The sequence below is a fragment of the Protomyctophum parallelum genome, assembly GCF_964188405.1.
Source record: "Protomyctophum parallelum genome assembly, chromosome: 11".
Classification (NCBI taxonomy): domain Eukaryota; kingdom Metazoa; phylum Chordata; class Actinopteri; order Myctophiformes; family Myctophidae; genus Protomyctophum; species Protomyctophum parallelum.
Genome location: NC_139707.1, coordinates 3,419,153 through 3,491,241, shown reverse-complemented (window position 1 = coordinate 3,491,241; position 72,089 = coordinate 3,419,153). Strand labels below are relative to the sequence as shown.

At 42.0% G+C, this 72,089-nt stretch overlaps 2 protein-coding genes across 2 annotated transcripts in view; both read left to right on the top strand.

Moving 5' to 3' along the window:
* Positions 1-11,975, top strand: part of LOC310866356 (kelch-like protein 7) — a 16,658-nt gene extending 4,683 nt beyond the window's left edge. The window contains exons 6-10 of the mRNA XM_083775966.1: positions 220-354; positions 705-896; positions 7,877-8,023; positions 8,801-8,913; positions 11,848-11,975. Of these exons, the coding sequence (XP_083632092.1) occupies positions 220-354; positions 705-896; positions 7,877-8,023; positions 8,801-8,913; positions 11,848-11,872 (612 nt within the window). The 3' untranslated portion in view covers positions 11,873-11,975. The remainder of the gene's footprint in view (positions 1-219; positions 355-704; positions 897-7,876; positions 8,024-8,800; positions 8,914-11,847) is intronic.
* Positions 11,976-37,815: 25,840 nt separating this feature from the next.
* Positions 37,816-67,293, top strand: rad54l (RAD54 like). The gene is made up of 20 exons (XM_083776445.1): positions 37,816-37,855; positions 38,364-38,424; positions 38,638-38,721; positions 39,473-39,586; positions 39,791-39,851; positions 40,970-41,105; positions 41,226-41,295; positions 42,416-42,577; positions 43,053-43,179; positions 43,436-43,560; positions 43,760-43,910; positions 44,221-44,347; positions 44,834-44,908; positions 45,431-45,561; positions 46,328-46,441; positions 48,390-48,513; positions 55,047-55,125; positions 55,520-55,699; positions 64,046-64,209; positions 66,294-67,293. Exons 2-20 carry the CDS (start codon positions 38,422-38,424, stop codon positions 66,496-66,498), a joined length of 2,232 nt encoding a protein of 743 aa, XP_083632571.1. The 5' UTR covers positions 37,816-37,855; positions 38,364-38,421; the 3' UTR covers positions 66,499-67,293.
* Positions 67,294-72,089: the final 4,796 nt, after the last annotated feature.

Here is a 72,089-nt window from a genome sequence, read left to right as displayed (position 1 = left end):
CATAAAAAGTAGTTATCATGAAACATGCGTAAGCTAAGAACGTAACAGTGGAGTATCTATATAATTAAACTATACATATAAGCTATACATGTATACTATACTATACTATACTATACTATAAAGTGAACCTAACATGCTATATCTAATGTATTCATTGTTGACACAATTGAAATGAGAAAGGCCTTAACCCTGAAAACATCACCTTTTCACCCTGCACAGGCCATGTTTACATCTGGCATGATGGAGCCCACACAGGACCGGGTGTCCCTCAGTGGCGTGGAACCTGAGCTTGTTGGTATGTTGGTGAACTACGCCTACACTGCAAAGGTGTCCATCTCCACAGCAAATGTGCAGGTACTGCATTATTATCATCATCATCTTGAACCTCATTCATTTGTTCGAGCTTGTAGATCTGCTATTTATTTTAAATCGTGAAAATGTGGCGCAAACCTTTGAATATATATTCTTTCAGAGCGACCATTTTTAACTCAAATCTTTGCTTCTGGTGGATGAGGTCCCTGGAATGACATAATGTTCAGATGGGGGTTGGCGGCCAATTACATATATATTTGGGGGTCCTTTGGGGTGACATGAAAATGTTTGAGAACCACTGACATAGAAACATCAGGATTAGGAAACATTTGTAGAATCTGTTCTCAGGTCTAAATGGGTTAATAAACACATGTGTGTTTGGTCTACTCTAGGCCCTGCTGGCAGCAGCCAACCTGTGGGACATCACGGCCGTTGGAAACGCCTGCGGTGACTTCATGAAGCCTCACATCGACAGGAAGAACTGTGTAGAGATGTTCTGCTTCTCTGAGGACCACTCCTGTGACACGTTGAAGAAACACAGCATGGACTACATTCTGGAACACTTCTGTGTTCTCTACCAACAGGTCAGTCATAGAGCGCCGAAGTCCTGACGCCAGTCGCTCATCCCCTCCATCCCCCTGGTTCACGGAAGTAATTTCTCTATGGAGAATAGCATGGGGTGATCTTAATGTCGTGCGTCGCAGTCCCGGCCCCTTTCATGACGACGCCAGGGCCAGGAAATGATTCCCAATGCATTTTCCTCAAATCATGACAATAAACACAATATTTTGGACCAAACAAATAATACAAAGAAGAAAAACAACAAAAACTGCTGTTTTTTTTCTTCTTTCTAATTCTTTGTTCGGCCCAAAAAATTGTGTTTGTTGTCATGATTTGTCGCCACAAGAGTTGGCATTGTACGACACTTAATCTTAAATAAATACTTTTTGGAAAATGAACGGGGAATCATTTTCTGGGCCCTGGTAGGGGGCAGGACTGCGACGCTCTATAAGCATTGTGGTCCAAAAATATACACAAGCTGTCTCTGCGTTATTGTCAGGGAGGTTTATGACAGTCAGTCACTCATTATGATAGTCTGTTTCTAGCGAAAATGTAACTAATTCAGCAGCAGTACAACAGTAGCGTTTTCTCTCAGTCAGTTGATTCTTCATATCCATATGAGTGAAACGGCCTGGATGACATGTTTATTTTTCACAGTTCTTATATGAGGCGATCTAAAATCCACCTATGGGGATTACAATGCAAATAAAAAGTACATGAACCCGTGGATTTGCTCCCTCTACCGATATTTACGTCAGACTTCGGTGCTCTATTGAGGCTATGACTAAATATACTGACAATTTCGTCAACAAATAAAGTAATCTTACAATTGGTTGCGTTCTGAAAATAGACGATCTACAAGCTCGTGGTCTTACGACGGCATCAAAACAGTCTTACGACGGCATCAAGGCCCACCAAAATACATTTTCTTCGACTATATCAACTGTAGATTTAGTCGACTAAAATCTTATGATATTTTGTCGACTAAAACTAGACACATTCCAGGTGACTAAAATGGGACTAAAACGAAATGAAAACTATTCAAGAGACTAATGACTAAAACTAAAAATCTAAATTTGCTGCCAAAAACAACACTGACTGTGAGCACCTCAGAGGAGGAAAGGTCCCTGGAGTCAGTTCATCTTTTAGATATTAACCTACCTGTGTTTTCTTCTACCAACAGGTCCCTGGAGTCAGTTCATCTTTTAGATATTAACCTACCTGTGTTTTCTTCTACCAACAGGTCCCTGGAGTCAGTTCATCTTTTAGATATTAACCTACCTGTGTTTTCTTCTACCAACAGGTCCCTGGAGTCAGTTCATCTTTTAGATATTAACCTACCTGTGTTTTCTTCTACCAACAGGTCCCAGAGTCAGTTCATCTTTTAGATATTAACTACCTGTGTTTTCTTCTACCAACAGGTCCCAGAGTCAGTTCATCTTTTAGATATTAACCTACTGTGTTTTCTTCTACCAACAGGTCCCTGGAGTCAGTTCATCTTTTAGATATTAACCTACCTGTGTTTTCTTCTACCAACAGGTCCCTGGAGTCAGTTCATCTTTTAGATATTAACTACCTGTGTTTTCTTCTACCAACAGGTCCCTGGAGTCAGTTCATCTTTTAGATATTAACCTACCTGTGTTTTCTTCTACCAACAGGTCCCTGGAGTCAGTTCATCTTTTAGATATTAACTACCTGTGTTTTCTTCTACCAACAGGTCCCAGAGTCAGTTCATCTTTTAGATATTAACCTACCTGTGTTTTCTTCTACCAACAGGTCCCAGAGTCAGTTCATCTTTTAGATATTAACCTACCTGTGTTTTCTTCTACCAACAGGTCCCTGGAGTCAGTTCATCTTTTAGATATTAACTACCTGTGTTTTCTTCTACCAACAGGTCCCAGAGTCAGTTCATCTTTTAGATATTAACTACCTGTGTTTTCTTCTACCAACAGGTCCCAGAGTCAGTTCATCTTTTAGATATTAACTACCTGTGTTTTCTTCTACCAACAGGTCCCAGAGTCAGTTCATCTTTTAGATATTAACTACCTGTGTTTTCTTCTACCAACAGGTCCCAGAGTCAGTTCATCTTTTAGATATTAACCTACCTGTGTTTTCTTCTACCAACAGGTCCCAGAGTCAGTTCATCTTTTAGATATTAACCTACCTGTGTTTTCTTCTACCAACAGGTCCCAGAGTCAGTTCATCTTTTAGATATTAACTACCTGTGTTTTCTTCTACCAACAGGTCCCAGAGTCAGTTCATCTTTTAGATATGAACCTACCTGTGTTTTCTTCTACCAACAGGTCCCAGAGTCAGTTCATCTTTTAGATATTAACCTACCTGTGTTTTCTTCTACCAACAGGTCCCTGGAGTCAGTTCATCTTTTAGATATTAACCTACCTGTGTTTTCTTCTACCAACAGGTCCCTGAGTCAGTTCATCTTTTAGATATTAACCTACCTGTGTTTTCTTCTACCAACAGGTCCCAGAGTCAGTTCATCTTTTAGATATTAACTACCTGTGTGTTCTTCTACCAACAGGTCCCAGAGTCAGTTCATCTTTTAGATATTAACCTACCTGTGTTTTCTTCTACCAACAGGTCCCAGAGTCAGTTCTGTGTTTTCTTCTACCAACAGGTCCCTGGAGTCAGTTCATCTTTTAGATATTAACCTACCTGTGTTTTCTTCTACCAACAGGTCCCAGAGTCAGTTCATCTTTTAGATATTAACTACCTGTGTTTTCTTCTACCAACAGGTCCCAGAGTCAGTTCATCTTTTAGATATGAACCTACCTGTGTTTTCTTCTACCAACAGGTCCCTGGAGTCAGTTCATCTTTTAGATATTAACCTACCTGTGTTTTCTTCTACCAACAGGTCCCTGGAGTCAGTTCATCTTTTAGATATTAACTACCTGTTTTTTCTTCTACCAACAGGTCCCAGAGTCAGTTCATCTTTTAGATATTAACCTACCTGTGTTTTCTTCTACCAACAGGTCCCAGAGTCAGTTCATCTTTTAGATATTAACCTACCTGTGTTTTCTTCTACCAACAGGTCCCAGAGTCAGTTCATCTTTTAGATATTAACTACCTGTGTTTTCTTCTACCAACAGGTCCCAGAGTCAGTTCATCTTTTAGATATTAACCTACCTGTGTTTTCTTCTACCAACAGGTCCCTGGAGTCAGTTCATCTTTTAGATATTAACCTACCTGTGTTTTCTTCTACCAACAGGTCCCAGAGTCAGTTCATCTTTTAGATATTAACTACCTGTGTTTTCTTCTACCAACAGGTCCCAGAGTCAGTTCATCTTTTAGATATTAACTACCTGTGTTTTCTTCTACCAACAGGTCCCAGAGTCAGTTCATCTTTTAGATATTAACTACCTGTGTTTTCTTCTACCAACAGGTCCCAGAGTCAGTTCATCTTTTAGATATTAACCTACCTGTGTTTTCTTCTACCAACAGGTCCCTGGAGTCAGTTCATCTTTTAGATATTAACCTACCTGTGTTTTCTTCTACCAACAGGTCCCTGAGTCAGTTCATCTTTTAGATATTAACTACCTGTGTTTTCTTCTACCAACAGGTCCCTGAGTCAGTTCATCTTTTAGATATTAACCTACCTGTGTTTTCTTCTACCAACAGGTCCCTGGAGTCAGTTCATCTTTTAGATATTAACCTACCTGTGTTTTCTTCTACCAACAGGTCCCAGAGTCAGTTCATCTTTTAGATATTAACTACCTGTGTTTTCTTCTACCAACAGGTCCCTGGAGTCAGTTCATCTTTTAGATATTAACTACCTGTGTTTTCTTCTACCAACAGGTCCCAGAGTCAGTTCATCTTTTAGATATTAACCCATTCTGACCGGGCACCCATTTTGGTGTTGGCATCATGTTATGCTTTATCTATTTAAAAATAGCAGATCTACAAGCTCATATCGCGCCACCGAGTGGCGCGATACGAGCTTGTAGGTCTGCTATTTTTTGAAAAAATCGAAGATTTTTTTTTTTTTTTAGAATCTGATCTCAGGTCAGAATGGGTTCATCAGACCAGTGTGTGTCCGGCGGAAACCTCGTGTGAATCTGATCTCAGGTCAGAATGGGTTAACTACCTGTGTTTTCTTCTACCAACAGGTCCCAGAGTCAGTTCATCTTTTAGATATTAACTACCTGTGTTTTCTTCTACCAACAGGTCCCAGAGTCAGTTCATCTTTTAGATATTAACCTACTGTGTTTTCTTCTACCAACAGGTCCCTGGAGTCTGTTCATCTTTTAGATATTAACCTACTGTGTTTTCTTCTACCAACAGGTCCCAGAGTCAGTTCATCTTTTAGATATTAACCTACCTGTGTTTTCTTCTACCAACAGGTCCCAGAGTCAGTTCATCTTTTAGATATTAACCTACCTGTGTTTTCTTCTACCAACAGGTCCCAGAGTCAGTTCATCTTTTAGATATTAACTACCTGTGTTTTCTTCTACCAACAGGTCCCAGAGTCAGTTCATCTTTTAGATATTAACCAACCTGTGTTTTCTTCTACCAACAGGTCCCAGAGTCAGTTCATCTTTTAGATATTAACCTACCTGTGTTTTCTTCTACCAACAGGTCCCAGAGTCAGTTCATCTTTTAGATATTAACTACCTGTGTTTTCTTCTACCAACAGGTCCCTGAGTCAGTTCATCTTTTAGATATTAACCTACCTGTGTTTTCTTCTACCAACAGGTCCCAGAGTCAGTTCATCTTTTAGATATGAACCTACCTGTGTTTTCTTCTACCAACAGGTCCCAGAGTCAGTTCATCTTTTAGATATTAACCTACCTGTGTTTTCTTCTACCAACAGGTCCCAGAGTCAGTTCATCTTTTAGATATTAACCTACCTGTGTTTTCTTCTACCAACAGGTCCCAGAGTCAGTTCATCTTTTAGATATGAACCTACCTGTGTTTTCTTCTACCAACAGGTCCCTGGAGTCAGTTCATCTTTTAGATATTAACCTACCTGTGTTTTCTTCTACCAACAGGTCCCAGAGTCAGTTCATCTTTTAGATATTAACTACCTGTGTTTTCTTCTACCAACAGGTCCCTGAGTCAGTTCATCTTTTAGATATTAACTACCTGTGTTTTCTTCTACCAACAGGTCCCTGGAGTCAGTTCATCTTTTAGATATTAACCTACCTGTGTTTTCTTCTACCAACAGGTCCCAGAGTCAGTTCATCTTTTAGATATGAACCTACTGTGTTTTCTTCTACCAACAGGTCCCAGAGTCAGTTCATCTTTTAGATATTAACCTACCTGTGTTTTCTTCTACCAACAGTTCCCAGAGTCAGTTCATCTTTTAGATATTAACTACCTGTGTTTTCTTCTACCAACAGGTCCCAGAGTCAGTTCATCTTTTAGATATTAACCTACCTGTGTTTTCTTCTACCAACAGGTCCCAGAGTCAGTTCATCTTTTAGATATTAACCTACCTGTGTTTTCTTCTACCAACAGGTCCCTGGAGTCAGTTCATCTTTTAGATATTAACCTACCTGTGTTTTCTTCTACCAACAGGTCCCAGAGTCAGTTCATCTTTTAGATATTAACTACCTGTGTTTTCTTCTACCAACAGGTCCCTGGAGTCAGTTCATCTTTTAGATATTAACCTACCTGTGTTTTCTTCTACCAACAGGTCCCAGAGTCAGTTCATCTTTTAGATATGAACCTACTGTGTTTTCTTCTACCAACAGGTCCCAGAGTCAGTTCATCTTTTAGATATTAACTACCTGTGTTTTCTTCTACCAACAGGTCCCAGAGTCAGTTCATCTTTTAGATATTAACCACCTGTGTTTTCTTCTACCAACAGGTCCCAGAGTCAGTTCATCTTTTAGATATTAACCTACCTGTGTTTTCTTCTACCAACAGGTCCCAGAGTCAGTTCATCTTTTAGATATTAACTACCTGTGTTTTCTTCTACCAACAGGTCCCTGGAGTCAGTTCATCTTTTAGATATTAACCTACCTGTGTTTTCTTCTACCAACAGGTCCCAGAGTCAGTTCATCTTTTAGATATTAACCTACCTGTGTTTTCTTCTACCAACAGGTCCCTGGAGTCAGTTCATCTTTTAGATATGAACTACCTGTGTTTTCTTCTACCAACAGGTCCCAGAGTCAGTTCATCTTTTAGATATTAACCTACCTGTGTTTTCTTCTACCAACAGGTCCCAGAGTCAGTTCATCTTTTAGATATGAACCTACCTGTGTTTTCTTCTACCAACAGGTCCCAGAGTCAGTTCATCTTTTAGATATTAACCTACCTGTGTTTTCTTCTACCAACAGGTCCCAGAGTCAGTTCATCTTTTAGATATTAACTACCTGTGTTTTCTTCTACCAACAGGTCCCAGAGTCAGTTCATCTTTTAGATATTAACCTACCTGTGTTTTCTTCTACCAACAGGTCCCAGAGTCAGTTCATCTTTTAGATATTAACTACCTGTGTTTTCTTCTACCAACAGGTCCCAGAGTCAGTTCATCTTTTAGATATTAACCTACCTGTGTTTTCTTCTACCAACAGGTCCCAGAGTCAGTTCATCTTTTAGATATTAACCTACCTGTGTTTTCTTCTACCAACAGGTCCCAGAGTCAGTTCATCTTTTAGATATTAACCTACCTGTGTTTTCTTCTACCAACAGGTCCCAGAGTCAGTTCATCTTTTAGATATTAACCTACCTGTGTTTTCTTCTACCAACAGGTCCCTGAGTCAGTTCATCTTTTAGATATTAACCTACCTGGGTTTTCTTCTACCAACAGGTCCCAGAGTCAGTTCATCTTTTAGATATTAACCTACCTGTGTTTTCTTCTACCAACAGGTCCCAGAGTCAGTTCATCTTTTAGATATTAACCACCTGTGTTTTCTTCTACCAACAGGTCCCTGGAGTCAGTTCATCTTTTAGATATTAACTACCTGTGTTTTCTTCTACCAACAGGTCCCAGAGTCAGTTCATCTTTTAGATATTAACCACCTGTGTTTTCTTCTACCAACAGCCAGAGTTTCTCTCCCTCTCTGTGGAGAGACTGACAGAGATCCTCTCCAGTGATCACCTGAGTGTTCCCAAGGAGGACATGGTGTTTGAGGCTGCTATGATGTGGTTAGACAAGTGTCCTGCTACCTGCAGGCACAGCTTTGGAAAGGTCAGTCTTTTCTTATTCTCACATCCTGGACCTATATAATATTGATACTACTACTACTACTACTACTACTACTTTTTTTTACCTATAATTTTTATCCCATTTCTTTTCACCCAGTGTCAATTATCTAATCTAATCCTGGGCGCTACACTTCCTCTGCCAACCTGGGGGGGCAGCGGACTGACCTCATGCTTCCTTCTATGTCCAAGCTGCTTCTTTTCACCTGACAGGGGGGGATTTCCCCGGACGGACGTAGCGCGTGGTAGGAACAGGAAGGTCCTTTCAGGCGCCCCGGCTGGCCAGGGGGAGGTAGTTTAGAGACCAGGATTACTGCATTACTTTTTTGTGAGAGTACCTACCCTAGGGGACACGGGGAGAACATGCAAACTCCACACAGAAAGGCCCTTTTGCCAACCCCACCTCGGTTATGGGCACTGATGACGCGGAGGAGAGGACACGCCCACAGCGTTCCCAGCGGGAATCGAACCCAGGACCTTCTAGCTGTGAGGCACTGTGACAGCACTACCGACTGTGCCACCGTGCCCCCTGTTACTACTACTTATTGATAATATGTATTATTATTATTCATTTTTTTATTGTTATTGTTATTTTTATTACTTGGACGGCGCCCGTCTTGGAACATTTTTTTTTTTTTTTTAACCTTTTTTTCTAAACCTTTGACACAAGATTTTGTGTCTTATAACAATCATTTGAATAATTGTTGTTTTACCCAAGTTGAACTAATAAATAATGGGTGTTCCACTTTATTTTATTTTTAAGGTACTAGAGCACATCCGTCTTCCTCTCATCAGTCCCTCCTACCTTCCCACCACCTGGCTGGCTGTGGTGGACGGACAGATCTACATCCTAGGAGGCGTGGATCACAAAGAGAGGTGAGACACTGTTCACCACCAACAGGAACGTGCACACACAGACACAGGGCTCCAGACTAACTTTTTCACAGGGAGCACTGGTGCCACCTACCTTTTCATTTGGTAGCGCCACCAGAAATTAGGTAGCACCATTTTTTTTCTTTGTATAGCGTGGTATTACACATAGGGCGCCATTTATTTTCGTAGTGGTTTCCACCATTAAAGGTTTGAATCATAAAACCCCCCCTACAAAGGTCACTGTGTGAAAAACCGCAACCTACCTGGTTATACTTCAAAACACTGTAGATGGTTTGAACCCAACACAAAGTAACTCAGTCAATAAAGGCAATATTTATATTCCACACACAGAAAGTCAGTTTAAGGTTTTGTGTTGAAAATTAAATGCAGTCCAAACCTTTGGGATTAATAAAGTGACAATTTGTACAATATCCCATTACCATTATCCAAATCAATTCCTTATTATAATATTTTTACATTTTGGAAAAAATCTTTTGCAATGTGAAATGCCACCGAATTCTTAATCATTTTCCTTGTCTTCATGGGCCAAGTTGGCCAAGTTGTGAAAGCTGCATACGTTTATTGTGAAGGCAAATGTTTCTGAATGCTCTCAGAGCCTGCATATCTCCGTGTGCTGAAAATAGCTGATCTACAAGCTCACAACATGTCGCGCACGCAACGCGTTGTGAGCTTGTAGATCAGCCATTTTCAGCACACACTTTGTACGACGAAGAATAAATCAGGCATCAGTGCTCTTCACTCACTGGGAGGGAGATTAATGTCTTTTGTTGGCCGATCATCATGTATGGACACAGGCTACCTCCTCCATGCAATGTAGTTTCCATTCAGTACTAAAAAGGTAGATGACGAACATTTTTTGTCTTAGTTTTAGTCGACGAAAACAACACTGCTGGTCAGAACGTGGTGGTAATATATAAGACCTAATTGACCAATACAACAAATATACAATTATCGATACAACCGAATGTGAATTAAAACTTTAAACATTTGGGCAGTGTCCCAAATGTTAGTATCAATACTGCAATGTAGCTGTAATTGCATAAGGTCAGAATGTGCACGAAATCATTTGAAAAGAGACGATCTACAAGCTCACAATGTGTGTCACAACGCATATAAAAATTCAAATCTCCAAAGTACAATCATATGTACACATTTCATCAATATGTTTCTTAAAGGGATAGTTCGCCCAAAAAGGTAGTGATTTTCTATCAGTTACACGCCCCACGAAGCCTTGAATTCTTGGAGATTTCTTTGTTTGTTTTTGTCCTATTCCTAACCCGATCATTTGATGATGACATGCAGTACGTTTGAACATGACATATGGGCTGTATTTTGCGTGTCTTAAGTACCAGGTCTTATTACTTAACTTAAGACCTGGAGGCGTGGTCAATGCTCTTTGGCCACTCAGAATAGCCAAATGGCATTGATCACGCCTCCAGGTCTTAAGTAAATACAGCCCTTTACTCTTAACCCGTTTTGACCTGAGGACGATTCTACAAATCATGACAGTTTTCTGAAATACCTCATGTTTCTGTCAGTCGTTCTGAAATACCTCATGTTTCTGTCAGTCGTTCTGAAATACCTCATGTTTCTGTCAGTCGTTCTGAAATACCTCATGTTTCTGTCAGTCGTTCTGAAATACCTCATGTTTCTGTCAGTCGTTCTGAAATACCTCATGTTTCTGTCAGTCGTTCTGAAATACCTCATGTTTCTGTCAGTCGTTCTGAAATACCTCATGTTTCTGTCAGTCGTTCTGAAATACCTCATGTTTCTGTCAGTCGTTCTGAAATACCTCATGTTTCTGTCAGTCGTATAATATAAGAATATATATTATATATATTCTTTCACGGTGAACGTTTTTCGAAGATGTGGCACAAATCTTTGAATATATAATGTATTCAAAGATTTGTGCCACATTTTCTACAAGCTCGTAGTACGAGTTTGTAGATCTGCTGTTTTTCAATAGCTAAAGTAGCTAAGGGGGGGGGGGGGTTATTCACACACTAACTATATATATTAAAAAAAACTCTTCTGTGAATTTCTCATTTATTGAGCTGTCTTGACAGAACACTGTGAGATAACACTTAGATCAATTCAGTTATCACTGCAATCCATCCTCCTCGTCCCTCGTGGTCATCTGGTTGGTGTCCACTAGGGGTCTCATGAGGTCAGCACAGGTCAGGAGCACTATGGCTTTGTTCATCTATTGGTACACAAAGACAATTCAAAGTGTTTTAGATACATAATACATTTAAAGAGAAATAAAGACAACTACAGTAGATATCTGTGGACTTCGTTGACATTAAGGAAGTATTTAGACAGATACCCATGTACCTGTCTAAATACTTCACTAAGATACCCATGTACCTGTCTAAATACTTCACTGAGATACCTATGTACCTGTCTAAATACTTCCTTAATGTTAACGAAGTCCACACCTACAACACCAGAGGAAGTGCAACAAACCATGTACAACCCAGATTCGGCACAAACAAAGGACTAAATCATTTTCGCTTCTATGCCAACAAAATGTGGAACGCCCTACCAACAGTCATTAAGACGTGCGAATCACTTGACTCCTTCAAAACCGCTCACAAAGGACGGCTGCAATTCGAAACTGGTCCCAGTAAAATCTATAGTGCAGTATTGATACTTCTACCCGAGTACTTTTCCCACCACTGATACGTTGTGCCTCCATGCTGGTTCAACAACCACTAAAACGTGTAGCTAACATTGTACAGAATGACAACCATTTGTGTGATATAGCTAAAATTTCTGCTGATTAGGTAGGTCAGTACTTTTATATGCACCACTGTACTTTGTTTTGTACTAATTGCTCGCTTTTATCCTTTCCCCATGTTGTTTGTCTTTATGTTTTTTGTACGTTGATCTTATGTGATATGGACTGAAATAAAGATTATATATATATTGTACTGAATGACATGCATGTGTGATATAGGTCACATTGTAGTAGTTTGATAGATTATATTGTACTGAAAAACTCAGGATTTAGAAGACATTCGTAGAATCGTCCTCAGGTTTCTGTGTGGAGTTTGCATGTTCATGTTAAAAATGTATTCTGACCCCTCCACGAAAAGGCATGGTATTAGAAGTACTAAAACATGTTAACCGTACATGTGTACATGGTATTAGAAGTACTAAAACATGTTAACCGTACATGTGTACAAGTACTAGTTGATAGTCATTGGTAAAAACTGAACAGCACAACCTTGTTGACTCACCACATTAAATAAGGCTCTGGATTATGTCTTCGATCTTGCTCTGAGAACAGAATGAAGAGTTGGAGTTAAGGCTCAACAGAATCCAGCAAAAAATAAGATAATATAAGATTTAAGATACAATATTATTATTACCCTTATTAATATAAAAAAACATTATTTATAATAAATTTATAATTTTTATCCCACGATTTTGTAACCCATTTCTAATGTGATTCTAATGTGATCCTGGGCTCTACACACCCTCCGCCAGCCTAGTCCCCATGAACTCATGCTTCCTTCATGCCTGAGTGTCCAAGTTGCTCCTTTACACCTGACAGGGGGGAGTTTCCCTGGTTGGACGTAGCACGTGGAAGGAACACGTTATTCCAACCAGTTCCTTTCCCCTCCATCAGGCGTCCCGGCTGGCCAGGGGGAGGCAGTTTAGAGACCAGGGCTGCGTCCGAATTCATTCCCTATGCCCCATATAGTGCACTACTTTGGGGTTCCGCCATTTTGTTATAGTGTCCGAATATGTAGTGAGCATTTTTGCACCCTAACGTAGTGGACTGAAGTATCCCACAATGCACCGGGAATTGTAGGGAGCACCCGATGGTCACTACAAAAATGCAGCGAAGCAAATCTGCCCCATAATGCATTGCGCAAGCTCGCTCTTGAGCGCACATGCACGCGTTTGCGCACGTGCGCTGCTTCTGCATGCATGCGCTCATTGCGCTCGGAGCGCTCCAACTCAGAAGAACAGGCAGAAGTTGAACCAGCGAAAGAACTCAACACAAATGTACTTTTTAAACTTTCGTTTTCCCCTCTTTTCTTCCCTGGCGGATCTCGAAGCTACAGATCTCGAGACAAATGATCTGTGCATTTATTTGAAATTGTTTTATTTTATTTATAATAAATCTAGGCTATTACTAATCTGATTCATTGTCACCCAGGCCCAAAGGAAAGGAAAGGTACTATGTTTACCCAGGGTAACTGGACTAAGCCCAGTGCATGACGTTGGGAGAGGAATCGGTTGCTTGCTGTAGAATATATTTGTGAGATTCTTTATCACAAACGTAGGCTAAATACATGCATGTGAGACACATATTAATTGTGTCCGAACATATGTTTTATTAATATTAATTAATTCCTGCCATGAAAAATATGCTATCTAACATTATTTCATTGAATTGCGATAAATACATTAAAACTTCATTATGTAGGCAGTCATTTATTGGACTGCTGTTTCTGTTAACACCAAACGTCCGTATTGTGAGCAGAGCTTGTAGATCGGCTACTTTTGGTAATTCTTTACCAAAAGTACCCGATACTAGCTCTGATTCATAGCGATCCTGATACGATTCTGCGAATTCGCAGAATCGTATCAGGATGGCTATGAATCAGAGCTAACCCGATACAAGCTCACAACACGGACGTCGCGTTGCTTACAGATCGGCTATTTTTGCCGTATCCCCCCGCCCCAGGATTAGCGGGGGTTCATGTGGTTAATATCAATCATGCTGCTGATATTTTCATATTGTCAAGGTGGGTGCACTGTTTTCATATTGCTGGATAATGGATATAATATTAATTTATTGATAATAATCATAGGCCTATGTTATTTTAAAATAACCTTTTTATCATAGACATATATAGGCCTAAATGCCTGCAAACATATTGACGTCAGAGTCGGTGCTCCCCAAACAGGGAGTATTGTCCGAAATCATCACTATAGAGTCCACTAGAGTCTGGATCCCCGTATGGGGAGTAGGGAGTAGGGAACAACCCTAGCAATTCGGATGCAGCCCAGGATTACTGCATGTTTTTTGTGAGGGTACCACACTACCTACCCTATAGGGGACACGGGGAGAACATGCAAACTCCACACAGAAAGGCACTGATGACGCGGAGGAGGAAACACTCCGCCAGCGGCCACAGCGTCCCAAGCGGGAATCAAAACCAGGACCTTCTAGCTGTGAGGCAATAGCACTACCAACTGTGCCACCGTGCCCCATTACCCTGTAATAATTTACATGACTGTACATGGTTTTTTAAGTCATTCATAAAAACTGAACAGCAGCATTATTGACTCACCTTAATGTTGAGGTGCGTTAAGATCATGCGATGAACGGCACGCCCCTCTGAGAACAGAAAGAAGAGTTGGAGTTATAAAGGCTGAACAGAATCCAACAACAATAATAATAATAATAATTACTGAAGTCAGTCAGTTAGTTGTGTTGTGTTGTGTGTCAGTTTAGCCTGGTTAATAAACCAGACTAATATCGCACAGGCAAAAAATGTTTTGCCAACGGCTGATTCGGTCTGGTTTATTAACCAGGCTAGTGTCGGTTCACTGTGTGCTACTGATGTCAGTCAGTTAGTTGTGTTGTGTTGTGTTGCTGTGTCAGTTCACTGTGTGCTACTGATGTCAGTTAGTTGTGTTTGTGGTGTTATAGGCCTTAGCTGGATGCTTTAATTCCCTTGTCTCGTTGGTAGAGTTTAAAAGGAACCCTGCAGCTAATAAGACAAATATGCCTTAAAACATTATACTTGCTCTCTACAACTAAAACTAAAATACTGATTGTACAGTTAGGACCCTCTCAAAAACGACATACTATATCTCAATGGGGTAGGCTATTCCTAAAGATAACATAATAAATAAAGCAAATTTCACTCAATAGGACCTGTCCCTGTCGCAAGTTAATGATGTCATATGTCCAGATGGTCTAGGGCCTATGGAGTGCATGGAATGCATATGCTAATAAAAAAATATATATTATTATTATTATTATTAGTAGTAGTATAATAATTTACATGACTATACACGGTTCTTGAAGTAGTTAGTTGATAGTCATTCGTAACAACTGGACAGCAGCATTATTGACTCACCAAATTAGCAATGCTTTCCTGCAGATCACTGATCTGCCCCTGAGAACAGAATGAAGAGTTGGAGTCATAAAGGCTCAACATAATACAGCAATAAGGGTAATAATAATAATAATAATAATATTAATAATAATAATAAATGTAATAATAACAGCAGCATTATTGACTCACCTGAAGGGTCTCGATCTCCTGAGAACAGAATGAAGAGTTGGAGTTATAAAAGCTGAACAGAATCCAGCAATAATAATAATTACTGAAGTCAGTCAGTTAGTTGTGTTGTGTTGCTGTGTCAGTTCACTGTGTGGTACTGATGTCAGTTAGTTGTGTTGTGTTGTGTTGTGTTGCTGTGTCAGTTCACTGTGTGGTACTGATGTCAGTTAGTTGTGTTGTGTTGTGTTGCTGTGTCAGTTCACTGTGTGCTACTGATGTCAGTTAGTTGTGTTGTGTTGTGCGCTGTGTCAGTTCACTGTGTGCTACTGATGTCAGTTAGTTGTGTTGTGTTGTGTTGTGCGCTGTGTCAGTTCACTGTGTGGTACTGATGTCAGTTAGTTGTGTTGTGTTGTGTTGCTGTGTCAGTTCACTGTGTGGTACTGAAGTCAGTCAGTTAGTTGTGTTGTGTTGTGTTGCTGTGTCAGTTCACTGTGTGCTACTGATGTCAGTTAGTTGTGTTGTGTTGTGTTGCTGTGTCAGTTCACTGTGTGCTACTGATGTCAGTTAGTTGTGTTGTGTTGTGTTGTGCGCTGTGTCAGTTCACTGTGTGGTACTGATGTCAGTTAGTTGTGTTGTGTTGTGTTGCTGTGTCAGTTCACTGTGTGGTACTGAAGTCAGTGTGTTGTGTTGTGTTGCTGTGTCAGTTCACTGTGTGCTACTGATGTCAGTTAGTTGTGTTGTGTTGTGTTGTGTTGTGTTGTGTTGCTGTGTCAGTTCACTGTGTGCTACTGATGTCAGTTAGTTGTGTTGTGTTGTGTTGTGTTGTGTTGTGTTGCTGTGTCAGTTCACTGTGTGCTACTGATGTCAGTTAGTTGTGTTTGTGGTGTTATAGGCCTTAGCTGGATGCTTTAATTCCCTTGTCTCGTTGGTAGAGTTTAAAAGGAACCCTGCAGCTAATAAGACAAATATGCCTTAAAACATTACTTGCTCTCCACAACTAAAACTAAAATACTGATTGTACAGTTAGGACCCTCTCAAAAACGACATACTATATCTCAATGGGGTAGGCTATTCCTAAAGATAAAATAATAAATAAAGCAAATTTCACTCAATAGGACCTGTTCCTGTCGCAAGTTAATGATGTCATATGTCCAGATGGTCTAGGGCCTATAGAGTGCATGGAATGCATATGCTAATAAAAATAATAATAATAATAATAACAATAATAATAATTATTATTATTAGTAGTATAATATTTTACATGACTATACACGGTTCTTGAAGTAGTTAGTTGATAGTCATTCGTAACAACTGGACAGCAGCATTATTGACTCACCTCATTATTGATATCGAGCTGCCCCTGAGAACAGAATGAAGAGTTGGAGTTATAAAGGCTCAACATAATACAGCAATAAGGGTGGTAATAATAAAAAAATAATAATAATAAATGTAATAATAACAGCAGCATTATTGACTCACCTCCTCAAGGGTCTTGAGCCTCCCCTGAGAACAGAATGAAGAGTTGGAGTTATAAAGGCTCAACATAATACAGCAATATAAGGGTGGTAATAATAAAAAAAAAATAATAATAAATGTAATAATAACAGCAGCATTATTGACTCACCTCAAGGATCTCGATCTCCTCCTGAGAACAGAATGAAGAGTTGGAGTTATAAAAGCTGAACAGAATCCAGCAATAATAATAATAATTACTGAAGTCAATCAGTTAGTTGTGTTGTGTTGCTGTGTCAGTTCACTGTGTGGTACTGATGTCAGTTAGTTGTGTTGTGTTGTGTTGCTGTGTCAGTTCACTGTGTGCTACTGATGTCAGTCAGTTAGTTGTGTTGTGTTGTGTTGTGTTGCTGTGTCAGTTCACTGTGTGCTACTGATGTCAGTTAGTTGTGTTGTGTTGTGTTGTGTTGTGTTGTGTTGTGTTGTGTTGCTGTGTCAGTTCACTGTGTGCTACTGATGTCAGTTAGTTGTGTTGTGTTGCTGTGTCAGTTCACTGTGTGCTACTGATGTCAGTTAGTTGTGTTGTGTTGTGTTGTGTTGCTGTGTCAGTTCACTGTGTGCTACTGATGTCAGTTAGTTGTGTTTGTGGTGTTATAGGCCTTAGCTGGATGCTTTAATTCCCTTGTCTCGTTGGTAGAGTTTAAAAGGAACCCTGCAGCTAATAAGACAAATATGCCTTAAAACATTACTTGCTCTCTACAACTAAAACTAAAATACTGATTGTACAGTTAGGACCCTCTCAAAAACGACATACTATATCTCAATGGGGTAGGCTATTCCTAAAGATAACATAATAAATAAAGCAAATTTCACTCAATAGGACCTGTCCCTGTCGCAAGTTAATGATGTCATATGTCCAGATGGTCTAGGGCCTATGGAGTGCATGGAATGCATATGCTAATAAAAAATATATATATTATTATTATTATTATTAGTAGTATAATAATTTACATGACTATACACGGTTCTTGAAGTAGTTAGTTGATAGTCATTCGTAACAACTGGACAGCAGCATTATTGACTCACCAAATTAGCTTTGATCTTGAGCGGAGTCAGCAGAAAACTGATCTCCTTCTGAGAACAGAATGAAGAGTTGGAGTATAAAGGCTCAACATAATACAGCAATAAGGGTAATAATAATAATAATAATAATAATATTAATAATAATAATAAATGTAATAATAACAGCAGCATTATTGACTCACCTTAAGGGTCTCGATCTCCACCTGAGAACAGAATGAAGAGTTGGAGTTATAAAAGCTGAACATAATACAGCAATAAGGGTAATAATAATAATAATAATAAATGTAATAATAACAGCAGCATTATTGACTCACCACATTAGCATTGATCACCCCCTGAGAACAGAATGAAGAGTTGGAGTTATAAAGGCTCAACATAATACAGCAATAAGGGTAATAATAATAATAATAATAAATGTAATAACAGCAGCATTATTGACTCACATTAAGGGTCTCGATCACCTCCTGAGAACAGAATGAAGAGTTGGAGTTATAAAGGCTGAACATAATACAGCAATAAGGGTAATAATAATAATAAATGTAATAATAACAGCAGCATTATTGACTCACCTCCTCAAGGGTCTGGAGCTTCCCCTGAGAACAGAATGAAGAGTTGGAGTTATAAAGGCTGAACATAATACAGCAATAAGGGTAATAATAATAATAAATGTAATAATAACAGCAGCATTATTGACTCACATAAAGGGTCTCGATCACCCCCTGAGAACAGAATGAAGAGTTGGAGTTATAAAGGCTCAACATAATACAGCAATAAGGGTAATAATAATAATAATAATAATAATAATAATAAATGTAATAATAACAGCAGCATTATTGACTCACCGCATTAGCATTGATCTGCCCCTGAGAACAGAATGAAGAGTTGGAGTTATAAAGGCTCAACATAATACAGCAATAAGGGTAATAATAATAATAATAATAATAATAAATGTAATAATAACAGCAGCATTATTGACTCACATTAAGGGTCTCGATCACCCCCTGAGAACAGAATGAAGAGTTGGAGTTATAAAGGCTGAACATAATACAGCAATAAGGGTAATAATAATAATAATAATATTAATAATAATAATAAATGTAACTAGAAAAAGTGCCCTTCTGGGCACAGGTCTCCACCAGGTTATCCACAGATCCGTGCAGTTAGAGGTAAAAACACTTTTCGGCCAGTTATAGCGCCACCTTGAGGCTGAGTTGAAATTGTTCATGTGGCATTTTGTCCTGGGCCTAGTGGGAATGTGGGTGCACAATTTGACGGAAATCACGCGATGTGTTCATGATTTGCAGCATTTTGTTTGAAACTGAGCACTCCTGTGAACTTTGGAAGCCAATCTTAACCAATCAGGATGGAGTCTGAGAAATCTGAAAGACCGGTTTGGTTGAATGGCTCTAGAGAGACTGTGTACCAATTTGCGTGATGTTTGGACAAAATCTGTAGGTGTACTGTGCAAAAACTTGTTTTGCACAAAGAGGCCTCCTGGTGGCGCTATAACAGGCCGTTCTGGAAAGTTTGGGGCAGAGGTTCATCGTTGGCATCCAGGGAGTGTGTGTGCAAAATTTGGCATCGACCGGGTTAACGGTGGCCGAGATTAGCTGTTCACGGACACACGGACGGACACACAAACGAACACACAAACGGACGGACGGAGTGCAAAACATACTCTCCCCACATGCCTTCGGCCTGGTGGAGACAATAATAATAAATGTAATAATAACAGCAGCATTATTGACTCACCACATTCGCATTGATCACCCCCTGAGAACAGAATGAAGAGTTGGAGTTATAAAGGCTCAACATAATACAGCAATAAGGGTAATAATAATAATAATAATAATAATAATAATAAATGTAATAATAACAGCAGCATTATTGACTCACATAAAGGGTCTCGATCACCCCCTGAGAACAGAATGAAGAGTTGGAGTTATAAAGGCTCAACATAATACAGCAATAAGGGTAATAATAATAATAAATGTAATAACAGCAGCATTATTGACTCACCTTAAGGATCTCGATCACCACCTGAGAACAGAATGAAGAGTTGGAGTTATAAAGGCTCAACATAATACAGCAATAAGGGTAATAATAATAATAATAATAATAAATGTAATAATAACAGCAGCATTATTGACTCACCACATTAGCATCGATCTCCACCTGAGAACAGAATGAAGAGTTGGAGTTATAAAGGCTCAACATAATACAGCAATAAGGGTAATAATAATAATAATAATAATAATAAATGTAATAATAACAGCAGCATTATTGACTCACCACATTAGCATTGATCTGCCCCTGAGAACAGAATGAAGAGTTGGAGTTAAAAAGGCTCAACATCAGAGCCGAAGAGTTTGATCAATCCTCAAGGGGGCCCGAGGAAAACAACTCGGACCCAACAGTAGCCTACGCATCGACACAATTACTACATACAATAAACAACATGCCACGAAGAACAGCCTCAAGGACCCTAGCGCATTATTCCACGCACCTACCCTTTTTCACACCGCCCCCAGCCAACACGGAGGTTGTGTGTGTGTGCGTGCGTGCGTGCGTGTGACCCGTGTGTCAGTGTGTGTGCAGACTACTTTCGCTGTGAACGTGTGTGTGTAAACTACTTAAGCTGTGTGTGCGCACGTGCGTATGTGTGCGCGTGGCCGTTTTCAGTTCGCTATAAACACAACACGAGATACAACTGCAGTCTTGAACATGAGCCACACACACACACACAGCGTGAAGAGGCTACAGCGCACGCTCCGGTGAAAACAGCTAATCTACAAGCTCACAACATCACAGGTTGCAAAAGCCATGAGTTCTCTCAAGCCAAAGCTCACAATTGAGACCGTTTTGGACGCAAATCCACCCGCAAATTGGATCTGTGCGACTGTCCATATATAGGTGCATGTCAAACTGGGGGTCCTTGATACTTTTCAAATGGGGCTCTGTGGGCTAATTAGTGTAAATGTTGCGGTCCTTGCTCTTGCCATGAAAACGTTTCCCTACCATGCATTTGGAAGAATACTTTAATGTTATACTGCTGTTGTTATTCATAAAAAAACACACACACACACACACACACACACACACACACACACACACACACACACACACACACACACACACACACACACACACACACACACACACACACACACACACACACACACACACAAATATATTATACAAGTTGAAATATATCAGAACGGGTAAGGACTAGTTATTAAAAACTGAAGACCAGCATTATTGACTCACAATTGCGCTGTTGATCAAGTACACCTCATAATCTGTTAATCCTGGAGCCGGCACAACTGGAGCCAACATGGAGGCCACGCAGATCAGGAGACACAGCTTCATCTGCTGAAAGTAGGCATGAAGAGCAGGCCAGAGGTGGAAAAAGTTTGACTTAAAGGGATAGTTCAGATTTTTTTTAACTTACCGGTAAGTTGTATGAAAGACTTGCCATTAGTGGTTGCAACTGTATTAATTGATTGCCCGAGTCCCGTGGTGGGAGTTCTGCTCTGGTTTTGGTCAATATTAAGTAGTTCCGGTCATTTGTATTGTTGACCTATTTCTAAAATATGAGTGCAACTTTCGTTCTTTTTTTACCCCTCTATCACCCAGAACTATGTTTTTTGTGTCCATATCACTACGCCCAAAAATAGTTCAATGTGATAGAGGGGTCAAAGTTGAACAAAAGTCGCACTAATATTTTAGAAATAGGTCAACAATACAAATTACGTTCGTTTTGTGGATTATTTACTTTTACTGTGCCCCCCACAAAATGACCGGAACTACTTAAAATTGACCAAAACCAGAGCAGAACTCCCACCACAGGACTCAGGCAATCAATTAATACAGTTGCAACCACTATATTAATGGCAAGTATTTCATACAACTTAAGTTCAAAAAATCTGAACTATCCCTTTAAGTAAAAAGTACCAATACTGCAATTTAGAACTACTTCGTTACAAGTAAAAGTACGGAATTGAAAATCTACTTGAGTAAAAGTACAAAAGTATCAGCATCAAAATGTTAAAAGTTCTCATCTTGCAGAATGTCCCACTTCACAAGTTCAAAAGATGTACAAAATCTATTGAAAATTGCCAATCTACAAGCTCTCAATGCGGCGCAAATATTTCCAAATTGCCAAAATCTATAGCGTTGAAGTGGATAATGCATGTTTTCTAATCAAATTTTAAATCTCCAAAGTAACTACAGTAACTAAAAAATTCAAACAATTGTAGTTGAGTAAAAGTAAAATTTGCCTCTGAGATGTATTGTGGAGAAGAAGTAAAAGTACTGGAAATTGGAAATACTCAAGTAAAGTACAAATACCTAAAAAATGTACTTAAGTACAGTATTGATGTCTATACCAGCTCAGTGGCCTTGTGGTTAGAGTGTCCGCCCAGCTGAGACTGGGGGAGGTCGGGGTTCGATCCCCGGCCGGGTCATACCAAAGACTCTAAAAATGGGACCCAGTGCCTCCCTGCTTGACACTCAGCATCAAGGGTTGGATTGGGGGTAAGTCCCTGCGACATACTAGCGTCATGTCCAGGGGGTGTACTTGTACATCAAGCTGCCTCACTCTACAGAAACAGGAGATAGGCCCTTATGGGCCTCATGACTCGGCAAGGCTACTTACAGTATTGATGTACTTAAGTATTGATGACGTTTGCAGAATTACAGTATACATTTCAAGCACAACTCTATACAAAAACTGTTAACTGTGAGTGGACGACCCATTTAAGCATTACACAATTGTTTACAAGAGGCTCCACCCTGTTCAATTCATCAAAACATTTAGAGACCCTTCCCTTTAAAAAGGGAAAAGAAACCTATACAGTCAGGGGAAAAAGGGGACTTTACGGGGGCCTTTTTGGAATTGCAGCCGTCCGTAGGAGCCCTTTGAGACGAGAATAGTGGTGGTGGTGGTGGTGTACTGTATGGCAAACTACAATCAACTATATGGCTTGCTGAATCATAACAACATTATATAAAATAACATTAAAGTGGACAGAAAATGCAGGACTCACCGCTTCAAAGTTGTTGTCCTGTTGGCTCGTTGCTTCTGAGATGAATGTAAACCTGATGCAATATAGAATAAGGAGTTGGACTTATGAACACTTAACCAAACAAAAAAGTGTGACCTTGCCCTGACGATCTGTTGGTCACTGACGTACGAGTCATAACAGAAAACGTCACGTTCTCCAATGTAGATGAGATGTGCTGCACGCACGCACGCACGCACACACAGGCACTTGCACAGGCACACAAGCAAGCACGCACAGGCACACACACACACACACACACACACACACACACACACGTTGGTTACAAGTTTTTAAAAAATCTGGTCAGTATTTTCACTGAAATTGAGTTTGCTGTCAATATATGTGCCTAAGTATTTAAAATGGTCGACTACCTCCACTATTTGTCCACTAATCCTAATGGACTGCAGGTTCTTTTTCATGAATGACAAGTCCCTTTGATCCCTCTAAGGAGCTTTTATCACACCAGTTCTAAGATCACTTGTACTCTGTATGCTTCCTCTGTGTCCCCCTTCTTCAGTAAGGCTGAACCAAGGCCATATTATCACCCCATTCCACTGTTTCAGTGCATAGAATATGCGTCATCAGGACCATGCAATGGGCCCAGTATGGACATTTTCCACATATCAGTATGTCATTATCAGCTATTGTGACGGTGGTGATAATGGTATTTTTGTGTCAATGATGTCAATGACGGAGGCGCGCCGTGTCTGATGGCCTTGAGCCACGTGAGGCACCGCCGAGCGAGGCGCCGCGCCGAGCGAGTCGCCGTGCCGAGTGTTGCGACGGCCACCATAGAGTTGGAAATGACATGTTCGGCCAAACACCACAATGTCTAGTATGCCCAGTATGGCCATATTGGCTGTATTCCAACATCCTGATAACGGTTGATTTCCTCTATTTAATACAGTGATCCGCGTATTAAACAGGGGCGGTCAGTGGATCAGGGATAGAGTGGTTGGATGGTAACCGCAAGGTTGTTAGTTCGAACCTGGGCTCCCCCAGAGTTAGTGTCAAAGTGTCCTTGAGCAAGACACTGAACCCCTAATTGCTCCTGATGTGCTGGTTGGTGCCTTGCATGGTTTCCGCTGCCATCGGTGTGTGAATGTGTGTGAATGGGTGAATGTAATGCACAATCTCTGTATGTAAAGGTGCATGTGTGAATGTGTGTGTGAGTGGGTGAATGTAATGCACAATCTCTGTATGTAAAGGTGCATGTGTGAATGTGTGTGTGAGTGGGTGAATGTAATGCACAATCTACTGTATGTAAAGGTGCATGTGTGAATGTGTGTGTGAGTGGGTGAATGTAATGCACAATCTCTGTAAATTTAGTAAATTTAATTTACAAACTAAACATATCCTGGTCTAACTGGAATTAATTTGTGTATAAGGAGAAAAGTAAGGGGGATAAGATGGTTCCCTGTGGAGCACCAGTGTTAAAGTAAGGGGGATAAGATGGTTCCCTGTGGAGCACCAGTGTTAAGCTTGTCTACATACAAGCTTGCAGCATGACACGAACACACACACACACGCACACGCACACACACACACACACACACACACACACACACACACACACACACACACACACACACACACACACACACACACACACACACACACACACACAGAGCATTCTGTGTGCAGTGCACACTGCGCATAATGGTATAAAATGTTGCTGCTGGGGAAAAATGAAAAAATGAACAAGCATCCTATAGTGGATACAATGTGAGTGCTGGTAGTCTGTTCTATGGACTGTATCTGTTCTATGGACTCTATCTGTTCTATGGACTCTATCTGTTCTATGGACTGTATCTACCTGAACCGTGGCGTCACCTTATTACTTTGAACTACTCAACTGAGTGCTTTCCACTCCTTTCCCATTTAGGCCTGACGTCGACATTTTAAAAATGGCTTCTAATTCTAAATCCTGGCAGTTTTCTGAAATACCTCAATATTTCATGTCAAGGAGCCCCAAAAATGATATAATTGGCCGCCGACCCCCATCTGACCCCCATCTGACCCCCATCTGACCCCCATCTGACCCCCGTCTGACCCCCATCTGACCCCCATCTGACCCCCATCTGAAAATATGTTGTTCCTGGAACCCCTCAGAAGCAAAGATTTGAGTTAAAAACGTTCGCTCTCATAGAATATATATTCAAAGCCACATTTTTCACGATTTAAAAAAAAAATATCTACAAGCTCGTATGAGCTTGTAGATCAGCTTTTTTTCAATGGCTATAAAGTATAACATAATGCTTAAAACACCAAGAGGGGTTCCCGTCCAGAATGGGTTAAGCATTACGTTATACTTTAGCTATTTATTTTTTTAATCGTGAAAATGTGCCTGAAATCTTTGAATATATATATTGTTACAGAGTGAATGTTTTTAACTCAAATCTTTGCTTCCGGGGGAGGGGGGTCCCTGGAACAACATGTTTTTTAAACGGCCAATTACATATCATTTCTGTGGTCCTCTCTCCCTTGACCTGAAACATTGAGCACCACTGATATAGAAACATGTAGGTTTTTCAGAAAACTATCATGATTTAGAAGATTTGTTTTAATCTAAATGTTACAATGCACAGACAACGGCCACAGCCCACAGGCACGTGCATGTTGTGTCCTCGTGCGGACATGCCACACCCCCCCCCCCCCCCCCCCCCCCCCGTCTTATCTACGTTGTCGAACAGCATCTTGTTTTTATTACGTCTTCGTCTTTCTTCCTTCATCTGTTGTGACGCCAACATCCCATAATAGTTTAATAAACCTTGAGTGATACCTCCCTCCCTGGTGTCATCGTGATCTCTACCAGGAGAATCAACAGGACGTCACCATAGTTTTGTCACGATATCTGTCTGTGATGGTGTACTCTTATTGTGTAGTTGTGTTCCTAGTGTTTCCTGTCTGCTCCATGTGTTGTTGTCTGCATTGTATTTCACCTGTGTCCTGTAACCTGTTTAGTGTCAGCCAATCATGTGTTGAATCTCTCCTCCAAGTCTTGTAAGTACAGCCCTTACGGTCTCAGAGGAAAAAATACTTGAAAGTGAGTTTTTACGCATTTTCCCATTCATGTCTATGGGGAAATTGAATGCACTAATTAATTCATATCAATTAAACTATCCAACAAATGTCTTAGCAAAATACACGCACACGATTCCCGATGTAGCCCGTCGTTTTGACATAATGGCTCGAGTGTGTGCGACAAAAAAAACGAAAAAGTTATAAAATAAAGTTTATCTATAAAGAAGTATACCACACTACCACTGTACCACTATACCACACTAATAAAGTGTTACAATTACTAGAGTCTGGCAACCACACTAATGATAATATTGTATGGGCACGGCAGCAAAATATAGAATAAGTTCATAAAGACAACGACAGAAATGCAGTTGTTTGTGTGTTGCCCCAGTTCTGCACACATGAGTGAACCGGGACCTTGGTATAGTCGGACAGACAGTGGAACAGCAGCCCCCTCAGGGAAATCTATTTACATACTTATACTTACCAAGGTTTCTCTTTGGATGTTTGTGTTTTTTGTGTCTGCTCTACTCTATTTTGTTCATTTGTGTTTTTGGATTAAACTCTGGAGATAGAGATTATACAGACAAGACTGTCTGTACAAAAGCTCTCTGTGTGGCAGCTGTTGATGAAAGTTTGTTCCTTTGTTGTCCTCCATATGTCTCTGATCCGTACAATAGTACTGGCTTGACGTTTGGTGTGTGTGTGTGTGTGTGTGTGTGTGTGTGTGTGTGTGTGTGTGTGTGTGTGTGTGTGTGTGTGTGTGTGTGTGTGTGTGTGTGTGTGTGTGTGTGTGTGTGTGCTGCCTCTCAATCTAAAGCATGATTTTGCGTATTATTGTGCAGATGTGCACCCAATATTTGTCTCTGTCTTTTCTCAAATTCAGAGAACTTGGAAAAACATTAACCTATGGAAGATGTAGAGATGGTGTGTGTGTGTGTGTGTGTGTGTGTGTGTCTGTCTGTGGGGGGGGGGGGGGGGGGGGGAGTCATCCGTGCATTACAGAAGTAATGCATCTGTTCCATATAGATGAGCAGGAGAGCTCTTCCTGAGCCACACACACACACACACACACACACACACACACACACACACACACACACACACACACGGTGTACAGTATATGTGCACGGGAGAAGCCTGAATGGACTCCCAGTCTCCCCTGCATGGCAGCTCTACAGTAGCATTCATCTAAAGAGGGGTGAAACAGATTGAATATGTAGAGTCGCCCACCGACGGAGAGAAACATCAGGATGATTGCCTCAGACCACCTGAGTGCCTGAGATGGATTCTCTATTAGTTTTTAGCCCAGGACCTGCAGGGACACTGCTGGAATCGACATTCTATTTATTATAGCATATGACAGGACAGAAAGTTATGTGTGTGTGGGGGGTAGATCTAGTTAGATAGTTTGTGTGTGTGAGTGCATGAGCGAGAGAAAAGTGTATTATACTGGACACATTTCATATGGCGTGCATACAAAATCATTTTTCCAAGATGCTGAGGTTTGTCTGAACATGTGCACAGTATATGGAGGGAACTGTACTGAATAACTACTGAATATTCGCAGACGAAATAGCTCATTTGGAACAAGCTGGCCTGTATGTACTGTACGTGTGCGCTGTGCAGAGGGAATGTGTGAGCAGTTATTTCCCCCTGTGCCTGTCAGAACCCCCGAATGAGGACGAGGTAAAAACCAAACAAACAAACATGCACTGAATATGTAAGAATCCCGAGCAGAGATCTGCTCAAATTCCTACTTTCACAATGTGCATAGACAAGTGAAATCCACAGTACATCAGAGTATCTTTCTTTCTTGCACATTCACCACTGCTGCTAAAGAGTATCTGCCGTAGTGCCGTTCTACCTGTACTTTATTTGTTATATTAGCTGTACATTCATTTTTTTATTCATTACATCATCCAGTATTCCTTCATGTTATCTTATTACATTGTATTGTTGATACTGTAGCAGCACATCATGTCCCATCAACATTTTGCTGCTTGTCCATGACTGAAGTAAATCCCTCTTGATTCTTTATTCTTCTACTTACTTATCACAGATAATGATATGACGTGGTCCAGCAAAGGCTGTTTGTTGGTTGAGTAGGTACATGCAGGAGAGTACAGTATATACAGTATTGTTTCTTGCTCATGGACACTCAGACAGTAGCCTGAAAGAATGAGTTCTTTCCAAGGACTAGAGGATAGAGGATTCAAAGTACCACTGTAAACCTGCATAATGCACCCGTCTGCACGCCTCCCCATGCTGTCCAAAACTTTCAAGGGCAGGATAAAACTTAAAGGTTTCTATGGCCCTTATCTGAGAAGAAAATCTTAAGCGATGGTGTAATTGGATCCAAGACGGTAGATTTAAGAGAAGCAGGGGGTTGAAGAGCCAACATGGGGAATCTTGGCAATGACCTCTGACACAGACAGACAGACAGACATAGTGATGGAGACACAATACACAAAAGTCTAAAAGCCCTAACTTCTGTCCTGTACTACCGGTAGTCCTTGGTCCCAAATGGAAATTGGAAGGAAAGTGGAAAAAAGAAACTCAGTATAGGGTTAATTTGGAAGTAGATTCTGAAGTATCTTGTATGAAAAGTTTATATTCTGGCCTGCTGGCAGTGCCAGGTACAGGATTGTTCATGGGGTCAATGAAATAGTCAGGCTTCGTCTTCCATGGAGCCTAAATTGAATGTTAATCTGTCCATTACATGTCCTAAGGGTGGCCACGGGATCACACAATGAGTAGGGTTCATCCATACCATCCATCATTCCTTTGTACTGTATAAATTGCATGTACATGGAGTATATTGAACGTGATTTCTCTTAAAGGGATTGTGACTAAAACATGTTTTAGCTTTGCCTCCGCTCCTGTCTCTGTGTCTGTATGTCTGTCCCTGTGGCTGTATATCTGTCCCTGTGTCTGTCTGTCTGTCCCTGTCTATGTGTCTGTATGTCTGTCTCTGTGTCTGTATGTCTGTCCCTGTGGCTGTATATCTGTCCCTGTGTCTGTCTGTCTGTCCCTGTCTATGTGTCTGTATGTCTGTCTCTGTGTCTGTATGTCTGTCCCTGTGTCTGTATGTCTGTCCCTGTGTCTGTATGTCTGACCCTTAGAGTATATATGAATAGAGAGGGCACCCGAGTTCTCCTCCCATCCACTTGCATTAAGTTGCTCAAAAGCGCATGAGGCGATTTCACTCCTCCTTCCGGGTAGGAACAGAGTGCATTCTGGGATGGATTGGCCCCAAACACATGAACGCGCTGCCGTTGAACGTGCACGAACGCGAACGAGCGTGCTGCCGTCGTGAACGTGCACAATGATAGTCAACGGACCAGCACGTTCATGTGTTTGGGGCCAGGCTGCAATACCTTCATTCGGCCACTATGTCCATTTCGCCTCAGGGTTTCCTCTGGGTGCCTTCTCTATTCATATATACTCTATGGTCTGACCCTGTGTCTGTATGTCTGTCCCTGTGTCTCTATGTCTGTCCCTGTGTCTGTATGTCTGTCCCTGTGTCTGTATGTCTGTCCCTGTGTCTGTATGTCTGTCCCTGTGTCTGTATGTCTGTCCCTGTGTCTGTATGTCTGTTCATGTGTCTGTATGTCTGTGTCTGTCTCTGTGTCTGTATGTCTGTCTCTGTGTCTGTTTGTCTGTCCCTGTGTCTGTATGTCTGTGTCTGTATGTCTGTATGTCTGTCCCTGTGTCTGTATGTATGTCTCTGTGTCTGTATGTCTGTTCCTGTGTCTGTATGTCTGTTCCTGTGTCTGTATGTCTGTCCCTGTGTCTGTATGTCTGTCTCTGTGTCTGTTTGTCTGTCCCTGTGTCTGTATGTCTGTGTCTGTATGTCTGTATGTCTGTCCCTGTGTCTGTATGTCTGTCCCTGTGTCTGTATGTCTGTGTCTGTATGTCTGTATGTCTGTCCCTGTGTCTGTATGTATGTCTCTGTGTCTGTATGTCTGTTCCTGTGTCTGTATGTCTGTCCCTGTGTCTGTATGTCTGTTCCTGTGTCTGTATGTCTGTCCCTGTGTCTGTATGTCTGTGTCTGTGTCTGTATGTCTGTCTCTGTGTCTGTTTGTCTGTCCCTGTGTCTGTATGTCTGTCCCTGTGTCTGTATGTCTGTCCCTGTCACTGTATGTCTGTCTGTGTCTGCATGTCTGTCCCTGTGTCTGTATTCTGTGTGGGGGTCCCCAGGGTGCACTCCTCACTTCACAAGGGTGTGATATTTTTTGTAGGTTTTCTGAGCTAAATTTCACCCAAAAAACAGAACTTTTAATATTCAGTAGATGTTCTGTGGTCTGGGGTTTTCTGGCTCAAACAAAGTGCTCTGATTTGGACAGAGTTTCTGACAAAATGTCTCTCATTCATAAAGTTCAAACTATAAGTTCACACAGCCACTCTGTCCAGGGATATGGCTTTATTATGTTGGCGATAAAGCAGAGGTGTGTAAGAAATGGTAGAAATGTTTAGAGACAACTGATATTCAGTTTAAACCGTTTTGTTTTCTTTATTCAGGATTGGTTTGTTGATGGTCTGTGTCTGTCGTGGAACATTTCCTGTATCGTAGAACCTTCAGAGTTCTTGTATTTTCTTAATTTGAGTACATCCTGTCCCCAGGGGGTGTGGGGGGGAGAAACAAACTGTTACTTTTTGTTATTTCACTAATTTCACTTATTTTACACTGACATTCTGTTTTCCATAATAAATAAAGCACAGTTGCAGTGGAATGAGGATGCAACCTCTACCAGTGTGTTTCATTCTTAATTTGAACACCTCTAGATATTGAAACAGCCAGGGACTGAGTGGACACTCGTAGTCCAACATTTTCATGGCTGTAAGGACATTTGAAGTTTTTTTAGTATTAAGGAAAAGTAGAACATGTATTTAATGGAGTGTAGAAATATTAATGTATTGCAGTGGGTTTCAACCATTTTCATATCAAGGTCCATTATTTATTAGGCATTTGAGCCACGGACCACCATTTGATGAGATTTTGCCTCCCATGCAGTCCCAGACCCAAACAAAGAAAATGCTGCATTGATGTGGGAGACTACCTGTAGCGTCAAAGTCCTATTACTTTGGGCTACTGGTTGGCCGATGCCGAGGATCTATAGTTCAGACGTGTGATAAAAAGACTGATGTCCAAACGTTGACTTAAAGTTTGAAAATGTTATTTGTTCACTGTAACTTGTAAATAAAACAAAAGAGTGTCAAAACCATATCAATCACCAGCCTGTGTCTCACAGTCAAAAAACTGTTGGCCTTCACATCAAAACAACAACAGAGCATTCAATCAGGTCTCATTAAGTAACCTGGACAACCTTGGCCTTGACCAAGCCCTTGGAATGACGTCATCAAAAAACAGAAGAAATGGCTCTTACACTACCATAGGAGAGATAACAGGCAAATGTTGAACAAAATAACAATTATTCTACATTCAACTGATTGTGTATAGACTTACTGTAAATTAAGTAATGCAGATGTTTAACAATAGTGCAACATGAAACCAAATTGACCCTTTTATGGTCCATTCAAGTTATTTGGTTTAATGTTTCACTCTCAAGAGTTAAATGTCTATAAGGGTCCATTTGGTTACCAACTCACCATTTAGCTGGGTGTGTCCACTATCATTCAATGGTTGAGCAGCACCACCTAGTGTTTATTTGATGCAACGTCAAGCACTGCAGCATCAACTGACATCACAATGCATAGAGTCGGCAGCACCAAACACCTAGCCTGGCTAATAAGCCAGACTCAAATCACACTACATCCCTGCCCAGGATAAGCTGCTATAAATAAGCAATAGGCCTATGTTTTCAGTAGCCTATTGCTCTATCTCTTTTTTAATGTGATTATGGCAAATCTCAGGATGTCACTGCACTGAGAGACATGCAGCTGAGACGTAGGTTCCATCCTGGAGGCTAATCTTTCCGGTGATAAAATGGCCACCAACGTAATAAAAAAAGTCAATCAAAGAACAAGATTCCTTTAGTTTACAGGATCTCCTCACTGGTCAACAAAAACACCTTGAAGACCTTAACAGGAGCCCTCGTACAAGGTTTCTTTGACTATATGCATATGCACCTCTTGGTACCACAGCACCTCAAAGGCCCTAAAAACAAGGCTCCAGACCTCCCAAAAGAAACTGGTCAGGCTCCTACTTAGTACTTGGCCTCACCCCCCGAGCCCACCTCACCCCTGCCCACTTTGACAGGCTGGAATGGCTTAGGGTCGACGAAAAAGTACAGCATCTTGCAATGGGTCTGGTCCACAAGATTCGATACACCACCAAGATACCCATGTACCTGTCTAAATACTTCCTTAATGTTAACGAAGTCCACACCCACAACAAAGTGAGTGCAACAAACCATGTACAACCCAGATTCGGCACAAACAAGGGACTAAATTACTTTCGCTCCTATGCCACCAAAATGTGGAACGCCCTACCAACAGTCATTAAGACATGTGAATCCCTTGACTCCTTCAAAACCGCTCTCAAAGGGCACCTACGGATGGCTGCATTTCGAAACTGGCCTCTGTAAAATCTGAATCCCCCCACCCCCCCCATTTTCCTTCACTGTATATTGTATCTTTTCCCTTTTTTTGCTTCCCATATGATGAATTCCTGTTCTGTTCTTTACCTACAGAGAAATGTCTATTTGTATGTCTCTAAATGTTTGTATGTCTTTAAATGTTTTGATGAATTGAACAATGTGGACCCTGTTGTAAACAAGTGTAATGCTTAATCGGGTCGTCCACTCACAGTTGACAGTCTTTGTATTGAGTTCGTGCTTAAAATGTACTGTAAATTCTACAAACTGTTAATAAAGATTTCATTCAATCAATCAAAAAAGTGTGACTGTGACGCAAGTCTAGCTTCTAGGCCTCTAGGGAGTGTCTGACAATAAAACGTCCATGATTTTGTGGATTCACTCACTGTTTTTTGCATTATTATTTTTGTTTTGAAGATGATGCCGCCCCCCGGAACGGGACAATAAACACAGAAAACACACGTTCGTTTAATATTATTAATAACAACTAAAGAGAAGGAGCTGGGCAATGACACAGGTAACATCTGTGAGGGAGAGCTACAGGGCCTTCAGCCAAGTGTTTTTCATTTTGTAACTTTTCTATTTTTGGCCAATATTTACTTTTGCTTTTTGGATGTCTTTTGCACTGAAAACTGTCTGGACTTTGGTGGAGGATTTTGGGGGAAAGACCCTTAAACTGCATTTCTGACTGTAGTTCTTGGAGCCTTGGCCATTCGGGCAACTTCACAAATGTAGCCTACATTTAAACCCTAGTTCAGTCAGGACAATGGATAGAATATATTTGTATTGAATATAAAATGAGCAATATATTTATGGTTTGGCAATGCATTGGATCTGCTTTTATGTACTCTGATATATAAACTAAAAGCGCATCTCCCAACCATATAGGGACTCTGAATCCCCCGTATAGGCCTACAGTACATAAACAGCAGATCCAAAACAACAGTGGTATAGCTGAGGTGATGGAGGGTGAGCAGCAGCAGCTGTGTTTGAGCAAGACCGCAGTGGTGAGCACCGCAGCATGACGGCAGCAAAGCAAGCAGGAATGAGCATTGCAAACTTCCATTATTAAATAGAGTGGTCTGAGAATGAAAGGAGTGTCACTGACATTAGTCTCGCGTAGCCAGACAACTTATTCCACAATCTCTGGAGGCAACAGTCTGGTAACGCGAGACTACTGTGTGATTGCATGAGTGGATGTGGACATGGAGTTGGTGGCCCAATGGACGGCCGCAGGGCCGGATTAACACCTCTGAGGGCCCCTGGGCACTGAAGCTAGAAGGGCCCCCCCACCTTCACGCACACGCAACATTTTTGCTGTTTTGTAGCCGTTTTGGAGCAGTTTTATGCCGTTATATTGGCCTATTTCCGGTCGCCTACCCCCCCACCTCCCCAGAGTGACAGCCAATCTAGCGCGTTGTTGCTGCTTTAGACACAATTGCACTTTTCAGCTGCCCTTCTCACCAACATTAAAACACTAATCTTTTTAGACACCATTTATTTTTATTTTTTTGAGGGGCCCCTGGTGCCCAAGGGCCCCTGGGCACGTGCCCAAAGTGTCCATATGGTAGATCCGGCCCTGGACGGCCGCCAGCAACTGCACTGAGACAGGCGCAAAGCTCAGTTTCCTGCATGAGACACCAAATGTCCACGCTCAACTAAGGGACAATCCCCAGCGACGGCTCCAGAAAATTGTGACTGGGGGGGGGGGGGGGGGGGGGGGGGGGGCTATGGGCTGGCTGAGTATTTAGAGTGGGGGCTGATTAATTTCGGTTTACGTAGAAGTCAGTCAATTGGGTTTGTGGGGAGGGGGGGGGGCTAAGGTGGGGCTAAGCCTCCTCCCCCCCCTCACTTGTGATCTTTGGCAGTCCTACTATACTCAACACCAGGCAAGGTGAGGCAAGTTTATTCAGGTGTACAGCGCATTTCAACAAGGCAGTTCAAATCAATGTGTTTCACACACAAAACATTAAAGCAAACACATTATGACTGAAGAAAGACAAGAAAAACAAGGGTCTCTATGCTATAATGATTTCTCAATGGAAGAGTCTCAGCCACTGCAGATGTACATATTGCATTAACATGAAGGTCATCCCTTTAGGCTGCTCAAAAACAGAAAAACAACATACAGTCAACATAAAAAGGCAATAGAAACAGCCATGATATGAGTGTGAACACATTTGTCATTCACTTTCCCCATAGGCTGCATGCTGCTAATCCCGCTGCATGTTTTATGATCCAGCAAGTGTGTCAAACAGTTTCCATTTTTATCTTACTTTAACATCCCAAAGGTCCTCTGTCCAAAGCCTCCTGGGATGCACAAGTTGATTTTGCTCATATCCGTTCTAGTGGCTCTCAATAAATAAGCATATATAGCTTACAATAATCTGTTAGTATCTAGGTTAAAATAAATAAGTTTTGATTATACTTGCATGCACCTCTTGGTTCTCCAATGTCAATGTCATTAAAAACTAAGCTTCAGACCTCCCTAAACAAACTGATATGACATATGATATATGATACTCTGACATAAGTCTATAACCCACCTAATTCCAACACACTTTGCTAGTGTGGGATGGCTCAGGGTAAAAAACACCCACAGCCACAACACCAGAGGAAGCACATGCAGGTACAGTCTGGTAGTCCCCAAATTTAGCACAAACCAGGGGAAATAGTACAGAGAAATCAGGTAATCAACCAGCACATACAAACAGACAATGCATGGGGAAAATAGACAAACAAAAATATAACAATACAATAAGAATGAAATTAGAAGATTCGGGGAAAGAGGATTCCTACAATTGTACTTCAATTTATGTAAGACACTCCTCAGATCTTTATCCCTAATTCCCTATAGTAAAATAAATAAAAAATAAAAGAATGCCCTGACATCGTCCATTAAATAACTGGCTTCTTTTAAAACTGTCCTGAAACAGCATTTTCCCAAAAACTACATAGTGCAGATACAGTAGGCTAAACTACTTTAAACTAGGGGAGAGAGATAGATTATATGGATGTATAACTATCTCTGACAGAAAATGCACAATCTTTTTATAGTATACTCAAAGTGTAACACAACTCTGTTTGTCCTTTATTTTATTCCTATTTATATTCAATATTTATTTGTACATATAATTATTGTTTTATCTTGATTGTTTTGTTCCACTTTTGCTTTGGCAATGTAAAGGTATGTTTTCTCATGCCAATACAAAATAAAATATATTTAATTGATGGAGAGAGAGAAACTGTTTTGAATCCTTCTCCAAATGCTTACATTTTATTCCAGTACAACTACAGTATTGCACTATTGTATCTTGGCAAGTTCACAAAGAATGATTGAGGACAGAGAACACATGTATGCAGAATTCCATAGCATTCATTTAATGTTAAATGACTTCAACTTGAGATAAAACTTGATCAAGTCTGACCTCTAGTGGTTGGTTTACAATATTGACAACTACCGGTAATTGTTAAATCAAGTGGGACCTTATTTTTCTCACACCCGATTTTAATCATTCATATTTGCTATCCCAATTGCTTAACTCAGTGCAATTGATATGAACATTGGCAACAACTCATTAACCAAAGACAAGAAAACAGTGGTCTTAATAATGTGTGTGTGTGTGTGTGTGTGTTTTACTCATTTACCCATCCTATAACTATAACAGAAGTGAGCAGCCATTTGCTCTGGGAGCCAGAGCTTGCGGTTTATTAGGGGTTAAATGGTAAATGGTGCATTTATAGGCCTATAGCGCCTTTATCCAAGGCGCTTTACATAGATTGTGCATTACATTCACCCATTCATACACCGATCGCGGCGGAAGCCATGCAAGGTACCAACCAGCACATCGGGAGCAATTTGGGGTTCAGTGTCTTGCCCAAGGACACTTCGACATGTAGACAGGAGGAGCCGGGATTCGAACCGCCGACCCATGGATCATTGGACGACCTGCTCTACCTCTTGAGCCACAGTCGCTTTGGTTATGAGGGGTTATGAGTCTTGCTCAGGGACAAACATCAACACATTGCTGGCCTGGCCTGGAATCAAACCTGTGACAACCAGGCCAGGGCCTCCGGATGCCCAGGAATTTAAAGTATTTTTTTGGGTAAACTATCCCAAAGGTGCATGTCAGTTCATGTCATAAAAACAAGCATATCTTGATGATTTAAAACAAAAACAAAAAACACAACAACTTGGGAATGTATATAATTAGTTCATCTAATCTAAACACTAGTGGTCGCACAGAGCTTCTCAGCTTGCGTTCCACTTCCAATTGTGTCTGACTGCTCATTTGTTTCATATCACTTCCAATGAAGTTCCAACTTCACCCTATGTTCTGTGTGAGTTCTCTCACCCGGTTGGATGACACTGGTATCACAACCCGAACATTTCAGGTTGAAAATGTATTTTATGTTCACTAAAGATCTGGAGAGACATGGAGACCACTGTTACTGAACATTAACAACTTCATGGTGAGCATTTCCTAATTCCTCCACCAGGTGGCATTAGAGTATCACTTTGGTTATTTGGAGCTGATGGCTGCTCCAGGTTTTACTTTTAAACTTAGTATGTGACGTCGTTTACAGACAAGGGATGTATCCCACACACAAGGCCTTATTTATTTTTATTAAAATCATTATAATGTCTAGGTACACGCGCAACATTAACAGGTGGCTATTAATATTGTATTCTTCTATATATTCTATTATATTAATATATATTATATATTCTATTATATAGAATATATTAATATATTCTATATTGTATTGTAATATTGTGGCTATGTATATTGTATTGTATTGTAACTTCAACTTCTAATACAAACAAAACCCAATTGGTTTGGTTCCAAAATGTGGAACGCCCTACCAACAGTCATTAAGACATGTGAATCCCTTGACTCCTTCAAAACCGCTCTCAAAGGGCACCTACGGATGGCTGCAATTCGAAACTGGCCTCTGTAAAATCTGAATCCCCCCCCACCCCCACCCCATTTCCCCTCACTGTATATGTATCTTTTCCCTTTTTGCTTCCTATATGATGAATTCCTGTTCTGTTCTTTAGCTACATAGAAGTGTCTATTTGTATGTCTCTAAATGTTTTGATGAATTGAACAATGTGGACCCTGTTGTAAACAAGTGTAACGCTTAATTGGGTCGTCCACTCACAGTTAACAGTCTTTGTATTGAGTTTGTGCTTAAAATGTACTGTCAATTCTACAAACTGTTAATAAATATTTCAATCAATCAATCAAAACGATTTTCCAAATGCAGATCCGGTCTGCGGCGGAAACGGAAACCGTTTGTGTAAAGTACATTGATTTTCGAAACAGTAGGCGGGGCTCAACACCGGATGTGCGCACTGAACAGCAAATAGAAACCAGGCGAAGTAGTTAAAGTTAGTCACCTCATTTTGCACCTTCAGGGCTTCCGTAACGTTCCGCAACGCGCGCTGCCTGCCAACGGATGTAAACATGAAGAGAAGGCGGTAGTACATATTTATTTCATACGTTTATTTAGTATAAAGTAAAGCCTTAATACCAGTTAACATTGTTTTGTTTGTGTCGCTTACTGCAGTAACATGCATCATGTGGTGGATTCACTGCAGTGACTTTATTTATATAGCACCTTTCATACATAAATGTAGCTCAAAGTGCTTTACAGAGCAGAACAAATAATAAAAACAAAAGCTAAACAAAACAGCATTAAAACAGGAGGATCATTATGTTACAACTTACAATAATAATAATAATAATAATAAACATTATTTATATAGCACCTTTCATACATAAATGTAGCTCAAAGTGCTTTACAATACCCATTGATGCCTGAGGCCGAATTTGGATTATCCACCCTCTCCTCCTTTTAAACCTTTTTGAGTGCACAGATCACATGTTTATTATTATATTTATTTATTATGAATATGATTGTGAATATGTTTTCATACCACGTGTTATCATCAACACTGATTATTATGATTGATCTCCAATTTTCAGTGTGCTGGTGTGGAGGGAGGCTTGACGTTTAGAAGGAACTCATCTAGAAAGACTAAACATGGTAAGAACATGAACACATGAAGTTATAATGTGACCTTGTGACGCCTTGTGGGCCATATGACTTCAATATCACCATTATTTCAAACCTTTGCCTCAATTATGATTAATGAACAGTTGTAAAAAAATAAATATAATAGGCGCTTGCAACAAGTCAAGTTTGTAGATAGGCTATTTTGGCTATTTCATCTAAGGTTGTGTTTCCCTGCGCCTCCAGAGAAGAAGCCTGGCTCCCAGTCAAGTTGCCAAAAGCAAACAAGCTGGAGATTCTTCTGAAGATGAAGACTGGAGCCAAGAGGATGTGAGTAGGGATTGTTGAGGGGTATGCCCAGCTTTGTGTCTCTGTGTGAACCATGGGATGTGATGATTTGATTGGCTGAGCACGGAATGTGATGATGTATGATGATAAGAGCCACCCTCACTTCACATGAGTGTGATTTCTTTTTAGTATCTGGTTGTCACCAGCATCATATTTTTAACCCATTCTGAACGGGCACCCATTTTGGTGTCAGCATCATGTTATGCTTTAGCTATTGAAAAATAGCAGATCTACAAGCTCATATCGCGCCACCGAGTGGCGCGATACGAGCTTGTAGGTCTGCTATTTTTTGAAAAATCGAAGAACGACTGACATTTTTAGAATCTGATCTCAGGTCAGAATGGGTTCATCAGACCCAGTGTGTGTCCAGCGGAAACCTCGTATGAATCTGATCTCAGGTCAGAATGGGTTAATCAACCTTTCATTCAACATAGAATACACACGTCACTTCAACTTGCTGCTAGATGAAGATGATTATTGCCCTATTTTAGGCATTTCATTATAGTCAGGAAAGAAAAATCTAAGATATTCCTTAAAAACAAAAAATCTAAATCAGATAACATCAAAATGTGTTTTTGTAAATCTTTTTTGTAACAATGTTACCGATAATACCAATATGGCACATTGTGAGCTTGTAGATCTGCTATTAATCGTTATAGAAGTTTGAAATGTAAGTTTAAAAATGTTATTATTGAAACATTATATTGAAACATTTAATCAAATTGTTTTACAGAGCAAAAGGAAGAAGAAAAGTGGTGGTGAAAGCAGAGAGAAGTACATCTCTCCTTTTAGGAAACCACTGACACAACTGCTGAACCTGCCTCTGTGTGTGGATGCAAGCAAACATGTACGTTGTATCATGTTGTAGGCTACTAAATATCATTATCATCATGTAATTTTATCATGTACTTTGTCTGTAATATATATATATATATATATATATTTACATTATGCTCGTTTGGTGTCTTCTAGGCTAGTATTATGTTCTTGGGTGTCAAATCTTATTATTGTCATCAATAATATTTTGTTTTCTGTTTTTCTTTTTCAACAGGAAGCGTTTATTCGAAGTATTCTCTCCAAGCCGTTTAAAATCCCTATTGCAAATTACACAGGTACATTACGATGTTAGTATTCTAGTCTAGTCTGTGAGTACACAAGTATCAATTGACATTATAGTGTGTAAAGTGAAGTAATTATGCAGTAAATGATGCAAGTTCTGTAATTACATTATTGAATAATGGCAATAGCGACACTACACTGTCACATGTGAGCTTGTTTCACTATTTTCCAAACATTTTGAAAGTGAAAGAAAGCCATTAACCCATTCTGACCTGAGATCAGATTCATACGAGGTTTCCACTGGACACACTCACTGGTCTGATTAACCCATTCTGACCTGAAATCAGATTCTAAAAATGTCAGTCGTTCTTCGATTTTTTTCAAAAATAGCAGACCTACAAGCTCGTAGCGCGCCACTCGGTGGCGCGCTATGAGCTTGTAGATCTGCTATTTTTCAATAGCTAAAGCATAACATGACGCTAACACCAAAATGGGTTCCTGTGCAGAATGGGTTAAAGCTGCAAAAGTTACGTACACCAATGAAAGTATTGTGACTAAATCACTACATCCATTGGAACACAGTTTATTTCCTGTAAAAACGGTTTTGATGAACATTCAAGGTTTCCACCTTACAATGAGACAATCATTAAAGGTCATTACACACTGGCGAATTAGCGACGCGATATATTCGTGCGAATAATTCGCATTTAAAAAAAAACAATTGAAGTCCATGCAAGCTTCCACATCAGTGGCGAATGTGCGAAAATGCGACCGTTTTCGCTTTTATTTGTTCGCTCTGGTGTCGTATTTTGCAGAGATTCGCAGGCGAACTGCAACATGCAATATTTCGCATTTTCAGATCGCTTATTCGCATCGCGTCGCTAATTCGCCAGTGTGTAATGACCTTAAGAGTTGTGTGTGTATTGTGTTGCCAGGTGCTCTGGGAGTCAGGGCGTTGGGCCTAAAGCGTGTTGTGTGTGTATTGTGTTGCCAGGTGCTCTGGGAGTCAGGGCGTTGGGCCTAAAGCGTGTTGTGTGTGTATTGTGTTGCCAGGTGCTCTGGGAGTCAGGGCGTTGGGCCTAAAGCGTGTTGTGTGTGTATTGTGTTGCCAGGTGCTCTGGGAGTCAGGGCGTTGGGCCTAAAGCGTGTTGTGTGTGTATTGTGTTGCCAGGTGCTCTGGGAGTCAGGGCGTTGGGCCTAAAGCGTGCGGGGGTGAGGAGATCCCTCCACGACCCGTACGCCGAAGGGGCTCTGGTTCTGTACCAGCCTCCGGTGGTGAGCGCTCATGACCTCCTCAAACTCGACAAGTGAGTTCCAAACAGTGTTTTGTGGGGACTATTATATGCTATTATATGGGCTATTTTTCATTGTACATTCAACTGGCGGTGTGTGTGTGTGTGTGTGTGTGTGTGTGTGTGTGTTTTCAGGGAAAAGCTCCCGGTTCATGTCGTTGTCGACCCAGTGTTAGGAAACGTCCTGCGACCTCACCAGAGAGAGGTAAAAGTACTCCTTTATTACTTGAGTAAAAATGACAGTACCACAATGTCGAAATAATCTGTTACAAGGAAAAGTCCTGTGCTCAGAATTTTCACTTGAGTAAAAGAACGTCGATGAATGTCAAGGTTAGGGGCTCATTACTAAATCGTTGCTACCTAGCAGTTACAATACCCATTGATGCCTGAGGCCGAATTTGGAAACGCTTTCTAGGGCCTGACCTAAGGTTGGATTAAAAAAATTAAAAGTTATGTATAGCAATTGCTGATGAGACGCAGAGAGCGCGCCAGCATCAAAGGTAGAACAACATACAGTATAGGTTGCACCAGGCGCCAAAACGGGCCAATCCTGCAAACTTTGAAAGCCAATGTTAGCCAATTAGGATGGATTATGAAATATGGGACAGATCCGGCTTGAACACATGACTATAGAGATATTGCTTGGATTGCTGGATTTTTGGACAGAATCTGGAGGAGTAATATAAAACAATGTGTTTTTCAAAAGTCTGCCTCTTGGTGGCGCTATAACAGGCGCTATTTATCATATATATACATTTGGGGCAGAGGTTCATCGTTGGCATCCAGGGAGTGTGTGTGCAAAATTTGGCAACGACCGGGTTAACGCCGGTGCCGGAGATTAGCTGTACACAGACGGACGGACGGACACACGGACGGAGTGCAAAACATATTCTCTCCCCATGCCTTCGGCCTGGTGGAGACAATGATGACTTTGACGCGGTACTAGCCACATTAGCTCTAGGCGATTTAGCTTCCGATTCATTTTGGGGTGAATTTTCTGACATACAGACTGTATCAATGTTGGCAGTCAAAGAAGATGGGTTGAAAATGAAGCGTATTAACCCATTCTGACCGGGCACCCATTTTGGTGTTGGCATCATGTTATGCTTTAGCTATTGAAAAATAGCAGATCTACAAGCTCATATCGCGCCACCGAGTGGCGCGATACGAGCTTGTAGGTCTGCTATTTTTGAAAAATCGAAGAACGACTGACATAGAAACATAGCTTTATCAGAAAACTGTCAGGATGTAGAAGACGTTTATAGAATCTGATCTCAGGTCAGAATGGGTTAATCCAGCTGTGTGGTTTTCCTCCTGTCCTCCAGGGGGTGAAGTTCCTGTGGGAGTGTGTGACGGGCAGGCGCATAGCGGACTCGTTCGGTTGCATCATGGCTGATGAGATGGGTCTGGGGAAGACCCTGCAGTGCATCGCCCTGATGTGGACACTGCTCCGCCAGAGCCCAGACGCCAAGCCCCACCTCAGCAAGGTTAGCTTTGATTGATTTAATCATTTATTTGTCAAAATTGTAGGCAGCACGAGGTGCAGTCCAACTAAAAGGAGAACACAAGAAAGATCCTGTGTTCCTATGTATTCAATCCATTGTGGACTATGTATCGGCATAGTATACAAAATGTCAACAAATAGAAACATCTGGGACCCCCTCCAAAAGAAAAAAGTCTGGGGACCTCCCTGCGTGTCCCAACCCACAGGTTGAGAACCACTGAGCTATACTAGGCCTGACGCAATTATTACATCATCGCCTGAGTGATCATCACAAGAATTATTTGAGCTAATCCCAATTTCCAAATCCTTTCCATCCCGACAGCGACAAAATGCTATGTTTCCATATAGATTGAAAGGTATAACATTGAAAGGTATACCATGGGCTCTCCAGGTCTAAATGGGTTCACTGTTTGACAATGAATCATCAACTAAAACGTCATGACGGTGACAACCCTCAGGTCATCGTGGTGTCCCCCTCCAGTCTGGTCAGAAACTGGTACAATGAGGTGGCCAAGTGGCTGGGAGGACGCGTCACGCCGGTCGCCATCGACGGAGGCTCCAAGGAAGACATCGACAGAAAGCTAGGTTCTGTACTGTAGCTGTCGTTCTGGATTAAAGGTCTCAGTCTCCACCAATGATTTCAGTCATTTGGATTCCATAGAAACCAATACATGTCTTCTATGGAATAATGGAATGTTGCGCCTTATAATAGCCCTAGTGCAGAGCAGTTGCACTAAAAGAAAAGCCCATTCATTTTTTTTAAACTGCTGTGATTTAGAAGACATTTTTGGAATGTCTTCCAGGGTTAAAGGTCATGTTTCTATTTGCTTGTGCTCCACAGAGAACTTCATGTGTCAGCAGAGTGCCAGAGCTCACACACCCATCCTGATCATCTCCTATGAGACCTTTCGACTTCATGCAGGAGTTCTGCATAAGGGAGAAGTTGGACTGATCATTTGTGATGAGGTACGGCCGGCATCTGTCTCCTTATGCCCCTACTTCATGCTAGGGTTTATACCGTGTGTTTTATCCTTAAGCTCACAACACATTGCATTGTGACGTGTTGTGAGCTTGTAGATCTGCTATTGTCACTATTTTGGGAGGCATCACATTTCTCTTTTGGGTCACGGCCTAAAATATTTGGGAACCTCTGCTGTGCTTCTAGGGTCACCGGCTGAAGAACTCCGAGAACCAGACGTATCAGGCCCTGAACTCCATGAGTGTGAAGAGGAGAGTTCTCATCTCTGGAACTCCTATCCAGAACGACCTGCTGGAGTACTTCAGTCTGGTGCATTTTGTTAACGCAGGAATTCTTGGTAAGCAAACCATGCTATACAAGGGGTCTTCAGCGGGGGGTCCGGGACCCCTAGGGGATCCTCAGAGTTACTACAGGGGAGCCACCAAATCTTTGTGTAATAGGATACCTTTTTTTACATACTTGAACCCTAGCATCTCTATAGATGCCAAAAACAGCATATCTAAAAACTCACAACGAGGGTAGATGGGCTATTTGTGGCAAAGGCGTTTAGTGTAGAAGGAAAACAGAGGAGCCTGGTTTCCATTGTGATTAGCTGCGTTCATTCCGTGCCCTTAACCCTTAGTTCTGTGTCAATCTGTCAATACCAGGGACAGCCCAGGAGTTCAAGAAGCGCTTTGAGCTTCCCATTTTGAAGGGCAGAGACTCAGACGCAAGTGACAAGGACAGACAATGTGGAGAGGACAAACTCAAGGAGCTGATCAGTGTCGTCAACAGGTGATCACAAAGACACTGTTGCCGTACGCACCACACATTGACAGTTATATTAACCCATTCTGACCTGAGATCAGATTCATATACGAGGTTTCCACTGGACACACACTGGTCTGATGAACCCATTCTGACCTGAGATCAGATTCTAAAAATGTCAGTCGTTCTTCGATTTTTCAAAAATAGCAGACCTACAAGCTCGTAGCGCGCCACTCGGTGGCGCGCTATGAGCTTGTAGATCTGCTATTTTTCAATAGCTAAAGCATAACATGATGCTAACACCAAAATGGGTTCCCGTTCAGAATGGGTTAAGATATCTAAAACAACTGGTTTTGATTAATAAAATTAAGTTGATTTTATGTGTATATTTCCTATTATATGTGTGTTTTAGTTTATTTTCTCTTTTCCTTTTTCACAATTTATGGATGAAAATATGACTCATTTATAGGTCATACATTGACTGATAAAGCACACAATGTGTTTTGTTGGCAGGTGTTTGATAAGGAGAACGTCAGATATCCTCTCCAAGTATCTGCCTGTGAAAATCGAGCACGTGGTCTGTTGCAGGTATGCTCTTTATGCCTTTATTGTGAATTAAGAGACATTCATTGTTCCGTGTTGGGGAGGTTAGCGGAGAAGAGATCCAGTAGAACTAATAGACAAGGCAGTTTATACCTTGTTGTGTGTCGGTGTTGCGCAGATCTACAACACGTTATGAGCTTGTAGATCTGCTATTTTCAACACAAGGCCAAGTATAAATCAGACATTACAAGGTCTGTCACAAAATACATTTTAGGGGTTCTCAACCAATGCGTGAGTATTTGTGGTGGTCCCCAGCACAAAGGGTTGAGAACCCCTGGACTAAATCAACTGTAGATTTAGTCTACTATTACCGCTATATTTATATCATATTTATTTACAGAAAAAAAAAAACATTAGGTGACTAAAATGCAACTAAAACTAAATGGAATTTTATTCAAAAGACTAAATCAACATCAAAATCTGCTGTCAACATCAACGCTGGTTTGAACCTAGTGTGATGTGTTGCTACTGTCTAAATGTGTGCGTCTTGTGCTGGATGTGTTGCAGGCTGACACCTCTCCAGACAGAGCTGTACAAGAGGTTTGTGAGGCAGACCAAACCCCAGGAGACCCTGCAGGAGGACAAGATCACCATGTCCTCCCTGTCCTCCATCACCTCTCTCAAGAAGCTCTGCAATCGTAAGCAGGGCAGCCTGTGTCACCATTCTATATCCTATGTTATTGTTGCCTAGAGCAGGGGCATTAACCACTCCAACGCTAATATCCCTACCCTGAGGAGAACTGTAGCCGAACATCACTGATCTACAAGCTCACAACGCCTCGCAGATCGAGGCATTGTGAGCTTGTACATCGGCTGATTTAGGCAAAGAGAGGCTCAGTGTATTGGGTGAAAAGAGCAGACCAAGTACAGAGTGAAAGGTCAAGTTTACTAAGTGTTGACTGTTTAACCCATTCTGAACGGGAACCCATTTTGGTGTTAGCATCATGTTATGCTTTAGCTATTGAAAAATAGCAGATCTACAAGCTCATAGCGCGCCACCGAGTGGCGCGCTACGAGCTTGTAGGTCTGTAGTGTGTGTCCAGTGGAAACCTCGTATGAATCTGATCTCAGGTCAGAATGGGTTAAGTGGCTAAATGTCTGAGAATACTCATTAACATGAACTGATGACAATGCTGTCAAACAAGTATATGAATTGAAGCTGTCTATGAAGCCTGTGAAAAAGTTAAATCTGCAACCCAATTTTATACGATGTTTAATGGGGGGGGGGGGGGGGGGCTCGGGGGTCCTTGGTCTGAAAAACATTGCAGACCCCCGGCCTAGAGAGCACAGCACTACACATTAATGTAGTGTTTACAATCATTCTGATCTGGTCTGGATCACAATGTTCTAAAACCTCTGCATGGATTACAGAGTGTGTGTCCGTCCGTGTGTCCATCCATGCAGATCCAGGTCTCATCTATGAGAAGTGTGTGCAGGCCGAGGAGGGCTTTGAAGGAGCACTGGATCTCTTTCCAGCAGGATACAACAACGCTAAAGCTGTGGAGCCTCAGCTTTCAGGTATAGGCCTGCCATCATTATTACATGATCGTGTAATCACAAAAATCATACGTTTTCAAATATTAGAAAAGAGAAAAAAAATGCCAGATCTACATGCTCACAATGCGCAAAGAAGTGACACCTTGTAAATGTGTAGATCTGCTATTACTGCATTTCTTTTCTTCACTTTTTTAAGTGTAAATATTAAATATGTGAGTGATTTCTTTGTATATTTAAGTTATTTGTCATATCCATCCTAAAAGGCAAAGGAACATCTTTATTCATTATGTTCTGAATATATGTTGAATTCCAAAAAACACGATTAAGTCGTAACTTAAAACCCATTTTGGCCGGAACCCCTTTTGGTGTTAGCACTACGTTATGCTTTAGCTGTTGAAAAATAGCAGATCTACAAGCTCGTAGCGCGCCACTCGGTGGCGCGCTACGAGCTTGTAGGTCTGCTATTTTTGAAAAATCGAAGAACGACTGACATAGAAACATAGCTTTTTCAGAACACTGTCAGGATGTAGAAGAACATTTTTAGAATCTGATCTCAGGTCAGAATGGGTTAAATGTTGTAATTGTGACAGCCCTACTATCACCTTCAGCACTAACGCTGTGTTCACACTGGCAGCTGCACACAGTCCAGAGCGACGCAGCCTAAACGTGCTCGTTGGCGTCAAACATGCGCCCGACGAGCCAGACGAATATGAAGGGAACTCCATCTTAGCCCGTGGCACTCGCCCTAGCCCTATGAAGGGATCTCCATCTTAGCCCGTAGCACTCGCCCTAGCCCTATGAAGGGAACTCCATCTTAGCCCGTGGCACTCGCCCTAGCCTCCCTATGAAGGGAACTCCATCTTAGCCCGTGGCACTCGCCCTAGCCTCCCTATGAAGGGAACTCCATCTTAGCCCGTGGGACTCGCCCTAGCCTCCCTATGAAGGGAACTCCATCTTAGCCCGTGGCACTCGCCCTAGCCTCCCTATGAAGGGAACTCCATCTTAGCCCGTGGGACTCGCCCTAGCCTCGACGACCGTACAGGCGTATGCAAAGGCTCAACTTATGTACATTAGATAGCATGTAGACATAACACTCTATAGTGTACTACTGTATACGCATAGTTTAATTATAGATATTCCACTGTTAGATTCTTAGCTTACGTATGATTCCTGAAGACTTATTTGTATGTATTTGATGTATTACCACCAGGATTAAGAGCGTCTGCTAAATGCCTAAATTGTAAATTGCAAGGGAAATATATCATGCATGGGGTTAAAAAAAGAACACAGAACTAGCGATAACTGGTGTTTTATAGATCAGATGTACAGTATATGTCGCAGTGATGAGTCATGGCGTATAGATGGACTTCACCGGGGCGGCGGTGGCTCAGGGGTAGAGTGCCTGGATGGTAACCGTAAGGTTGCCAGTTCGAACCCGGGCTCCCCCAGAGTTACTGTCGAAGTGTCCTTGAGCAAGACACTGAACCCCTAATTGCTCCTGATGTGCTGGTTGGTGCCTTGCATGGTTTCCGCTGCCATCGGTGTATGAATGGGTGAATGTAATGCACAATCTCTGTAAAGCGCCTTGGATAAAGGCGCTATATAAATACACCATTTACCATTTACCATTCATAGGCCAGTTTGTTGCCAAGGATCACTTCCATTGTGCTTCTGGACTGCTATACATCCTTAACCCATTCTGACCTGAGATCAGATTCATACGAGGTTTCCACTGGACACACACTGGTCTGATTAGCCCATTCTGACCTGAGATCAGATTCTAAAAATGTCAGTCGTTCTTTGATTTTTTTTCTCCAAAAATAGCAGACCTACAAGCTCGTAGCGCGCCACTCGGTGGCGCGCTATGAGCTTGTAGATCTGCTATTTTTCAATAGCTAAAGCATGACATGATGCTAACACCAAAATGGGTTCAGAATGGGTTAAATATTTGTCTTATTCTGCCTTGTAGGGAAGATGCTGGTCCTGGACTACATCCTGGCGCATACCAGGAGCACAACAAGTGACAAGGTGGTGCTTGTGTCCAACTACACTCAAACACTGGATCTCTTTGAGAAGTTGTGCAGATCCCGCAGGTAATTGAGACAAAAACATGCAGCAAGGGCAGAATCCATTTTCTTGCGACCGACGGCCGTCGCGACGGACCTGTCCGTCGGGGGGTCCGCCGGTCCGTCGGGGGGTCCGTCGGTCCGTCGGGGGGTCCGTCGGTCCGTCGGGGGTCCGTCGGTCCGTCGGGGGGTCCGTCGGTCCGTCGGGAGGTCCGTCGGTCCGTCGGGGGGTCTGTCGGTCGGTCGGTCCGTTTTTGCGTCGCGACCGTCGGTCGCAGGGTTAGGGTGGATGGATTCTGCCCTTGCTGCCCAAATGGTAACTCTGTCATTTCTCTACCGTTTTGGACGGGGGTGGTCTCTTTGGAATCGTGTGGCCCCCCTGGAGGTTTCTATGGGGGTCTCGAGGTTCGGGGACCCCTGGGGACCCCCACGGACCCCCAAATGGTAACTCTGTCATTTCTCTACCGTTTTGGAGGGGGTGGGCTCATTTGAATCGTGTCGCCCCCCTGGAGGTTTCTATGGGGGTCTCGAGGTTCGGGGACCCCTGGGGACCCCCAGGGACCCCCAAATGGTAATGTCACCTGTGGACACTAACTGTAATTGTCTCGCTGTCTCGCTGCTGCGCTGCGCCGCACAGACAGCAGCTTGTGTGTAACATGTGCGTTCGTGCCGTGTTGCTGGTATATTATTATTATTATATTTTTTGCGCCGCCGCGTTGTCTCGCTGCTGCGCTGCACAGACAGCAGCTTGTCCTTCCCAGCCTCCCCGTCCTGGACGGCGCAGAACAGCGTTGGATCGCCGGCCGCCTATCGTTGATCGCCCGCCGTCTCCTCGAGGACCGCCGACGCAGATGGTTTACTGCTATATGCCATAGTGTTTATTATAGCTACTATTATTACACACTGTGCTATTATCCAGATTCCTGAGGTGGACATTTCAAGAGGAGCTTGTGATTATTGCTTGCCTATAGATACAGTGCCTATTTATATTGCTATTTGCTACGTTTTAATAATTGCCAGTCATACAGTATAAATTGCCACATTGTTATACCTATACATTTACGTATTTTACTTGTATAGTGTTATATTTGATATCCTGCTACATGATTTTATACTTACCTGTTTTATCTCCGAGCTTATAATAAACTTTGTTACTTTTCTATATACGACCTGCCTGCTGCCCTTATCCGTTTTTCTCAAGCAATGACAATTTCACTGGAGCGCAGCGCTATATGCACGCAGACAGCACATGATACAGGCCTACATCCCGTCCCAAACACTGAGGACAGTGAGGAGGTAAAGTAAACTTGTTTATAATGTGGCAAGAAAAATATATTCCAATTACTTTTCGGTGCGCACTCACCATGAATCCAAGCAGAGGTCCTATAGGTAAAACACCGCCGCCACAGTCCCAATGGCCCGTGCGCAAAAAGTTGATATTTAACATTGGCTATAATCTGCCAAATCTCAACCGATTGGTATAATTCCAAATGGTATACACTCAATGAAATTTATATTTTCCATTTTTCATGGGCGTATAAGTCATAGAGCCAGAGAAAGGAGAGATATGGTATAGGGAAGCACTAAGCCCTGTTAGCCATGCAGCCTATTATGTTTCATGAGCTGTGGTGGCTTCACTGATATACAACCTTTATTCAAATAGTTGCAAATGTATTAATAAAAATACTGAGCATGTATGTTTGATATAAGGCCAAACCTCATTTGAAAGAATATATTCAGAGTATACTCTTCATTAGCAAACTGTACCAAACGAAGGAAAAACCCCCGCGGGGATAACTGACGTTATAAGAAGATAACGCCCCTGCATGACACCTCCCTGGCCACCGTATAGCGCATTGACAGGTCTGTCTGTCTGTCTGTCGTAGCATGCAGATAGACAGATAGGGGGGGGGGGGGGGGGGCAGTTTGACAACAGCGGCTGACACATGTTCATTGATTATGATTAATAGGCCTACTGTATACAGCTACTGTGCTGCTGGATCGTCGATAAATGGACTATAGGCCTACTGGACTTTGACGTTAACGTTAAAACAGAGGCCAGCCAGCGGTACCGTGACCACACCGTTCGTTGTGTGTGTGTGTGTGTGTGTGTGTGTGTGTGTGTGTGTGTGTGTGTGTGTGTGTGTGTGTGTGTGTGTGTGTGTGTGTGTGTGTGTGTGTGTGTGTGTGTGTGTGTGTGTGTGTGTGTGTGTGTGTGTGTGTGCGCGAACTTCGAGACGAGTTGGTGACAGTGGTTTGTATTTTGATTTGAAATAAATAATGATGAATAGATGTCTACTGTTCATGCTTGTGTGTGTTTTTTTTAGACAATAGACCACTTAGCAATTGCTTTAACTATGAAAGAAATGAAGACGATGAAGGATATCGATGAAATGTATGTTTCACTATATATAAAATATATACCTTGACTCTCCCTCTGAATGAAATTAAAAATCGGGTCCTAATAATTAACCCTAAAAATCTATAGACCTACCCTTAGTTTTAGCTGGAACACACGCTCAGCATCGCGGGGTTAATGGTAGGCCTACTTGGTAACTATACTTAAAAGGTCTACTTTATCCCATCACAACTATAGTGATTTTGCAGCTATTTTCAATGAACAGTATGGTCTATTGTTGATTAATGTGGTCATTTCAATCTAGGCGCCGTAATGCGCAAAATGGAGTCGACCGGTGGCCACTGATGGCCTATTATTCCTATAAATTCATATCATGCCTGTTGGTGAAATATAAACATCTAAAATGGTTCAGTAATAATTAGCATAAGTTATTATTAACGAAAAACATCTAATACTATTTTAAATTGGTCTAGTAAAGTTAGTAACTAATCAGAAGTTGTTTCAAACAACTGTTTGAAAAAACTGTTTGTTTTTCGTTAATAATAATACATGCTAATTATTATTGAACGGTAAGTATGCTGGTATGTACGCTATGGTACACTATAAGCTTGTATATCTGTTTATTTTAAGAATGCGCCGCTGCATTCTGTCAGAATCTCGTGTGTGTGTGTGTGTGTGTGTGTGTGTGTGTGTGTGTGTGTGTGTGTGTGTGTGTGTGTGTGTGTGTGTGTGTGTGTGTGTGTGTGTGTGTGTGTGTGTGTGTGTGTGTGTGTGTGTGTGTGTGTGTGTGTGTGTGTGTGTGTGTGTGTGTATGTGCACACATGTGTCACACATGATGTGTGCTATATATTTTATAGCTCTAGAGACGCAGAGACAGAGACATATTTATTTAAAATCATCCTGGCACGTAGGCCTATAGACAACGGCGTCAACTCCGCGCAAGAGCCAAAGCACCCGCTGGCAAAATAATAATAAGTTAATATATATAGGCTACTCTAAGGTGGGCACCTGTCGTTATAAACCTTCTGCACTTGCCTATAAAGCCAATGAACGGAGCTCATTTCTCTCTCTCTCTCTCTCTCTCTCTCTCTCTTTCTCTCTCTCTCTCTCTCCATCTGCCGTGCACATGCAAAGAGCGCATGCAGGTATCCAACTATCCAACATTGATAAACTGGTTCGCTTATATCCGTGCAGTATAACATCAAAGTCCAGTAGGCCTATAGTCCATTTATCGACGATCCAGCAGCACAGTAGCATATACAGTAGGCCTATTAATCATCATCAATGAACATGTGTCAGCCGCTGTTGTCAAACTGCCCCCCCCCCCCTATCTGTCTATCTGCATGCTACGACAGACAGACAGACAGACCTGTCAATGCGCTATACGGTGGCCAGGGAGGTGTCATGCAGGGGCGTTATCTTCTTATAACGTCAGTTATCCCCGCGGGGGTTTTTCCTTCGTTTAGTACTTTATTTACAGTTTGCTAATGAAGAGTATACTCTGAATATATTCAGCAGCAGGCAGGTCGTATAGAAAAGTAACAAAGTTTATTATAAGCTCGGAGATAAAACAGGTAAGTATAAAATCATGTAGCAGGATATCAAATATAACACTATACAAGTAAAATACGTAAATGTATAGGTATAACAATGTGGCAATTTATACTGTATGACTGGCAATTATTAAAACGTAGCAAATAGCAATATAAATAGGCACTGTGTTGAGATTTGACGGGATGTATGTCCTCACTTGTGTATTGTGTGTAATTCTGTACTGCTGTTCTGTGTGATATGCAGTGTTGTGCTTGTGCCACTGTGAGGCGCCAAGGCGCAAGGTATGGGATGCATGTTTGTCTCCTATAGAGCACCGAAGTCCTGACGTAACTCGCTCATCCCGACGATTCCCCTGGTTCACGGAAGTAGTTTCTCTATGGAGAATAACATGGGGTGATCTTAATATCGTCTACTATAAGCGTTGTGGTCCAAAAATAAACAAGCTGTCTCGGCGTTATTGTCAGGGAGGTGTCTCTGTATCGTTTGCAACAGTCAGTCACTCATATATGATACAGTCTGCTTCTAGCGAAAATCTAACTAATTCAGCAGCAGTAACATTAGCGTTTTCTCTCAGTCAGTTGATTCTTCATATCCATGTGAGTGAAGCGGCCGGGATCACATGTTTATTTTTCAAACACAGTTCTTATATGAATCAATCTAAAACTCCTCCTATGGTGATTTCAATGCAACTAAACAAATACATGAACCTGGGGACTGACGCCCTCTACTGAAAGTGACGTCAGACTTCGGTGCTCTATGGCGTGATCAGGTAACTCGGGTCACATGACCACTGCCTGTGTGTGGAGCGGACCGGTGTTTTTTCATTCAGTGATTGTATTGTATTGGGTCTGTCACCGTGAGAATGATGCGTGACAGGGAGCCCTTAATATAATAATAAATATGCCATGCTTGGCTAAATGGATCTAATCTTTTCTCCGAATGCAACGTGTAAGCTGCAGAACTTCTCATAACTTAACACACTGTATCCTATTCCTAGGCAAGCAATAATCACAAGCTCCTCTTGAAATGTCCACCTCAGGAATCTGGATAATAGCACAGTGTTTGTTCCCACCCAATCTCCTAAGCAGCCCAAAGATTGATTAGTGCACATATATTATCGATTATCGTATACACATTAGTACACACGACCACAAAAGATGCCACGGCAAATCAAGTGCACACCAACGATCACTGCAATAAGCCTATATCAAAATAGGATAACACTTCTATCGAAAATCACAGCAGTAAAATACAAACATGCGTGTTCACCAATATAGGGGCGCTAAGAGACAGGTGAAGCCAACCCTGAGAATATTCCACCCCTGTAAGCAGCCCTCTGAAGCCTGAATGACCGCTGTACCCAATGTACTGTACACTACAATAATACGTGCCACACCGTTAAGTTAGCAAATGCCCAATAATAATAGTAGCTATAATAAACACTATGGCATATAGCAGTAAACCATCTGCGTCGGCGGTCCTCGAGGAGACGGCGGGCGATCAACGATAGGCGGCCGGCGATCCAACGCTGTTCTGCGCCGTCCAGGACGGGGAGGCTGGGAAGGAGGATATGATATATAATAATAATAATAATATCTATACCAGCAACACGAACGCACATGTTACACACAAGCTGCTGTCTGTGCAGCGCAGCAGCGAGACAACGCGGCGGCGCAAAAAATATAATAATAATAATATACCAGCAACACGGCACGAACGCACATGTTACACACAACTGACACAAGCTGCTGTCTGTGCGGCGCAGCGCAGCAGCGAGACAGCGAGACAATTACAGTTAGTGTCCACAGGTGACATTACCATTTGGGGGTCCCTGGGGGTCCCCAGGGGTCCCCGAACCTCGAGACCCCCATAGAAACCTCCAGGGGGGCGACACGATTCAAATGAGCCCACCCCCTCCAAAACGGTAGAGAAATGACAGAGTTACCATTTGGGGGTCCGTGGGGGTCCCCAGGGGTCCCCGAACCTCGAGACCCCCATAGAAACCTCCAGGGGGGCCACACGATTCCAAAGAGACCACCCCCGTCCAAAACGGTAGAGAAATGACAGAGTTACCATTTGGGCAGCAAGGGCAGAATCCATCCACCCTAACCCTGCGACCGACGGTCGCGACGCAAAAACGGACCGACCGACCGACGGACCCCCCGACGGACCGACGGACCTCCCGACGGACCGACGGACCCCCCGACGGACCGACGGACCCCCCGACGGACCGACGGACCCCCCGACGGACCGACGGACCCCCCGACGGACCGGCGGACCCCCCGACGGACAGGTCCGTCGTGACGGACGTCGGTCGCAAGAAATGGATTCTGCCCTCCCTCAAAACATGCCTGCCTGCCTAACGCCAGGGCTCCACTGGGCGCGTCTGCGTCGCGTCTGCGTCGCGTCTCCGTCAACGTCGGGAATGTGCCCTTTTAATCAATGGAGGGTGGCTCCACTGCCCGCGTTGCGTCGCGTCTCCGTCACCATAAAATGTAACCGGTTCGTTTTTTGACGCACGCACGCGTGACGCAACGCGACGCAGACGCGCCCAGTGGAGCCCTGCCTAATGCCTATCCATAGTTATCTGTGTGTCTGTATATTTATTGAGGTGATCAACAGATCTCCATCTTGCATGTCGTCACAGGTATCTTTACGTCCGACTTGACGGCACAATGTCCATCAAGAAACGGGCCAAGATCGTGGAGAGATTCAACAGTCCATCGGTGAGTTTGACGACAGAATCGCCTGATCACAATTATTTGAGATCATTACAATTGTTCTTATCACAATGTTTATATATACACACACACACACTGTCACACACCATATATATATATATATATATATATATATATATATATACCGGTACTGTCATTGTCAGCGATATCTGTGTATATTTTACTTTTGGTTCATACCTGCCCTGTGCAGTGTTTGTTTACAAAGCCTAAAATGCAAACAAATGTCATTTTAATTTATATGTTCTAATTTTCAATGTCAAAACACACAGTTATTAACGCAATTATTAGTCAGACTCATCACTCATCTCCCTTATTGTCCACATAACACGAGTGACGATCATGTACAGTAAACCAAACGCATGTTTTCCTGTGTTTTCAGAGTCCAGAGTTCATCTTCATGCTGAGCAGCAAGGCAGGGGGGTGTGGCCTCAACCTGATCGGGGCCAATCGCCTGGTGATGTTCGACCCGGACTGGAACCCGGCCAACGATGACCAGGCCATGGCGCGCGTCTGGAGAGACGGACAGAAGAAGACCTGCTACATCTACAGACTGCTCTCTGTGAGTCTCATCATCTTTACCCATTCTGACCTGAGATCAGATTCACACGAGGTTTCCACTGGGACACACACTGGTCTGATTAAACCCATTCTGACCTGAGATCAGATTCACACAAGGTTTCCACTGGACACCACACTGGTCTGATTAACCCATTCTGACCTGAGATCAGATTCTAAAAAATGTCAGTCGTTCTTCGATTTTTCAAAAAATAGCAGACCTACAAGCTCGTATCGCGCCACTCGGTGGCGCGATATGAGCTTGTAGATCTGCTATTTTTCAATAGATAAAGCATAACATGATGCTAACACCAAAATGGGTGACCGTTCAGAATGGGTTAACTGATAGACCTGTTACAATTTACAATTTACAATTTAGGCATTTAGCAGACGCTCTTAATCCAGAGCGACTTACATTTAAGCAAGAACAAAAGCATGGGAATACATCACATAAAAGCATTTATCATGAAACATGCGTAAGCTAAGAAGGTAACAGTGGAATATCTATATGATGAAACTATACATACACTATACATAATAAACTATACATATTCACTACTATGCTATACATATGTACTATGGCGTGCTATGACTATATACAATACAATTATAGTGCTGTCTACATAACATGCTATAAGTCTGTGTCAAATGCTATCTAAGCCAACAGAAATGCTATCTAAGGGGTTAGGGTAAGTGCTATGGGCCATGATGGAGTCTGAAAAGGTGGGTTTTCAGGCTACGGCGGAAGATTGGGAGTGATGCTGCAGTTCTGACTGCAATGGGAAGTGCATTCCACAGTTTTGGAGCCAGAAGGGAGAAGAGTTTGGGACGTGTGGAGCGTTGTCCCGGCGTTTTTAGTGAGGGTACTTCTAGTTTCCCTGCGTTGGCTGATCTGAGTGCGCGGGAGGGTTTGTAGGGTTCAATCATACTTGTAAGATATGGGGGAGCCATACCTTTGGTTGCTTTGAATGCCAGCATCAGAGTTTTGTATTCTGTGCGGGCAGCGACCGGGAGCCAGTGGAGGGAGCGGAGCAGGGGGGAGACATGTGAGAATTTTGGCTGGTTGAAGACCAAGCGAGCTGCTGCATTTTGGATCAGCTGGAGAGGCTTAAGTGCACATGCTGGTAGGCCAGTAAGGAGGGAGTTACAATAGTCGAGTTTTGACAAGACTGTTGTCTGGATTAGGAGCTGGGCTGATTCCTGGGTGAGGAACGGTCTAATTCGTCGTATGTTATAGAGTGTGAACCTACATGATCGAGTGACAGCTGTGATGTGAGCTTTGAACGAGAGCTGACTGTCCAGGACAACACCAAGATTCCTGGCTGTTGGGACAGACGTTACCAGGGCGTTGTCTACGGAAATAGTTAGCTCCCGCATAGGGCAGGACTTAGCTGGGAAGAAGAGAAGCTCAGTCTTGTCTGGGTTCAGCTTGAGGTGGTTGGAGGACATCCACTGTGATATGTCAGCCAGGCATGCAGTGATGCGCTCTTCCACCTGAGTGGCAGAGGGGGGGGAAGGATAGGAACAGTTGTGTGTCATCGGCGTAGCAGTGATAGGATATATTGTGAGCAGAGATGATAGTGCCAAGGGATTTAGTGTACAGTGAGAAAAGGAGGGGACCAAGTACAGATCCCTGTGGGACCCCAGTATGTTATGATACAGACTGCTCTCTGTCAGTCATCATCTTAACTGATAGACCTGCTATGATACAGACTGCTCTCTGTCAGTCATCATCTTAACTGATAGACCTGCTATGATACAGACTGCTCTCTGTCAGTCATCATCTTAACTGATAGACCTGTTATGATACAGACTGCTCTGTCAGTCATCATCTTTACTGATAGACCTGCTATGATACAGACTGCTCTCTGTCAGTCATCATCTTTACTGATAGACCTGTTATGATACAGACTGCTCTCTGTCAGTCATCATCTTAACTGATAGACCTGCTATGATACAGACTGCTCTGTCAGTCATCATCTTAACTGATAGACCTGTTATGATACAGACTGCTCTCTGTCAGTCATCATCTTAACTGATAGACCTGCTATGATACAGACTGCTCTCTGTCAGTCATCATCTTTACTGATAGACCTGTTATGATACAGACTGCTCTCTGTCAGTCATCATCATCTTAACTGATAGACCTGCTATGATACAGACTGCTCTCTGTCAGTCATCATCATCTTAACTGATAGACCTGTTATGATACAGACTGCTCTCTGTCAGTCATCATCTTAACTGATAGACCTGCTATGATACAGACTGCTCTCTGTCAGTCATCATCTTTACTGATAGACCTGTTATGATACAGACTGCTCTCTGTCAGTCATCATCATCTTAACTGATAGACCTGCTATGATACAGACTGCTCTCTGTCAGTCATCATCATCTTTACTGATAGACCTGCTATGATACAGACTGCTCTCTGTCAGTCATCATCTTAACTGATAGACCTGTTATGATACAGACTGCTCTCTGTCAGTCATCATCATCTTTACTGATAGACCTGCTATGATACAGACTGCTCTCTGTCAGTCATCATCTTTACTGATAGACCTGCTATGATACAGACTGCTCTCTGTCAGTCATCATCTTTACTGATAGACCTGTTATGATACAGACTGCTCTCTGTCAGTCATCATCATCTTAACTGATAGACCTGCTATGATACAGACTGCTCTCTGTCAGTCATCATCTTAACTGATAGACCTGCTATGATACAGACTGCTCTCTGTCAGTCATCATCATCTTAACTGATAGACCTGCTATGATACAGACTGCTCTCTGTCAGTCATCATCTTTACTGATAGACCTGTTATGATACAGACTGCTCTCTGTCAGTCATCATCTTTACTGATAGACCTGTTATGATACAGACTGCTCTCTGTCAGTCATCATCATCTTAACTGATAGACCTGCTATGATACAGACTGCTCTCTGTCAGTCATCATCTTTACTGATAGACCTGTTATGATACAGACTGCTCTCTGTCAGTCATCATCTTTACTGATAGACCTGTTATGATACAGACTGCTCTCTGTCAGTCATCATCTTTACTGATAGACCTGCTATGATACAGACTGCTCTCTGTCAGTCATCATCTTTACTGATAGACCTGCTATGATACAGACTGCTCTCTGTCAGTCATCATCTTAACCCTTGGCCTACAATTCACGGAAAAAACGGAATTAATCGAAAAATCTAAACCTCCCGTTAACAGAAAAAACGGAATGACAATCAATATCAGTTATCGCGGGGTCAAAAGAGCAAAAATTAATATTTTTTCGCTAATATCACTAATGTTGGATGTAATTTACCAAAAAACGGCCGAAATCCGCGTGATCGTGCGCTATCGTGCACGCGCGCCTTCTCTATGTGCGTCGCTGTAAAAAATGTGATATTTTGCGATCTTTTGGGGTTGATTTGAGGTAAATTTGACTTAGTTATGAAAAATATAGCATTAGCTTAGCAATCCGGACCAGCCAAGCTATTGACTAGGGTCAAAATACTACAGGTTGTTGTTGATCGTTGAACCGGAAGTGACTTAGGAAGATCTGTCTATTTTAGCCAAAATCAGCATAATGATGCTTTCCCGCCATCTGGTGGCGAATCGAGAGAATACATTTGCAATGAATGATAAAAGAAAAACATCTCTTCAATCCACCAGATCTTTCTTGTATGTTAAAACGATGAATTAAAAATATGCCAATTTGTTACCCAAACCAAAAAATTGGGACTGGTAGTCTAAGGGTTAACTGATAGACCTGTTATGATACAGACTGCTCTCTGTCAGTCATCATCTTAACTGATAGACCTGCTATGATACAGACTGCTCTGTCAGTCATCATCTTAACTGATAGACCTGTTATGATACAGACTGCTCTCTGTCAGTCATCATCATCTTAACTGATAGACCTGTTATGATACAGACTGCTCTCTGTCAGTCATCATCTTTACTGATAGACCTGCTATGATACAGACTGCTCTCTGTCAGTCATCATCTTAACTGATAGACCTGCTATGATACAGACTGCTCTCTGTCAGTCATCATCTTAACTGATAGACCTGTTATGATACAGACTGCTCTCTGTCAGTCATCATCTTTACTGATAGACCTGTTATGATACAGACTGCTCTCTGTCAGTCATCATCTTAACTGATAGACCTGCTATGATACAGACTGCTCTCTGTCAGTCATCATCTTTACTGATAGACCTGCTATGATACAGACTGCTCTCTGTCAGTCATCATCTTTACTGATAGACCTGCTATGATACAGACTGCTCTGTCAGTCATCATCTTAACTGATAGACCTGTTATGATACAGACTGCTCTCTGTCAGTCATCATCTTAACTGATAGACCTGCTATGATACAGACTGCTCTCTGTCAGTCATCATCTTTACTGATAGACCTGCTATGATACAGACTGCTCTCTGTCAGTCATCATCATCTTTACTGATAGACCTGCTATGATACAGACTGCTCTCTGTCAGTCATCATCTTTACTGATAGACCTGCTATGATACAGACTGCTCTCTGTCAGTCATCATCATCTTTACTGATAGACCTGCTATGATACAGACTGCTCTCTGTCAGTCATCATCTTAACTGATAGACCTGTTATGATACAGACTGCTCTCTGTCAGTCATCATCTTTACTGATAGACCTGCTATGATACAGACTGCTCTCTGTCAGTCATCATCATCTTTACTGATAGACCTGCTATGATACAGACTGCTCTCTGTCAGTCATCATCTTTACTGATAGACCTGCTATGATACAGACTGCTCTCTGTCAGTCATCATCTTAACTGATAGACCTGCTATGATACAGACTGCTCTCTGTCAGTCATCATCTTTACTGATAGACCTGTTATGATACAGACTGCTCTCTGTCAGTCATCATCATCTTAACTGATAGACCTGCTATGATACAGACTGCTCTCTGTCAGTCATCATCTTTACTGATAGACCTGTTATGATACAGACTGCTCTCTGTCAGTCATCATCTTTACTGATAGACCTGTTATGATACAGACTGCTCTCTGTCAGTCATCATCTTTACTGATAGACCTGCTATGATACAGACTGCTCTCTGTCAGTCATCATCTTAACCCTTGGCCTACAATTCACGGAAAAAACGGAATTAATCGAAAAATCTAAACCTCCCGTTAACGGAAAAAACGGAATGACAATCAATATCAGTTATCGCGGGGTCAAAAGAGCAAAAATTAATATTTTTTCGCTAATATCACTAATGTTGGATGTAATTTACCAAAAAACGGCCGAAATCCGCGTGATCGTGCGCTATCGTGCACGCGCGCCGTCTCTATGTGCGTCGCTGTAAAAAATGTGATATTTTGCGATCTTTTGGGGTTGATTTGAGGTAAATTTGACTTAGTTATGAAAAATATAGCATTAGCTTAGCAATCCGGACCAGCCAAGCTATTGACTAGGGTCAAAATACTACAGGTTGTTGTTGATCGTTGAACCGGAAGTGACTTAGGAAGATCTGTCTATTTTAGCCAAAATCAGCATAATGATGCTTTCCCGCCATCTGGTGGCGAATCGAGAGAATACATTTGCAATGAATGATAAAAGAAAAACATCTCTTCAATCCACCAGATCTTTCTTGTATGTTAAAACGATGAATTAAAAATATGCCAATTTGTTACCCAAACCAAAAAATTGGGACTGGTAGTCTAAGGGTTAACTGATAGACCTGTTATGATACAGACTGCTCTCTGTCAGTCATCATCTTAACTGATAGACCTGCTATGATACAGACTGCTCTGTCAGTCATCATCTTAACTGATAGACCTGTTATGATACAGACTGCTCTCTGTCAGTCATCATCATCTTAACTGATAGACCTGTTATGATACAGACTGCTCTCTGTCAGTCATCATCTTTACTGATAGACCTGCTATGATACAGACTGCTCTCTGTCAGTCATCATCTTAACTGATAGACCTGTTATGATACAGACTGCTCTCTGTCAGTCATCATCTTTACTGATAGACCTGCTATGATACAGACTGCTCTCTGTCAGTCATCATCTTTACTGATAGACCTGCTATGATACAGACTGCTCTCTGTCAGTCATCATCTTTACTGATAGACCTGTTATGATACAGACTGCTCTCTGTCAGTCATCATCTTAACTGATAGACCTGCTATGATACAGACTGCTCTCTGTCAGTCATCATCTTTACTGATAGACCTGCTATGATACAGACTGCTCTGTCAGTCATCATCTTAACTGATAGACCTGTTATGATACAGACTGCTCTCTGTCAGTCATCATCTTAACTGATAGACCTGCTATGATACAGACTGCTCTCTGTCAGTCATCATCTTTACTGATAGACCTGTTATGATACAGACTGCTCTCTGTCAGTCATCATCTTTACTGATAGACCTGCTATGATACAGACTGCTCTCTGTCAGTCATCATCATCTTTACTGATAGACCTGCTATGATACAGACTGCTCTCTGTCAGTCATCATCTTTACTGATAGACCTGCTATGATACAGACTGCTCTCTGTCAGTCATCATCTTAACTGATAGACCTGTTATGATACAGACTGCTCTCTGTCAGTCATCATCTTTACTGATAGACCTGCTATGATACAGACTGCTCTCTGTCAGTCATCATCTTAACTGATAGACCTGCTATGATACAGACTGCTCTCTGTCAGTCATCATCTTAACTGATAGACCTGCTATGATACAGACTGCTCTCTGTCAGTCATCATCTTAACTGATAGACCTGCTATGATACAGACTGCTCTCTGTCAGTCATCATCTTTACTGATAGACCTGCTATGATACAGACTGCTCTCTGTCAGTCATCATCATCTTTACTGATAGACCTGCTATGATACAGACTGCTCTCTGTCAGTCATCATCTTAACTGATAGACCTGTTATGATACAGACTGCTCTCTGTCAGTCATCATCTTTACTGATAGACCTGCTATGATACAGACTGCTCTCTGTCAGTCATCATCTTAACTGATAGACCTGCTATGATACAGACTGCTCTCTGTCAGTCATCATCTTAACTGATAGACCTGCTATGATACAGACTGCTCTCTGTCAGTCATCATCTTAACTGATAGACCTGCTATGATACAGACTGCTCTCTGTCAGTCATCATCTTTACTGATAGACCTGTTATGATACAGACTGCTCTCTGTCAGTCATCATCTTTACTGATAGACCTGTTATGATACAGACTGCTCTCTGTCAGTCATCATCTTAACTGATAGACCTGCTATGATACAGACTGCTCTCTGTCAGTCATCATCTTTACTGATAGACCTGCTATGATACAGACATTGAGTCTGATCATCATCTTTACTGATAGGACTGCAATAATGAATCATACTAATAAACTAAAATGCACCCTAATTTAATCTCTGTCGCGATCACATAGAGTTATAATGGTCGCGATGGAGTGAAGTTGATCATTGATTCATAGCATGTAATCATAATCTTGGACCAGACCTGATTATAACCCTTGTAGAGAGCGAAGGGACTGTGGTTGTTGTTGAACATAGGCTTGTAGAATAACATCTCAGTGTGTCTCTCCTCCGCTCCCAATATAACTCTATACTCTCAGCAACAACCTAACATGCTATGCTGTGCCGTAGAATGGTGTAGCACAGGGGTACTCAACTGGCGGACCACCTCTTTGCGGACCACCCAAAAAAAATAAAAAAAATATATGTTTTTATTTTGTTTATTTTGTTTTTTTAAGTTAATAATATAAATAACATCAGATGGTACATTTCTCATGTGAAATTGCTGCAAAGGCCCCAAAAATGTCCCCCAAGGGCCCCCAAAATTCTGGCGCGCGCTACGCGCGCGCACAGTGTGGCCTGCCAGGGCGTATAACTCCCGGCCTGATTTGGAGTTCCACTCCGGGCCTGCACTCTGCACCCCATTATTGGTTGGGTGGAAGGCGATCTGATTTGTATAAGCTTGACCATACTAAACGGGAATAGAGCCCCGCTCTCCGATGGACGCCGCGCATGGGACCGGACCTCGGTCTTATTAAAAAAAAAATGTGTGGACCTTCATCATTTCTAGTTGAGGACCCCTGGTGTAGCACATCGAAAATAGCAGATCTACAGTACAAGCTCCATCCGTGAGGCATTGTGTAACTTTGATTCTGAACAGGTGCTGTGAATCTCGGCCAATCAGAACGGCAGCTGCCCTTCACCGGCTCTGCCTATAGTTAACCCTTTACTCGCTGGTTGTTTCAGAACACGTGTATTTTACCCGCCGAATAATCGACTATTGGATTCTAATCATGGTGTGTTGTGTTGCGTGCCAGACGGGGACCATCGAGGAGAAGATCTTCCAGAGGCAGACACACAAGAAGGCCCTGAGCAGCTGTGTGGTGGACGAGGAGCAAGATGTCCAGAGACACTTCAGCCACGACGAGCTCCGAGAGCTGTTCTCCCTCAACCAGGAGACCCCCAGTGACACCCATGACAAGTAAACACTTTTCACCAACACCCCCAGTGACACCCATGACAAGTAAACACTTTTCACCAGCACCCCCAGTGACACCCATGACAAGTAAACACTTTTCACCAGCACCCCCCAGTGACACCCATGACAAGTAAACACTTTTCACCAGCACCCCCAGTGACACCCATGACAAGTAAACACTTTTCACCAGCACCCCCAGTGACACCCATGACAAGTAAACACTTTTCACCAGCACCCCCCAGTGACACCCATGACAAGTACCGTAATTTCCGGACTATAAGCCGCACCTGAATATAAGCCGCACCAGCCAAATTTAGGGAAAATCCCATATACAAGCCGCACCGGACTATAAGCCGCACCGTAATATAAGCCGCAGCTACGTTAGCTCAGAGCCTGAGATGGCTCTGCGTTAGCTGTAAAAATCCATAGATTAGCCGCACCGTTGTATAAGCCGCAGGGTTCAAATCATGGGTAAAAAGCCGCGGCTTATAGTCCGGAAATTACGGTAAACACTTTTCACCAGCACCCCCCATTGACACCCATGACAAGTAAACACTTTTCACCAACACCCCCCAGTGACACCCATGACAAGTAAACACTTTTCACCAACACCCCCCAGTGACACCCATGACAAGTAAACACTTTTCACCAGCACCCCCAGTGACGAGTAATCGTTACTCACAAATACATACATAGGCAAACATGTTTAAAAAAAAAAGATCATACCTGTGTGAAACGAGGGGCACTCTTATCATCATACATCATCACATTCCGGCCAATCACAATGTTTACCCTCAATAAGTAGATTGCTCAGCCAAGCCAAGGAAGTGACGTAGTCCGGATCTGTAGTGTAGGCCTAGGGAAGGGACGGATCACCCCCCCCCCAGAGCATCATGATTAGCACGGCTCGGATTAATGTATTAACCCATTCTGAACGGGAACCCATTTTGGTGTCAGCATCGTGTTATGCTTTAGCTATTGAAAAATAGCAGATCTACAAGCTCATAGCGCGCCACCGAGTGGCGCGCTACGAGCTTGTAGGTCTGCTATTTTTGAAAAATCGAAGAACGACTGACATTTTTAGAATCTGATCTCAGGTCTCAGGAATGGCTTAATCAGACCAGTGTGTGTCCAGTGGAAACCTCGTATGAATCTGATCTCAGGTCAGAATGGGTTAATAGGCTATAAACCATTGCATAGCACGGAATTGATGCAACAGACATTGATGCCAGGGTGAGCCTTAAAGGAGCGTTTCAGACATTTTCAACCTATGATGTGGTCATTTTATATCAACTTGTGTCATGATATAATTGTCAATTCATGGCTTTTGAAATTCCTATCATCGCTCATATGGCAGTCTATGGACTTTTAATGTTTGTTTAGGGCACTAAATGCCGACGTGAGATGCCATGTGGCCGCGCTGCATTCATGTCTCGTAAATGAATAGTGACAGTGAAGCTACAGTTAATGAATGCCCCCCCTCCCCCCCCCCCCGTGACATCATGTGGCAACTACAGTGGGCGCCCCTCACTTCACATGAGGGTGATTTATTTTTTTATTATGCAGGAGCAATTATAGCTTTTATGCAAACTTTCATACTAACTTTCCAGGAAGAAAAAGGCTTGGAGTCTCTGATGATGTCATTGGTAGGCAGGTTTCTGCCCTGCCCACAGCCCACCAATGAGACGCAGAGAGAGAAGACAGAAATGCTTCCATCTTATAATTAGAATTAGTGAGGACCGATTATAAGAAGATCGGTTGAAAATGGATGTGGTCCATTAATCCATTCTGACCTGAGATCAGATTCTAAAAGTGTCTTTGATTTTTCAAAAATAGCAGATCTACAAGCTCATATCGCGCCACTCGGTGGCGCGATATGAGCTTGTAGATCTGCTATTTTTAAATAGCTAAAGCATAACATGATGCTAACACCAAAATGGGTGCCCGGTCAGAATGGGTTAATCCCTATATTTCTTCATCGTTCAAATGAAAGCAGCCGATCTACAATGTCATCGATTGCCTATATTTTCGCCTATTTTAAAAAATGTGATTATTTGATCATCAATGGTGTTGTGTTGTTGTACCAGGTTGCGCTGTCGGCGCTGTGTGAACGGCCGGCAGGTGCGCCCGGCGCCCGACGGCTCTGACTGCACCAGCGACCTGTCCCAGTGGAACCACTGCTGTGACAAGAAAGGCCTGAAAGACGCTGTGCTGCTGGCCTCCTGGGAGCCCACCACGGTGTCCTTCGTCTTCCACCAACGCTCCCACGACGACCAGAGAGGGGTGGTCTAGTCCGGCTTACCCCCCAGCAGCATCTCTTCTTAAGAGAAAAGGGCGATTTATGCTCCGTGTCTCGGACACCCAGGATTCTGATTGGTCTGTGGGCCGGGGGCGGGGACCAGAGCCTTCCAATGACCTGATGTACTACCTTTCGGGTTTTACTTGAGGTACGCGACACCGTTCGCCAGGCACCCTCTCCACGCCACGTTCTTTGTCGTTTGGATCCACTTTTGTCGTGCAACGTGTTGTTCGACACTTTCCACTCAGACCAGTAAAACCTCAATTTGAACGGCTGGGATTTCTGCTGGTCTGGACTCAAAAAACCAAAAAAAGACTGCTGGAATCCTAACCTGTGTCCGTTGAATCTACTCGAATCAGCCATTTCTCTGGGAATGGATCGTCTCTGTCCGGTGGATCAGCTATTTTTGCAACAATATGTAGTGACACTATAGTATGATAAACTACTGTCGTTAATTTACTGAAAAGCAGCTGGCTTGTGCGCATCCAGCTCATTGCTGGTGCTGGACAAAAGGTAGATACATACAGAGAAGGAGTAGTCCACTGTTGGAGCAAAGACTGTGCGGACTACTCCTTCTCTGTGTTCATTTATTGAAAAACATAAAAAGTTGAAATATGGAGATACGAGGAATGCTGCCTGACAACTACAATATTATATTACAACATTATCTGCCGTCTGTGTAAATCATTCTTTACTTATGTATGCATTTCATGTTGCAATGTTTGTGTATTTTTCTTTGAATATGACAATATTTTCATTTTAACAGAAAGTAAAAAGTGTTACCTGAACCAAGTTTGTCGTGACTTTGCTTTCAATCTGCGTCGGTTCCAAAAGGTGGGAGAAAATATCCTAAAAGTGACCAAAAGGTATCGTCCGATTCCATGCAGGTGTGACAAGTTTTAACCCATTTTGGGCGGGCACCCCTTTTGGTGTTTTAAACATTATGTTATAATTTAGCTATTGAAAAATAGCAGATCTACAAGCTCATAGCGCGCCACCGAGTGGCACGCTACGAGCTTGTAGGTCTGCTATTTTTGAAAAATCGTGAAAATGTGCCTCAAATTTGGAATATATTTTTTCAGAACGAACGTTTTTAACTCAAATCTTTGCTTCTGGGGTTAGGGTCCCTGGAACAACATATTTTCAGATGGGGGTCGGTGGCTAATTACAGATCATTTTTGGGGTCTTTGACATGAAGTATTGAGTGATATAGGCCTAGAAACAGGTATTTCAGAAAACTGTCAGGATTTAGAAGGCTTTTTTTATTTCGATGTCAGGCCTAAATGGGTTAAGAACAAATAAAGGTGGTTGTGTGTCTCTGAAGCCCCATTCCACAACGTCTGCTATGATCTGGATACAACCAGTTGATCTGCAAACTAGTACATTTAAAGTACTTTATTTGAGTAAGGGTCCCACAGTCCCACTTAGAGTTCTCAATGGGCCTGAAGATTTAGGCCCGGCCCAACTGATCTGGGCCCAGGCCCGGCCCGAGGCCCGGCCCGAGGCCTCTACGCTGTAGATTTAGGCCCGGCCCAACTGATCTGGGCCCAGGCCATAAAACATCAGGCAGGTTTGAAAGTGAAACACAACTCAGCTGTGTGTGTGTGTGTGTGTGTGTGTGTGGGCAGGAGTTGTACTGTCCTCCAGGTGTTTGATCAGAAGGTTCCTCACCCCGCCAAACTAATAAACTGTCAACTTAATGATCAGTGTGGACGGAGCAACTAGTTATTCACAATCTTTGGATGGCTTGTGGGCCTGCATGTGTTGTGATGCTCACAAATGTGTTGCTAAAATCTAACTAATGATACTGTACATACGATTCATATAGCACGTTTCAGGGTACTCAAAGTCCCTTTACACTGTAACACTATAACATTGAAGCTGATGAATGTGATAGTTCAGTGTTTCTCTGCTACCGCTAGTTGGACCATTCCACTCACTGTGACCACGACTCAACAATCTGCTCTGCAAAACCTAAGTCAAACTATCACTTCATATCCTTCCCAAATCGTGCAACCCTACATATGGGGGACTGCCCATAATTCCGTCATCCCCTCACTCCCGACTACGTGGATTTGCATGCGGTTACTAGGTGTTAGGCTTAGGGATATAGGGTTAGTAATGACCAACGGTTACTAGGTGTTAGGCTTAGGGATATAGGGTTAGTAATGACCAACGGTTACTAGGTGTTAGGCTTAGGGATATAGGGTTAGTAATGACCAACGGTTACTAGGTGTTAGGCTTAGGGATATAGGGTTAGTAATGACCAACGGTTACTAGGTGTTAGGCTTAGGGATATAGGGTTAGTAATGACCAACGGTTACTAGGTGTTAGGCTTAGGGATATAGGGTTAGTAATGACCAACGGTTACTAGGTGTTAGGCTTAGGGATATAGGGTTAGTAATGACCAACGCGGTGCACCATCATACGCTGGTTTATGCCAGCCGGGGGTCTCCCTGTCTCTCCAGCTCTTTAGTAAACCGAAAAAGCATTTTCAGATCAGGATAATAATAATAATATATACGATTTATATAGCGCTTTTCTAGGTACCCAAAGTCGCTTTACAGAAAGAAATACAGACATATTTATTAGAAAACAAATTAAAAGGTTTAAAAGGTTAAAAACTAGGAATAAAAATCAAAAGAGGGGCAAACAAGAAGGGTGTGTGTGTGTGCGTGTGTGTGGGGGGGGTTATGTTACGTAGGGAAAGCCAGTTTGAAAAGGTGAGTTTTGAGTGTGCTTTTGAACATTTCGAAGGTGGGGGGGGGCAGCTCTGATGTGGGTTGGGAGTGAGTTCCAAAGAGAAGGGGCAGCCACTGCGAAGGCCCTGTCTCCCCATGTCCGTTTGTTGGATCTGTGGGTTTCCAGTTGGTTGGCAGTGCTTGACCTGAGGGAGCGGGAGGGGACATGGCGGTTGATGAGTTCAGAGAGGTAGAGGGGGGCCTGGTTGTTGAGGGTTTTGTAGGTGATGGTGAGTATTTTGAATTCAATTCTGGACTTGACTGGGAGCCAGTGGAGTTCGCGGAGGATGGGTGTGATGTGGTCCCTGGATCTGGTTCTGGTGAGTAGGCGGGCGGCGGAGTTTTGAACATATTGTAGTTTTTTGAGGACCTTGGTGGTGACGCCATACAGGAGGCTATTGCAGTAGTCGAGTCTGGATGTGATGAAGGCATGAATGAGTGTTTCAGCGGCCGTGTGGGATAGCATGGGACGAAGGCGGGCAATGTTACGGATAAAAAATACACGTCTAAAACACGTCTAAAAATAGACGTGTTTTAGACGTCTATTTTTAGACGTTTTTTATCCCATTTTTGACCATGGGCTATAGCCCATACTGTACGCCATACTATAGCAAGCCGTTTTTCTACATTTTTGAGGATTTAAAAAAAATCAAAAAACGATGGGCTATAACCCATCGTTTTTTTTTTTTTCATTTTTTTCAAATCCTCAAAAATGATGAAAAACGGCGTGCTATAGTATGCCGTACAGTATGGGCTATTAGACGAGCGTCTAAAAATGAGATAAAAACGTCAAAAAATACACGTCTAAAACACGTCTAAAAATAGACGTGTTTTAGACGTCTATTTTTTGACGTTTTTTATCCCATTTTTGACCATGGGATATAGCCCATACCGTACGGCAGACTATAGCACGCCGTTTTTCGTCATTTTTGAGGATTTGAAAAAAATCAAAAAACGATGGGCTATAACCCATCGGTTTTTTTTTCTTCTTTTTTTTCAAATCCTCAAAAATGATGAAAAACGGCGTGCTATAGTATGCCGTACAGTATGGGCTATTAGACGAGCGTCTAAAAATGGGATAAAAACGTCTAAAAATAGACGTCTAAAACACGTCTAAAAATAGACGTGTTTTAGACGTCTATTTTTAGACGTTTTTTATCCCATTTTTGACCATGGGCTATAGCCCATACTATACGGCATACTATAGCAAGCCGTTTTTCATCATTTTTGAGGATTTGAAAAAAATCTAAAAACGATGGGCTATAACCCATCGGTTTTTTTTTTTTCATTTTTTTCAAATCCTCAAAAATGATGAAAAACGGCGTGCTATAGTATGCCGTACAGTATGGGCTATTAGACGAGCGTCTAAAAATGGGATAAAACGTCTAAAAATATACGTCTAAAACACGTCTAAAAATAGACGTGTTTTAGACGTCTATTTTTTGACGTTTTTTATCCCATTTTTGACCATGGGCTATAGCCCATACTGTACGGCATACTATAGCAAGCCGTTTTTCATCATTTTTGAGGATTTAAAAAAAATCAAAAAACGATGGGCTATAACCCATCGTTTTTTTTTTCAAATCCTCAAAAATGTTGAAAAACGGCGTGCTATAGTATGCCGTACAGTATGGGCTATTAGACGAGCGTCTAAAATGGAGATAAAAACGTCAAAAAATACACGTCTAAAACACGTCTAAAAATAGACATGTTTTAGACGTCTATTTTTAGACGTTTTTTATCCCATTTTTGACCATGGGCTATAGCCCATACCGTACGGCAGACTATAGCACGCCGTTTTTCGTCATTTCTGAGGATTTGAAAAAAATCAAAAAACGATGGGCTATAACCCATCGTTTTTTTTTTTTCATTTTTTTCAAATCCTCAAAAATGATGAAAAACGGCGTGCTATAGTATGCCGTACAGTATGGGCTATTAGACGAGCGTCTAAAAATGGGATAAAAACGTCTAAAAATTGACGTCTAAAACACGTCTAAAAATAGACGTGTTTTAGACGTCTATTTTTAGACGTTTTTTATCCCATTTTTGACCATGGGCTATAGCCCATACTATACGGCATACTATAGCAAGCCGTTTTTCATCATTTTTGAGGATTTGAAAAAAATCTAAAAACGATGGGCTATAACCCATCGTTCTTTTTTTTTTCATTTTTTTCAAATCCTCAAAAATGATGAAAAACGGCGTGCTATAGTATGCCGTACAGTATGGGCTATTAGACGAGCGTCTAAAAATGGGATAAAACGTCTAAAAATATACGTCTAAAACACGTCTAAAAATAGACGTGTTTTAGACGTCTATTTTTTGACGTTTTTTATCCCATTTTTGACCATGGGCTATAGCCCATACTGTACGGCATACTATAGCAAGCCGTTTTTCATCATTTTTGAGGATTTAAAAAAAAGTCAAAAAACGATGGGCTATAACCCATCGTTTTTTTTTTTCTTCTTTTTTTTCAAATCCTCAAAAATGATGAAAAACGGCGTGCTATAGTATGCCGTACAGTATGGGCTATTAGACGAGCGTCTAAAAATGGGATAAAACGTCAAAAAATATACGTCTAAAACACGTCTAAAAATAGACGTGTTTTAGACGTCTATTTTTTGACGTTTTTTATCCCATTTTTGACCATGGGCTATAGCCCATACTGTACGCCATACTATAGCAAGCCGTTTTTCATCATTTTTGAGGATTTGAAAAAAATCTAAAAACGATGGGCTATAACCCATCGTTTTTTTTTTTTTCATTTTTTTCAAATCCTCAAAAATGATGAAAAACGGCGTGCTATAGTATGCCGTACAGTATGGGCTATTAGACGAGCGTCT

Coding starts and splice junctions, on each gene's coding strand:
- rad54l (XM_083776445.1), top strand. Junction 42,578..43,052: donor CCAAGCCCCACCTCAGCAAG/GTTAGCTTTGAT, acceptor GACAACCCTCAG/GTCATCGTGGTGTCCCCCTC. Junction 55,126..55,519: donor AGAGATTCAACAGTCCATCG/GTGAGTTTGACG, acceptor CTGTGTTTTCAG/AGTCCAGAGTTCATCTTCAT.